Raw genomic sequence first — 61,932 nt, 5'->3', positions numbered from 1 at the left:
AAGAATTTCTGATAATGAATGGAAGTTCAATTCCAATACTTATGTTTATTTCAATCATACATGTAACAAGACGCACTTGGCAATAAAAACTTTGGGGTTTTAAACAATGTTGCATAGACATAATAAATTTTATTAATAAGACGGTTGGAAGCCTAAATAACAGTTCTTGTTTTTATAAAAAAATCTTAACTTTATAGGTATTTTTTGATAAGTCTGGCCAGAATTCTCTTTCATCCCTTTATTCAAAACAAAAATGTATAAATGGATTTAAATTGACATCTGAATCACAATAGCTTGTTTGTTTTTTGGAATTTCGCACAAAGCTACTCGAGGGCTATATGTGCTAGCCGTCCCTAATTTAGCAGTGTAAGACTAGAGGGAAAGCAGATAGTCATCACCATCCACGGGCAACTCTTGGGCTACTCTTTTACCAACGAATAGTGGGATTAACCGTCACATTATAACGCCCCCACGGCTGGGAGGGCGAGCATGTTTAGCGCGACTCGGGCGCGAACCCGCGACCCTCAGATTACGAAACGCACGCCTTAACGCGCTACGCCATGCCAGGCCTATCACAATAGCAATTATAATGTTATGAGTATCTCGTGAAGTCGCTACGGCCCAGCATGGCCAGATGGTTTAGGCACTCGACTCGATATCCGAGGGTCGCGAGCTCGAATCCCCGTCGCACGAAACATGCTCGCCCTTTTTTCCGTGGAGACGTTTTAACGTAACGGTCAACCCTACTAATCTTTGTTTAAATGTAGCCCAAGAGTTGGCGGTGGGTGGTGATGACTAGCTGCCTTCCTTTTAGTCTTATACTGCTAAATTAGGGACGGCTAATGCAGATAGCCCTTCAGTAGGTTTCCGCGAAATTTAAAACAAACAAACCCTTTCAGCACATTCATCATAAATATTCGATTTAAGAAAAAGTAAAATAAAAAATGATGCTATGTCCTCTTAACAAATCATTAAAATATATATCCTTTACAGAAAAACAAATAGTAAATTGATTTCATTCAAGTGTTTGAAACCTAATTGATAACATTTTGCTTTATTTATTTAGATGGACATGTAATTTTTATTTTTGTTATTCCTTATTTTAATAAAGTTGGTCAACAGATGGCACTTAAAGCGCACATTAAAGCTCTGTTTGTTTTTTTTTTTTTTTTATTTCGAGCAAAGCTATATGAGGGATATCTGCGCTAGCTGTCCCTAATTTTGCAGTGTAAGACTAGAAGGAATGCAGCTAGTCATCGCCGCCCACCCCCACCGTCAACTCTTGGACTACTCTTTTACCAACGAATAGTGAGATTGACTGGACATTATAACCCCTCACGGTTGAAAGGGCGAGCATGTTTGATGCGACGGAGATTTAAACCCACGACCCTCGAATTACAAGTCGAACGCCTTAACCCACCTGGCCATGCCAGGCCAAACTCTATTAAAGAGAAAAATAGAAACAAGTAACTTTGAAAATAAATTTTCCACTTCATCAATTTGTACCAATTAAAGAGGGTATTAGATTTTAAATCATTAAATAATGATAAAATATAAGATCGCACAGTCGGAAATGTAGGAAAATAACGAGAAGATAAATAAACTTCCATTTAATGTTGGTTTGAAATATAAGTTTTAGCTTCATATGAACAGTATTTAATTTTTTAATGTTGTGTCCTCGTTTGTTTAATGGACACAAAATACCAAACCTTAAACATTCTAATATATTTTGCGAGTTAGAATAAATTAGACAAATCACATAACGTCATTGTGAAATAAAATATCTGCCGCTAGTCAAGTCTTACCAGCAATGGAATCTTCGACTCTGAGTGGAATTTTCTACTATAATTTCTGATCTAAATAGGCTGGGCGTGGCTAAATCGTTTACGTGCCGAACTGTGAATCCAAAGGTCCATTTATTTTAACCCGTTGCTGGGAAAACGTGCTCCGCACTTTAGAGCCATGAGTGCTTTATAAAAGTGATAGTCAAATCTCACTTTTCAATTATGTTAATGAAATTGATAGCAGCGAGTGGCGTTCACTAGCAGTTTCCTGTGCCCTCTGTTGTTTGAATTGTAAATTATGAAGCTTCGCATGGAATTCCACAAAAGCAATAATGGACAGCACGTGCAGAAACGTAGTTTATCTGTATACATAAACCTACCTATCTGTATTCATACACAAACGTAGTTTGTAAAACGACGCTCTTGAAAAAATATATTTACATATTTCTGGGCAGGTGTGTGGGTTGTTTTTCTGAAAGCAAAGCCACATCGGGCCATCTACTGAGTTCACTGAGAGAAATCGAACCTCTCTTATTTTAGCGTTGTAAATCCGTAGACTGTCGGGGGACTGGACAGATGGTATGATTTACTTGAACAATAGAATTTTACCAGGTCGGTATGGCGTTTGACTCGTAATCTGAGAGTCGCGTGTTCAATTCCCCGTCGCACCAAACATGCTCGTCCTTTCAACTGTGGGGGCATTATATGTGCGGTCAATCCTACTATTCGCTGGTAAAAGAGTTGCCCAAGAGTTGGCGGTAGGTGGTGATGACTAGCTACCTTCCATCTAGTTTTACACTATTAAATTAGGGACGACTAGCTCAGATAGCCCTCGTGTAGCTTTGCGCTAAATACCAAAGAAAACAAACCTAAGTACCCGAACTTTTGATAATTTCAATTACATTTTCTCATAAAACGTACCTGCTGTTATTTATTAGATGTTATTCCAATTAGCTTACAAAATGATTAAATCTAATAAAAGATATAAGTAATTAACAACAACTTCAACAGGGGGCTACTTTTCTCTATCCATCCCTGTATATATGTATGTATATACATATGCACTGTTGGAAATAACTATGGTCTGCTTGTTTCAAGTTAAGCACGGAGTTACACAACGAGTCCTCTTCCCACCACAGGTATCAAAACCCTGTTTCTAACGTTGCAAACCTACAGACATGCTGCTGTGCCACTCACTGATGGGGAGCAATAATTATTTCAACAGTAAATAAAATGGGTGGAAACTACAAATAATACGTTTTAGCAAGAGATGCGTGGAAACTCCAAAACTTGTGTCGTTAGTAATAAAAGTAGTCGAAACAGAAAGTCTGTACTTTTCAGATGGTGTTTTTAACCAGTGAGTTAACTAAGTGTAAGTGTACATCTGTGAACATTATCTCCAGAACAGTAAGCACGAATGGGTCTGTATGAATGTGTAGCTGCTATAAAATCACATATCACCAAATCGAAAGGCTGATATTGGAATCAGACTGTAAAAAAATGTGGTGACCAATGCTGAAGAAGTGTGGTCTTCACAAATGACTCATAATTTGTTTGATAACAGTCAAATATAGAATTTGTTTTATGGCATAAAAATGTTGTTACTGTCAACGTACGACGTTTACAGTGAAGCGTGCTGGAAACCAATAAAACTCTGAGATGAATTTCATCTAATGGTGTTTGAGGTCCACAACAAATTGATGGAACCCTAACTGCTGACAGATACATGCTTCTCCATTTGGAACACGACGTTTTGACCAGGGATTTATCTTCCAACAAGACATGCGGCCAATACAGTGAAACGATACCTAGTACACTGTTGAACTTATTACTTCTAGCTTGAATTTTCTGTAATAATGTATTGTAATAATAATAAATTAACAATTTACTTATAACTACTCATTGTTTGTGACTTCTATATTTGTATCACTATTAAAATTCTGTATTCATTTCCGATACTGTATGTATATACGTTCTCATGATGTGCTGTAATTTTCTGGTTATTTACATTTATTTTTGATCTTTTGTTAATTCTAAACTATAATACCGTATAAAACAAGAAATTTCCTATTGTTATTCAAACAGTTTAATTTTCAGTACTGGGCGTGGTCTTAAAGTTAGCTTGCCGCGCTGCTTATCGTGGAGTCTAAGGTTTGAAACGCTTCGCCACTGAGTTAATTTCACATTTTAGGCTATAAGTGAATTACAAAATGAACAGCCAGATCCGCCATTCGACTTGAGAATTGAACAAAATCCTTCAAACAACGAATACATATCTCTTTCCCCCTGATGACTAGTTTCAACATACAGACGGCTGTATCTGGACCGGCGGTTGCTGCCCAGATCCTTCTTCTTCTATTACGGTAGGTGTTTAGGTATAAGATTAATATTTCTTGCGAAACGTCAGTCCCCTGGGGTGCTCGAAGACTAAACAGTCCCCCTTCAACCCCGCACATGGTAGAAATTAGAAAAATAATTAAGTGAATGGATAACAAGGATAGACAAGTTGATGGGTGTGATTTTATTCTATTCTTAAAACTGCTTGTCTGGTAGGCGTGGCAGGCAACAAAGCGAAGGCAAAGCAACACTCCCCCCCCAATAAAAAAAAAAAAAGAGACGACGAGAAGCAGGCAGGATTTGTTGTATGTCTTCTCAGGTTCAGTACGGTTTTATTGAGAACGGTCGAAAGGCGTATTAGTTGATGTCATAGGTTACGAAACGTACTGTGGTTGTTTGGGTGTTCTCGGATTAGTTGGGCGACGTCGGGAACGTTCAGCACTAAAATGAAAAATATGGTAATAACAACCATTATGTAGAATGGCATCGGCAACATATTTGGTGGTGGTTACTATTTTCATGAAGCTAGCAGGTTGTCTGGTAGATTTTGAGAAGATACGATGCACGTCGTATATTTCAGACTTTGTCTGGCTTTCTGGCCCGGCATGGCCAAGCGTGTTAAGGCGTGCGACTCGTAATCTGAGGGTTGCGGGTTCGCATCCCGGTCGCGCCAAACATGTTCGCCTTTTCAGCCGTGGGGGCATTATAATGTGACGGTCAATCCCACTATTCGTTGGTAAAAGAGTAGCCCAAGAGTTGGCGGTGGGTGGTGATGACTAGCTGCCTTCCCTCTAGTCTTACACTGCTAAATTAGGGACGGCTAGCACAGCTTTGTGTAGCTTTGTGCGAAATTCCAAAACAAACAAACAATTGTCTGGCTTTCAATGGCGTTTTTGATCTCGGACGGGTGTATGGAAGGGTGTATTCCTCTCAAAAAAACAGAGAAAAGGTTCGTTGGGCTTTTTGTCGGAGAGCATCTGATGTTAATTTGAGTGTTTCACGGTTCGCAAAAGTATGAAAGGTCAGCAGGAGTTGACGGTTGGAGGAGAATACCTCCTCGGTGAAGGATCCGTGTTCTATAGGGGTCTAAGGAAGCGCCAGGCTTGGGGGATAAACGTAGCTTTTTGTAGAAGCGAAAGTTGGGGTGGTAGACCGGCGGGACAGAAGGCGTGGCTGCCCAGATACTCGTAAGGTATCGTTTGTATTAACATTTCGTTATTGTTATTTTCTCCTACCAAGTTCATTGAAAGAAACGTTAATACTAACACAACAGAATGAAAACCGTTTAAAAGACATTACACTAACCTTCCTTCAGTTATTTACATGAACTTTATAAATAACAGCGAATAAGACAAAACTGCTTAATTTCAAATCATTTTCGGAAGTTTCGTTTTGTTCTTGTTGTTGTTAAGAAGAAAACTAAACAACCTAAACAAAGAATTGTCAATGTTGTGTCCACCGCTAATATCGAAACCCAGTTTTTAACATTATAAGTATTGAAAGGTGTTTTTTTTTGTTTTGATTTTAAATTTCGCACAAAGCTACTCGAGGGCTATCTGCGCTAGCCGTCCCTAATTTAGCAGTGTAAGACGAGAGGGAAGGCAGCTAGTCATCACCACCCACCGCCAACTCTTGGGCTACTCTTTTATCAAGGAATAGTGGCATTGACCGAAACATTATAAAACCCCTACAGCTGAAAGGGCGAGCATGTTTGGTGTGCCGGGGATTCAAACTCGCGACCCATGGATTACGAATCGAGTGCCTTAACCACCATCTTGAAACGTACCGCTAAGCTACTCAGTGAGGGAAGGAGAGGCATTATCAGAAGCCCTTCAGTTTTCATCGATTGTTGCGGAAGCTGAATAAACGAGTTCAAGCTTTTTGTCGTCACAAAACACAGATCTGGGTCTGCCATTAGACGAGATTTTATTTCACGAATCTACAGGGTTTGTATTGTTAAGGGAGTGAGTCTTAATGTATACTGGGGTAAAAGCCTCATTTATCGACACCAAATACGCAAAGAGCTAAAACGAAACTTTGAAACTCTTGATCAAATACATTTAGAGCAAAAAAAGAAAACAGAATGCTCTCCTACAACACAAAGCCATCATCGTTTACAAACAACCTACTAAACCCTGGGGGAGGGGACAGAAACGAACATTTGGACATTCGAAGAACACAAGCTATTTAAATATTTTGTTAGCTTTAACTGAAGCTTCATCAGTTCTAAACATGTATACTTGGAGATGCTTCAACTGTGTCCAACTTTTTCCATTTTCCGGCTTGCTGCTAAAATATTACCTCTCACAGAACGAGCATCTGATTTGGAAGAAAACTACATAGTCTAATATTTCACGAAAATCTACATTATTTTCCAGAACTCTACAGTCCATTCATTTTCCACTGGAGGCTCAGTGGCAAACTTGAGAACTCATATAACGCTAAAAGTCGGGCTTCGATACCTACGATGGGAAAGTACAGATAATCTATCGTGTAACTCCGTGCTTGGCTATAAACAGATGACCATATGGATCCATTCCGTTTTCTTCCTTCTTTGCTGTTTCTCTATCAATGGTAGGTTTATGGACTTACAATAAAATCCAGAGTTCGATTCCCCGCAGTTGACGCAGCAGATAGCCCAGCGTGGCTTTCCTATAAAAAAACAAATCAAATATTTCTGAAACAAATGACACAGAAGTAGTTAGACCAGCTATTTTATTCCTTGCTAGTCACTAGTTATTTGTTCCATAAAACTATTTCATTAAATAAAAAAAAATTAACGAGTTTTATCTATCTTTTGTGTTAACCATCCTCTTTGAGTTACGTTATCTTCGTATAATAACACATTTCGTTAATAACACTGTGTTAATAATGGCAAGTCAGCAATATTGTTAATAATGAAGATTAACAACAAAATAAACAACAACCGAACTCACTACCCCCGTCTCTCGGGGGTTAGCGGTAAAATTGCAGACTTAGAACGGTAAAATTCTAGGTTTAATTTCCGTGGTAGACAGAGCATAAGTAGCGTACTGTATAGCTTGAGGCGAAAACAAAATAGACAGACATATACGATGAGATGGTCTAGCGATATTTTCGGCTGTAAGCCATCTTTGGTTTGGTTTGTTTTAAATTTCGTGCAGAGCTACACGAGGGCTATCTGCGCTAGCCGTCCCCAATTTAGCAGTATAAGATTAGAGGGAAGGCAGCTAGTCATCACCACCCACCGCCAACTCTTGGGTACTCTCTTATTAACGAATAGTGGGACTGATCGTAACATTATAACGCCCCCACGGCTGAAAGGACGAACATGTTTAGTATGACGAGGATTCGAACCCGTGACCCTCGGATTACGAGTCGAGTGCCTTTACCACCTAGCCCTGCCGGGCCCTCCTAAGCACAGAACCATATCACAAGACTTGAGCATTTTAGAATATTTAGATAAGTTTGTTTATTTGTGTAGAATTGAGCACAAAGCTACACAATGGATTATCTGTACTTTGCCCACCATGGGTATCGAAACCCGGTTTTTAGCGGTGTGAATCCGCAGACATGCCGCTGTGCCACTGGGGGGAATTTAGATAAGCCCTAAATCAATAGAAGACTTAGCTTATAATACAAGTTATTAATTATTAATACAGAAATAATATAAATGATACTAATTATATAAAAAAGCATAATAAAGAACGTCTTAGCTCCTAAAAACTACACGAAGTTTCACACCACACAAAAGTTCGATATACGAGCTACACGTATGTAGCTCGAACACCAAATTCGAGCGTCATAAGTCTTCATTTTCTCCTCTGAATCACCGGGACGAATACCTATAAGCGTGCAAACGTGTCACGTATTATAATTTATCTTGGATGAGCCTCCAATGTACGACAGCCTGAAAATAAGTTAAATTGTAACTGAGATTTAGAACTCAATTAAATGTTGATATGTATTAAACTTACTATATCTGTCAAAACGTTTGATATACAGTTTTCTTTCTTGATACAAATATATTTTAATGTACAAACAATAATATAATTTATTATAACAGTTATTACAAATAATGATTTATATACAAAAAGTTTTACAAACTTGAATACAATACTGAGTTTCCTATCTTATCCGGAATTTCCTTGACATTATATCGGTGGTTCAAGAAGAGCGAATCAATTTCTAGCTGATATCTCTACAGTTTACTTAACGGGAAGCTAGCTGACCCTTCACTTATCACATTTGAGTTTTCCACCATTGAAGTTATATAATTTCTTCATAAAAATACTAAAGTCCGATTTTAATTCGCTGAAGTTAAATGATTTGTGGTGTTTAAAATCTATAAATGTTTTTAGTTGATATATGAAGCTCTTTATTAATAAACGTTAATCACAGTTAGAGCTTTGAGGTTTATGATATACCAACTGTGACAAACCAATAATATACACTGTCTCTTGGCGGCTCGCGTTGATGACGTTTCGTTATCCTTAGGCGAATTTCTGGAAGTTTCAGTTGGCGCAACAATACTGACGATACGCTAGTACTTTTGTGAAATATATATTGTTGATTCTTACACTCGAAAATCTTCTATAAATTTACTGAATAAGCGAGAATTTCGAAGTGCACATTTAACAATATAATTCAGTGTTTCATTATTTGTAATTAAGCACAAAGCTATACAACAGCCCAGAGGCTCTGCAGTTTCCAGCGTTCTAAGTCCGCAGACATGCTGCGGTGCCACTGGGAGAAGGGGGGGGAGGGTTAACAGTATAAATCATATGCATTTCTAAACATACTTTTAACTGAAACAAATATTGATATTAAAATAAATATATAGTACTAAATCCGTCACACCACCGTAAACAAAAAGAACACGACAGAATATACCGAAAGAAAAATAAGAATCGATACAATTTTTTTTTTAAGGCCTAGAGGCTCGGTAGTAATTCCGCCGGAGCTTCGATATTAAGAATTGAATTTCGACACCGGTGTTGGGCACAATATAAATAGCCCACTGAGTGGCTTCGTATTTAGCTTAGAAACAAGTGAAATAAAACCTAGAGAAATAATTTTCTTTTTCCTTAAAAGTAACTTGAAGGTTTGTTGGGTTTTTTTTCGTTTTTACTAAAAGCAAAGTCACATCGGGCTATCTGCTCAGCCCACCGAGGGAAATCGAACCCCCTGATTTTAGCGTTGTAAATCCGAAGACATACCGCTGTACTAGCGGGGGACAACTTTAAGGCACTGTGTTTGAAATTTAAGAAACATATATATATATACACTATATACACATTTGTTGCTGACAACACTTTGAACTCCATGATGAATAATCTCTCTTCAGGTCTGGCATGCTGTCTCAAGTGAGTTTTCGTTGTTATTGTTTGTTTGTTTTTAGCGCAAATCTACTCAATGGACTATACCTGCTGTGCGGTGTTTTAGTGGCATAAGCTCTGAAATTTACTGTTTAGTTACAGTGGGTTTTTATAGTGATGTGAAAAAACTTCATTAGATCCGAAGAAGTAGAGAAAGAGACAGGGACAAATTACCATATTCTGTCAAGAAATACCTCACAAAAACATCTCACATCCAGTGAAAAATGTCCCTCTCTCAGTAGGTAACTCTGTAAGCTCACAACGCTAAAAATCGGTTTTTGATACCTGTGGTGAGCATAGCACAGATAGACAATTGTGTAGCTTTGTGCTTCATTGAAAACAAATAAGCAGACTACTCAAAATAACATTTACTATTGAGATTCTTAGTCAAATAAATGGCCAATCTTTAAATATGCATATACAGAGATTTGGAATTCTCGGTCAATGATAAACGGACTCGAGTATTGGGACTGGCAAGATAATTTCGTAGAAATGGCGCGGATCTAAAGGTGTGAGTTATTCTTACTTCTGATTATTATTAAAAAACAGATAATGTGTGATACATAACTCGTCTTGAACCAATCCTGATATTTTGCGCTCATCAACAGTTAAGAACCACAAGACTTCAATATATAAATGCATCAAGAGCCAAAAAGGAATAAAATAAAAAAAACATATGCAACTCGTGCATCAAGTATTTTCATATATAACTCGTCGATAAAGGATTCATATTCTTTCAAGAAAGACAATCATTGGTTAAAATGACCTAAAACTGTAAGAAATATTATGAGATGGAGGATGTTCCAAGATGGAGTTACTTGGGACTCAAGCGGACACAGTCTAGAAGCTTTTAGCGATAAACAAAAATGATTCAATAACTATTCAAGAAACAAGGTGAACGATATTTGTCAGTAATTCGGCGCATTAGAAGCATCAGTCCAAATTCGAACCTTTCAAACCTCATCAGTTACACCAATAAAAAGTAAAATTCATCAAACAAGAGCTCGATAAAAATTCCATTAGCAGCTCCAATGTTACTTTCCAAGCTGAACACCATCGCACAGTATAATGCATACCAATCTCTCGTCTTTAATAGCTCAAGTATATGAAGTAATTGGATTATTATATTCACAAAACAACGAAACATGGATATTTTGGCACGACCATCTATCTCTCTGGTATGCAAACGAAACTTTCGACACGATCCATCCACTCTTCTATTGAATCTTAAATATAATCATGTTTAAGAATGTTGTACCAGTTATCATCGCACATACAAGTCTTAAAGCAGCCAAGAATCTACCAGAAACTCCTCAGCTACAGACCATCAACTTTGATATTGAACAGTTTCTTTGAAGAAGAATCCAATCCGAAGTAGAAGTGGTTGTCAAATAGATGGACAAAGAGGACAACTGAGAATTGTCAATAACACCAGATAGCTTCTGGAACTCGCAATAATTCAATCAGATGACCTGGATGAACATTTTAATCCCTAATGGAATTACAATATTTCTTTGATAAACGATAATTCCAGATGAAATAATAAAATTATTTGAAGACAGCTAGACTGTGACGAAAAAAAACAAACTGTAAGCCCAAAAGCCAAATCATGCAATTAGTCAGTGGAATATATACTAAGTAAATGCCTCCCAGTGGCACAGTAATATTTCTGGGAATTACAACTATATAAACCGGGTTTCGATACCAGTTGTGGGCAGAGTAAAGATAGCCTATTCTGCAGCTTGGCCCGGCATAACCAAGCGCGTAAGGCGTGCGACTCGTAATCCGAGGGTCGCGGGTTCGCGCAGGTGACTGTCAATCCGACTATTCGTTGGTAAAAGAGTAGCCCAAGAGTTGGCGGTGGGTGGTGATGACTAGCTGCCTTCCCTCTAGTCTTACACTACTAAATTAGGGACGGCTCGGTGCAGTGGGCTAACAACCTACTCACTTAAATACCTGTTGAAGAATCCGCAAGCGATTGCGGCCCTATGTTCCTTGATGGAATCGAGTGGTGAATGAATTCTGTAGCTTTGTGGTTAATTTCACACAATCCACACTAAATAAATATTCCCCTGGTGGGACAAAAGTAAGTTTACGGACATACAGCCCTAAAATCCGAGGCTCGATTACCTGTGGTGATCGCAGCAGATAGCCCAATGTGAGAAACAAATTAAACGGATATAAACGGGCTTCTCAAGACGAACGGACGTCTTTGATAATTCATTGCGTCATTGTGACATAAGTGCCACTTTGACAGTCCATTGCTCCATTTGAAGTACGTGCCACGTCGACACGTGCACACGTTGTTTGACATGAAACTGCTTATGCACGCTGTTTTACCCGCGTCTTTCTTGCCCAGATACCATTTGAAATGAATGATGTTTTCTACTTATTTGTATGCAGCTGCTGACCAGACTGGTTGGAGTCTTACGTTTCTTTAAAGCCTCCCCATCGACAAAATACGCTTTCATAGATTAACAAATAGTTCATTAGACAAGAATCTGATTATTTAATTTTCAAAGAAAACTTCCTATTATCTATAAATTATCATAGATTTATTTTCAGAGCACGAACTCTTTCGAAACAAACTATTAACTGGAGTTAACACCTTCCTTCACAAAATAGATAAACCTATTAAACAACAAAAGACAAGATAATACAGTTACAGGTGGACCTGGAACCAAGTATTTAGGAATACGTAATAACTGGTTCTGGTTTATGTAACTGGTTAAAGTCCACATGACAATAGTATGATTGTTCCAAACATGTCGTTATTTCAAATTCCTTTAGTTAGTTTCGTGTTTGTTTGTTTTTATCTTAACTGGTTTTTTACATGGCATGTAAATCTTGGCTTGATTTATACACACGTCTACGAGAAACACGACAACAATAAAAGTGAACCATATTAAGTAGTATTGTTGGTTTAATTGTTCCAAATCCCTGCGCTCTGGTAAAATTAATTTTTTATCACCTTCTGTTTTTAGATCCTTTCTCCTTACCAAACTGGGCCCGGCATGGCCAGGTGGGTTAAAGTGTTCGACTCATAATCTGAGGGTCGCGGGTTCGAATCCCCGTCACATCAAATATACTCGCCCTTTCAGCCATGGGTGCGTTATAATGTTACGGTCAATCTCACTATTCGTTGGTAAAAGAGTAGCCCAAGAGTTGGTGGTGGGTGGTGATGACTAGCTGTCTTCCCTCTAGTCTTATTAGACTAGATTAGGGAATTAGACTCAATTAGGGACGGCTAGCGCAGATACCCCTCGAGTAGCTTTGTGCGAAATAAAAAAAAAAAACAAAACAAACTGTTGTTGCTATTTATTTGTGCAAATAGATGCGATGAGCTATTCGCACTCTGTACACCTTGGGGAATCGAGTCTCCGATTTTTGCAAGATAAGTCCGGAAACCTCCTACTGACGCGCTAGTGGAACGTTGAACTGATATAACAGAGGATTTTCAACCACTAACCCAATAATGCAGAGTGTGATTTTTGTAGAAAGGGAACGTAAATCATAAACCTTTGGATTCATAGCCTGTAAACACTAATGACTGAGCCAGGCCAGTCGCTCGTTGTGTTTTTAGAAATAGCAGTATCAATAAACCCCTGTATAATCTCACCCAATAATAGTTCTACAGCTTTCAACAGGCATTAATGTTGTTAGAGAGTTTGTCATTAACTTTTCATAAAACCGAAATTCCGTGAATTTTTTCACAGAAATCGCAAGTCCCTGGCTATCAAAGTTTTTATATATACATACAAGTAAACGTTTGTTAATTTAGTTACACTAACAATAACACAAATAACATTCATTTTGTAATGCGTTTCTTTGATGTTATTTTTTCTTGTTTCTGAGAGGTCTTTTGTCTTAAGTAACATCTTACAGAGACTTAATCTGTATCAGAAGGATTAGTCGGTACAAAGCACGTGATCCGGATAAGACTAAGTGATCCTCTCTTTTCCAATCATAAATATTCGATAAATTTCAAGAGCGCTCGCTCTTCTAGATGTTCGAATGGTCGTCTTGGTTCTGCTCGTGTGAAAAAAAGGTTGGTAAGATTTGTTTGTTTGTTTGTTTTTGTGAATTTCGCACAAAGCTACTTGAGGGCTGAGCTAGCCGTCCCTAATTTAGCAGTGTAAGACTAGAGGGAAGGCAGCTAGTCATCACCATTCACCGCCAACTCTTGGGCTACTCTTTTACCAACGAATAGTGGGATTGACCGTCACATTATAACGCCCCCACGGCTGAAAAGGCGAGCATGTTTGGTGCGACTGGAATACGAACCCGCGACCCTCAGGTTACGAGTCGCACGCTTTAACCCACCTGGTCATGCCGGGCCGAATTCAATAGCAAATAGAAGATAAGCAATCGGAAAACGGATGTAGGTAATTGAAGTCAATTAATTGTAGATTTGTGTGCGATTGTCTGTGATTGGAATTCATCTCGATGTAAGGAGAAAATTTAAACTAGACGTAGAAAGTTCGTTTGTAATTAAACACAAACTTACACAATGGGCTATCTGTGCTCTGCCCACCTAGGGTATCGAAACCCGGTTTCTAGCGTTGTAAACCTTCAAATTTACTGCTTAGCCACTGGAAATGAGTCTCAGGGGTAATCCATAATGCAATAGGTAACGTCAAATTAATTAGAATTAAAATGCGGAAAATGGCAGTAAAATTTTATTGGCCATGACAAATAGCGTGCATTGAGCAAATTGCATAATTAACGCAACAGCAAATTACATGATTAACGCCTAGGTGATAATGAGAACTAATAATTATATAATTATTACAATAAATCGCTCAGAGAAAAGTGTAGGGGGCTTGGAAATTCTAATTATATTTGACGATATAGAAAGAGCACTAGAGTGGAAACTTTGATGCGTTTGGGTTTGTTTCACAATTTTCGCGTTAAGCTGCACACAGAAACCAATCTCTGTTTTTTAAACTCACTTATCATGTTAGGAAAACACATAATGTTAAAACAAACCAACTGAGGATAAAACGCAAAACCTAATAATCAAAGCGTTTTCTTTTTCTCTCACTAGGTAAAAGCGGGAATGTTCGAGTTATGAGTTTCTAATTTCTGTCCCTGATTTTTAAACCTGTAGACTCGAGGAAATAATTACTTCTATTTTATTTCTAAATTTAAGGAAAATTCAAGTACAGCTACATTTAATTTGTGTGTGTATGTGAGGGAGTTTGTTTTTTATTTTGATTTTATTTCGAGCAAAGCTACACGAGGGCTAACTGCGCTAGCTGTCCCTAAGTTTGTAGTGTAAGACTAGAGGGAAGGCAGCTAGTCATCACCACCTACCGCCAACTCTTGGGCCACTCTTTTACCAATGAATAGTGGGATTGACCGTCACATTATAACGCCTTTACGGCTGAAAGGGCGAGCATATTTGGTGCGACGGGGATTCGAACCCGCGATCCTCGGATTACGAGTCAAACGCCTTAACCCAACTGGCCATGCCGGGCCATGTAAGGGGGTAGTGTGAAATCTGGTAAGCCAGTAGCTAGCGTGCCGAAAAGTGCATTGGAAGATCTAAGGTCCGAGGACGTATTGTGGAATTAAATCCTCTTTACTGTCGACTCGTTATAAAAGTGACAATCGTCTAAAATTTCTTTAAAATTAATCGAGTAAGCGAAGGGTTTATACTGGTTTTCCTTCCTCTGGTCAACAAACGTAAATAAAAGACGATTATTTTGGAATGTGGAGTCTTTGGCCTAGCCGTATAGCTGAGGTGTCGCATAAAATGCTATTCGTTTTGAAAGTTCCAGATATCTTTGTTTTTATGAGAAATTTTTATCAGTTGATTCTTTGCTCGAGCCGAGCTTTTACAGGTGCTTGTGTGATGAAGAAATGTCTTCCAAGTGTCTCATTCTCCATTTGTTTTGCTCTTACCCTTTCAGTCCTTCCAGGTGGACTTTTTGTTGGAGGTTAATGAATGAAAAACCATGTAACCCTCACCACCCCTTAGAAATCCCTGAAACATAAATACCATATGATCTTCATGCGGAGAATGAAATATTATGTGACATCTCGACCCACAAAATAATGAAATGTGAATTCTGGACCCTCAGCAAAATGAGACATCACCGTCTGACCTTTAATGAAACATTATATGGTCTTCTGATGTTGGACGAAACGTTGTGTGATCTTCTGACCCTGAATAAAAGTCTTTGTGGTCTCCCAACCCAGGAAAACAAAACAAAGAAACAACTATGTAATCTAGTCCCTCAACGAAACCCTAGGTGACTTCATAACCCTAAAAGAAAGAAATGCTATCTGTTCTTCCGTCCTTGAAAGGCTTAGTTCTATTAATTCACATTAATGTAAATAACACTGAAAGAAAACGTAATTTACAAGATGTAAAGGTGTTCATAAAACAAAAGTTGGGAACTTAAATTAAAAAGAATTTTAAGCCTCATAATCTTGCTGCAATCCATGTCACCACGTAAATTTTTTATTTGAATGGCAACCATAGCATAGGTTCCACTGCAAAAAACTCCTTCGTTAAGCTGTTATGTCCTCAATACGACAATTCTCTCTATACGCTTTCCATATTTCACCAAATTTTCCACTACTGCAGTATTCCTGCGCCAGTTTTAATAGTATTTTCGAAAAGTAATCCATACTAATTGAGTTCGACAACTTGGCCGGTATGCATTCACGTGAAAGTTGAAACGATATGTCATGGACGCAACATGTGTGCATGTGACTTCTTTGGCTTTTCCAGATAGAAATCCTTCTCGATTATTTTTTGCTTAAAACAACTTTTGCCATTTACCTTTGTATTCGTGAATTCTCACTTACTGCGCTTTGCTTATCCTGACTGAAGTATGACTTACTTGAGGGTCTCTTTCTGGATAGTCCTTTAATCCCAAGACGATCCATATTCTTTTTCCAATGCCATTAAATACAAGTGATATCTTTTTCACAGAAATTTTAAACGTTGATCTGAATACATTTATATTATGAGCGTAAGACTATTTTGCGATGGAAGGGTTTGGTTTGTTTTGAATTTTGCGCAAAGCTACATGAGGGCTATCTGCGCTAGCCGTCCTTAATTTAGCTCTATAAGTCTAGAGGGAAGGGAGCTAGTTATCACCATCCACCGCCAATTCTTGGACTACTCTTTTACCAACGAATAGTGGGATTAACCGTTACATTATAATGCCCCCACGGCTGAAAGGGGCGAGCAAATTTACGTTTCATACATTAAGTTTCACTATGACTTTATATTGGGTATGGTCTTCGCGTTAATTTTTGTAATATAACATACTCAGACTTTTCTTTAACATTAATAGGCCCGGCATGGCCAGGTGGAGAAGGCACTCGACCCGTAATTCGAGGGTCGCGGGTTCGAATCCCATCATATCAAACATGCTGGTCCTTTCAGTAGTGAGGGCGTTATAATGTTACAATCAATACCACTATTCGTTGGTGAAAGAGTATCCCAGGAGCTGGCCGTAGGTGGTGAAGATTGGCTGCCTTCCCTCTAGTCTCACTCTGCTAAATTAGAGACCGCTAGCGCAGATAGCCTTCGTATGGCATTGCGCGATATTCAAATTCAACGTTACTCAACTTTAAGGTCTAATATCACGATGTGGTAAAATATTCATAGAATGGACTAACCCTAAAAGTTCCGGAGAATTAGAGAAACTATAATTCGTAAACAAACTTAAATTAATAAATATCTTTTAAACTTTTGAACTACTTACTTAAAACCTTTCTAGGTTGAGCTTGTTTGCTGCATAACATATTCAAAGCATCGAATTTCATTCCAACTTAATTAAACAAACTTGGGGGGGGGTTCCTTTCTGTGTCTACGAAGAAAATAAAAGTTATAATTTTGAAACTTTGTCGTCATTAAATTTACAAAATACAGAGGACGCCGCACGCGTTGTTCTTAGTAAATTAGAAAACAGTCACGTGCATATGTATATACGGAAACACCCACAGATAAATATTAAAGTTTTGCGACTTTTCGGCTTATAGAATATAACTATTTTCTCAATTAAATTTTAAAGTGTAATATTCAATGCACGAGTTTATTAGGTTTCAGTTACTAAAGACAGGGCAGCATGCAGATGTGTGTCATTCAGGTAATTATAACTTTATCTTATTGAACTTCTCATGATATGCAGCTATGAGAGAGCGCTATTTTTACACACAGATGTGTTTCAGTTTAAAATGAAGTTTAGGTGGTGATAAGCGGTACCTATAATTCAACGTAAAACATTTCGTACTGATGACTAGTTACGGAACTTTATGATTAAAGTTTAAAAGAAGAAAAATTAGTAACTGGTGACAGTCTGAAGAAAAAAGCGCCACCTTTCGACAGCTCTTGGTTATAGGATTATTATTAGTGCCACCTGTATTGTCTATATACTTCATATATGTTATTGTTATTTAAGTTTACCAGTGATTCAGCAGTACGTTTAAGGATTTCCAACACTAACATCTGGGGTTTGAGTCACGCTGTGGACAGACCTCGCGTAGCTTGTGGCTCTGAACTAAAACAAAAATGTGTAAACACAGAAGCTGTTTGCTTAGAGGTCACCAAACAATTGCCCCCCCCCGTGATACAATGGTATGTATACGGACTTATACCACTAGAAACCATTATTTGAGCTTAATAACAAACAAACCAAACTATGAATCATTGTGCCTAACATCAGAATCAACAGGGTATAATAAGATGAATGTATAGTATAGCCCTAGGAACACTGACAATAAACAAACCATGACAGGCCTATATTTTTTGTTTGTTTGTTTTCTTGCTTATTGTAGCATTAAGCTATCAGTTAAGTTGTCTTTAACCGAAACCTGTTTATTCCAGATTTAAAATTTTAAAAATAAATTATTCGTGATTCAACTATAATTAATTAAAAAACACAACGTTAGGGTAATAAAAACTTTTAAAAAGAAGTTAACTTGGTGTAAGGACAATAAATATGTAATGTTGAAGTGAAAATTATTAATCGTGGAATTTTCGAAATGTAATCGTTGTAATCGTCATCACGTGAGTCACAGACCTTTCGGAAACATGACACTACGTTTACTTAAAGATAATCCAGTTTCGGAAAGAATGATAGATTTGTAAATAATGATAACAAAAATATTAGAAAGTAATTTTAAAACGTCACGGATCAGTTTAAAATAAAAGAAAGTTATTTATGCTTTTCTGCGAAGCCAAGTGTCCATGGCTTACGTTCCGTTGCCACAAACATTTTTTACTCTGTACTTCGGTGCCACGAGTGCGTTATAAGTGTAACGATCAAAATTCTGCTATTCGATTAGAGTAGTCCATGGGTTGGAATCGAATGTAATTGTCTTCCCTCTATTCTTCCAGCCAACAATTCAGTTATGAAACGTGGTTTTGTAATTATACTAATAATACCTTATTTTATTTTGTCACGTCACTCTTCATTTATCGAAAGAGGAGGAGTCATAAATCGAAAATGTATTCATCCACATAGATAAAATAGTTCGATTACTGTCTTTGGTATTCACATTCGGAGATATCAAATGGTAACAACTAAACCCAGAGAAAAACTGCTGCAGTTACCCCGATACGTATTATTATTAATTATCACGATTGTAATACGCGAATTTCGGGTTCTAATAAAGAGAACATAATTTTCGTTCAGGGTGTTTGAAGAAGTCATCCCTAATAACTCGGTGCTCCTTGATATTTAAGTTCCAGCCGTTAAAGAGAAGGCCGAGTCGTTTCTGGTCATTCTTTCGGCTATTAGAATTGTCTACGGCCAAATAATTTAACGCTAGACGAAAGGAATCTCGTATTTCAGAGAGTTTCGTGTAGTTATAAGCTTATCATATAAAAGAGTGAGGTTCGGAAAACCTGGTGGGCAGAATCCGACTTAAACATAATCTCCCCATGTTATTGTCTTGTTTCCTATGTTTCTGCTTCGAACGGTCAAGAAAAGGTCTGTTTCGTCCACTAGACCTCCGGATATTCTTCATTCATTGTCCTGCTCGTATGGATGCCCGGGGAAGTACGTGTTTAGATAACATGGTCAATTGAGTTCGGTATTTCAAAGGATGAGTGACATTGGCTATCATCAGACTCGCGCGAGTTGTTTCGCAGTTGGATTTCTTGTCGTCTTACTGGACCAACCTTAGAATATTGATTTGTTTATCCAATTGAAATAAGCGTTGTTTTCGCAAGCATCTTGGGTCAATTTAAGAGAGCTTCGCATAAATTTCAAGTTCAAAAACTTGCATGTCGATCGCAATGGTCCAATCCTACTCTCGTTTCCGTGTGTCATTTGTTTAGAATTTTGTTACTGTTTTGTTCAAAACACGAAAACTATTACGTTCAAATGTCCACTCAATTTCCAAAGATACGATAAACATTTTGTATCTTATGTTATTTTTACGTTTCCGAGAAAGAATTTCTCAGGTTCAAAATACGCAATAGATGCTTTATGACGAATGTCCAAGTACTACAAATCTTTGTAGAGGATTCTAGACATCAAATCTTCATCTCGTACTTTCATATCTTCCTCGCCAAACAACAATACAAATGTCTAAATTTAAAATCAAAATTAGCCTAAAGTAGCATTAAACATATTATCAAAGTATTTGGATATCCAAGCATGTTTAATGTAAAACACTACTCAGTACAAATCTGTCTGACATGTTTAAGTATCAATTTTTGAAAATAAAATTAGCTTTTAAAGTTTTTTGTTTTGTTTTCTTATTTATCGCAAAACTTCACAAGGGCTATCTGCGCTAGCCGTCCTTAAATTAGCAGAGTAAGACTACAGAGAAGGCAGCCAGTCATCACCACCCACCCGTCAACTCTTGGGCTCCACTTTTAACCAACGACAAGTGGGACTAACTGTAACATTCTAACGCACTCACAGCTGAAAGGGCGAGCATGTTTGGTGCGACGGGGATTCGAAACTACGACCCTCAGATCTCCCACTGGTACAGCGGTAAGTATATGGATTTACAACGCTAAAATCAGGGGTTCGATTCCACTCGATGAACTTAGCAGATAGCCCGATGTGGCTTTGCTATAAGAAAACACTCAGATGATGACTCGAGCGCTCCTTAGCGAACAAGCCATGCTGGACAAGCTTTGAGTAACAGAAACAAAAGGAGGACATTTGTGGTTTATATCAATAACATTTTTTCTTCCTTCACTAACTCATCTTTCATCTAGAAATTTAAAACGTAACAACAAGAAGAACAAGATGTCACAAGACTGCTTAATCTTTCGTATATGGAACATGTACGTCTGAAAGATGAAATATTATCATATTTTGTTTGTTTTTGTTATTAAGCACAAAGCTACACAATGAGCTATCTCTTCTCTGCATACCGCGAGTATCGAAACCCGGCTTATAACGGTGTGAGTCGGCAGACGAACCGCTGTCCCAATGGGGAAGCCTATCGCATATATTACAATACACATAAAACGTAAAGATATGTCAACTATATATGTATCTGAAACAAACCAAACTAGTGTAAGACTAGAGGGAAGGCAACTAGTAATCACCATCCACAGCCAATCCTAGGGTTACTGTTTTACCAATGTATAATTGGATTGACATTATAACGATCCCACAGTTAAAAGGTCGAACATGCGTGCTGTGACTTGAAACCGCAACCCTCAGATTAACATATTCATGAAAACAACACTTTGAAATATATTCAAAACAGTTAGTAAACAAACATCTGGCCAGGACTTTTGCACCAATATTAATAAACGATTTATCATAAATATTAATAAACCAGTAATAATAACATCAGGAGAAAGAACCAGAAGGAAAACCTAATTCTAAAAACCAAGTAAATACAATAGAAAAAAACTACAATAACAGGTGAGGAACAAAGAATTTGTATTGTTAGTTTGGTACAGATGCAGAGTTAGAAGGTGAGGAACAAAGACTTTATATTGTTATGGGTGTAGAGTTAGCAGGTGAGGAACAAAGACTTTGTATTGTTACAAATGTAGAGTTAGCAGGTGAGGAACAAAAACTTTGTATTGTTACAAGTGTAGAGTTAGCAGGTGAGGAACAAAGACTTTGTATTGTTATAGGTGTAGAGTTAGCAGGTGAGGAACAAAGACTTTGTATTGTTACAAGTGTAGAGTTAGCAGGTGAGGAACAAAGACTTTGTATTGTTATAGGTGTAGAGTTAGCAGGTGAGGAACAAAGACTTTGTATTGTTACAAGTCTAGAGTTAACAGGTGAGGAACAAAGACTTTTTATTGTTATAGGTGTAGAGTCAGCAGGTGAGGAACAAAGATTTTGTATTTGTATTTGACTTTAAGTGTAAAATGACATAATGGGCTCTCTGGGCTATACCCACAGCGGCTATTAAACTCAGGATATTAACGTTATACGCCTTAGAATTTACCGCTGAACCACAAGTAAGTGAAACCTTTGACCTTTTCTTTTCTTTAATTATCTAGTTGCAAACATTCATTGATTTTTTTTATTTCTCATATTTTCAATGATCGATTAAGGAGAAGATATAAGATATAGAAGATATAATTTCTTTTCTTTGTTTGTTTCTGATTGTATTAAAAACTAACATTTTTTGATACATTTTTGTCACATTTCAAGTCTGTCTTCGGTGATCATATATTGATTAAATCTGTCTCCATTACATGCTTGAGAGTTAGAATGGTCCTGTGACTTTCTTGTTTGTTTTAGAATTAAGCACATAGCTATACAATGAGCTATCTGCGCTTTTCTCACCACAGGTTTTGATGCCCTCTTTCTAGTAGTGTGAGTCCGCAGACATTTCGCTGTGCCACTAAGGGGCGCTCTGTGGCAGTACTCGGATTTCATAGCTGGAGGGTTGATTTCAATTTAGTACGATACCTCATAACAGTGTATGCTTTTGATTGTTGAATTACGCGTAAACCTATTCGAGGGTGTCTTACACTAGTGTTTCTTAACTTTGAAGTCAATAAACTACAGGGAAAGCTGTTCTGAACACCATAAACCGCCAACTCTTTGTCTACTCTTGACCAAAGTATAGTGCGTGGGGTTGATCGTCGTATTAGAACGCCCACACATCTGAAAGGGCGAGCATTTTCAGAGACCACAGATTAACAAGTGAGCCCGTAGCCTTAATATTTTTGCCATAAATACAAGAAAATAAATAGAATATCACTTGGAAAAAAATGTTTTAATTCTTCCAGATGTAATGAACGAAATAAGATTAGTTTACATTCGAGAAAACATTAAAAGTTCGTACGATCTTAGTTTAAATGGAAAAGAATATAGAACAAAAAGTCAATATTTGGTGAAATGGGTCTTGAAGCGGGTTAACCTTTCAGAGTGTGAATTCGAGAGACCACGGTTCGTGTTCTGTTACCGGGGAAACATATTCCGCACTTTGTTGCTGTGAGTGCTTTTTTTAAGAATGTCGCTCAAATCTCTCTATTCCATAGAACAGATAGGCTATTAGTTTTATTGACTAGGCGCTTCCCACTCTAATCTGACAGTTCAAAATCAGACCCGGACTAGTGCAGATAGTTCTTAACGTAGTTCTGTGTAAATATCCGATAGAAACAAACAGTATTTGTACAACTTCATGGTCGCCATGTTCATCGCAGATGGTAAATAAAGATCTAGACTCATCCTTTCAAACACAGAAGTGAAGAAAAAGAAAAAAAAAACCTTTTATTACAGTTTTGGTATTTTAGCTTTTATTCAGATTGTTTATTAAACATCTCACAGCAACTTTACAGACGCACAACGTTATTGTTTGTTTGCTTCTTGGAATTTCGCGCAATGTTTACTCCAGGGCTATGTGCCTTAGCCGTCCCTAATTTAGCAGTGTAAGACTAGAGGGAAGACAGCTAGTCCATTTAAGTCGAACACTTAAACATTCACCCGTACCACATATATTTCGATTTTTTTTTACATGACAAATGAAATACACTTTTTGGTTCTACCGTCTTGGAATAATAAACGCGATGAAGGAGAAAGAACAATGGGGACACCTCCCCCCCTTCTCCTCCAATGTTTATCCAATGGAGAAGTATCTGTTTGAATGAGGAAAATCGCTCTGTCGTATTTAAAATATGGTCACTGTAAACAGAACAAATAAGGTTTCCCCAGTTGTAGGTGACCATCCTCAACTTCAAATATGTTCGGCCACCTATGTTACACTATATTAGATAACTATATAATACCCTAAAACGTATTTAGATCTGAATATGCTAATGTTTTTAAAACTTGTTTGTGTTAAGGGAAAAATCTATTTGGAAGCACTAACTAAAATTGGACATACAAAGTGTAACTAAATGTACACACGTTTTAAATTTTATCACAGTTCTTTTTTTTCTCCAGCGGCTGTTTCGTTATGTACACTCACGTTACGTTCGACGAGTTACGTCGCTGTGTTCATTATCTAAATGCTGAAATTCTCGTTACGAATATTAAAAAAAGAATCAGTGGAGTCACACTGAACTGAGATAAGAGAAATGAACTGATTGGCTGAGGATCCTTCAAATAGACCTTCCTGTAATTATTACGGTGGGTTGTTTCACAGCATTCGTTTCTTTGTTGTTGTTTTTAGAGCCAAGAGGCTTGGGCTATCTACTATATACACCGCAAGGAATTGAAATTCGGATTTTATTGTTGTCAATCAGTAAACTTACTACGTCGAACTCACCCGATTATAACAGTATCGAACCTTTATTGTTATTTCTGTGTGTGTGTACGTTTCACATTTTGCGCAAAACCCTACAAGAGCTATCTGCGCGTAGACGTCTCACGATTTAAATTTATAGATTAGAAGAAACGCAACAAGTCAATAATTATAAACTCTTTTTTAGTGCTTGCTAACCAAATCATTCTTATAACGCACTGACATCCCCATAATACATTGTACGTTTCTGTAGCGAGCCACGAACCCTCGGAATCACGGTCCATCTATTGATAGCTTGAAGACAGATTCATAATATCGTGAAATCTGAAATACTTATTACAGTAACGAGTTTACTAATTATTGCATTCGGTTTCTATATTTACTTAATGGTGGCTCATAAGTGAAGTTAAGAACGTTTAAATCTGAGGTTCGATTCTCCGCGGTAAACAAACAAATTTTGTGATTACACTAAGATGTGCCCAAGTCGTAAGGAAGAAGAGAAGCTGGACAAGAAGAAGGAACATTATATCTAAAATAGCCAAGCTGTAAAAAAACAACTACCAACTAAACCGTGAGGTGGCGTAATTAGAATGACTGTTTATTTGTTTTTGAGTTTCGCACAAAGCTACTCGAGGACTATCTGTGCTAGCCGTCCCTAATTTAGCAGTGTAGGACTAGAGGGAAGGCAGCTAGTCATTACTACCCACCGCCAACTCTTGGGCTACTCTTTTACCAACGAATAGTGGGATTGACCGTCACATTATAACGCCCCCACGGCTGAAAGGGCGAGCATGTTTAGCGAACCCGCGACCCTTAGATTACGAGTCGCACGCCTTAACACGCTTGGCGATGCCTGGCCAAGGGCGACTGACCGACTTATTAAGTTAATCTGTCTCGTACCACACTCACGAGCACGAACTTCTACACTAGAGAGACAGGACTGCAGGCAAAAGAACCCTCTTGGTGGTAGATTTAGTACGTAAAACTTCAAAACATGGAACTTGCGTTTCTTTCAGTGATATCGAGAAAACCCACTTGTAGAGAAATATATATGCAAAAAACGGCTCGTTTGGGTTGAGAAAATATTTGACGATGACCGAAGAAGGTCGAAACGTTGTTCGCTCTTCTATGTAAAATATTTTCTCAACCCAACGAGCCGTTTTTTGCATATATATTGCGATTCTTTGTTGTTTGTGTGTTTTATAAATTATTCTTCAAAAAACAAAGAAACATTATTACGATGACGTGAACAACAACATGAAACGTGTGAGACCAGAGATTTTGATGTGTTATTTTTCACAAGGAATACCATAATTATTTCAAATATTTATCCAGAATTTTTAACCGTCAAGATTGGTTAATAGGAAAAGCGAAGAACTCCCAATAAAAACGTCTAGCGATGTTTGTTTGTTTTTTTGATAAGTTACCTTGTATATACAATTATAAACACAGCCGCACGGCGTAATATTTGTATCTCATTGAGAAAAATTAGAACAAAATGGAATATTACCTTTATAAAAAAGTATTTTTGTCTGAAACATTGTTCGGATTGTATCCTTTAGTCACAAAAGTCTACAAAATTTTACAAATTTTACTAATATGAACTGTAATGTTTTATGTATTAAAATTCTGTCCTTTATTGAAAAAAATGATTGTTTTTAATAACTCCAGTTTCTTAGTATTGCAATTAAAAATTACATAATAAAGATATAATCAAACCTTTACGTGCAGTCCTGGTAAAGTCATGTTCTTGTTGTAGAGTAATTTTAGTTAAAACTATGTTTCGTGATAAAGAATTAGTTGTTACACATACCACACTTATTTTTATAATTGTACGGATCTTGAATACTCAAAGTGTGAAAAATGTTATGAGTCTTTATTTGTGGTTCCATTCAACAGATAGCGTAGGAGTTTTGGTTAAATACCTAAATTGTTTGTTAGTTCGTTTGTTTTGAATTTTGCGCAAAACTACTCGATGGTCATCTGCGCCAGCCGTCCCAAATTTAGCAGTGTAGGACTAGAGGGAAGGCAGTTAGTCATCACCACTCACCGCCAACTCTTGGGCTACTCTTTTACCAACGAATAGTAGGATTGACCGTAACATTATAACGCCCCCACGGCAGAAAGGGCGAGCATGTTTGGTACGACTAGGATTCGAACCCGCGATCCTCAGATTACGAGTTGAACGCCTTAACCCACCTGGCCAAAATACCTAAATACTGACATACATGACACGTCTATTATAGTAAGGCATAATACTAATACTCATTTACGTGATTTTATTTTTAATTTAATTCAGTTATATTCATTTTTATCTTAAAACCTTTCAAGTTATACGGTCATCGCATATATTACTTGAACCACTAGAAAACTGAAATATCTATATCAGGTAGCCAACCATGAATCTTCGAGGTCATAGACCGAGCCAAGTAACCATTAGGGCTACCTTGTCTTTTCTTATTTATTATTTGTAAATAATGAAAATTAATAATCAGTACAAAACGAATAGTATTACATCTCTAGATGTGTCAGACTAAAAAAAAGTCATGAGAGGTTTCCTTTGTGGTGCACACCACCATTCTTGTCACTTACCTTCAATACACCACCGTTCTTACTGTCACTTACCTTCAATACACCACCGTTCTTACTGTCACTTACCTTCAATACACCACCGTTCTTACTGTCACTTACCTTCAATACAACACCATTCTTACTGTCACTTACCTTCTATACAACACCGTTCTTACTGTCACTTACCTTCAATACACCACCGTTCTACTGTCACTTACCTTCAATACAACACCATTCTTAGTGTCACTTACCTTCAATACAACACCATTCTTACTGTCACTTACCTTCAATACACCATCATTCTTACTGTCACTTACCTTCAATACAACACCATTCTTACTGTCACTTACCTTCAATACACCATCATTCTTACTGTCACTTACCTTCAATACAACACCATTCTTACTGTCACTTACCTTCAATACACCATCATTCTTACTGTCACTTACCTTCAATACAACACCATTCTTAGTGTCACTTACCTTCAATTCACCATCATTCTTACTCTCACTTACCTTCAATACAACACCATTCTTAGTGTCACTTACCTTCAATACAACACCATTCTTACTGTCACTTCACAGCAGTACGTTAACCATTTCTGTCCGCCAACTGTATTACAAACATATCAGATATATAACGCTGTAACACAAATGTATTATCATTATATTAGCGGTTTTTTTTTTATTTGTAAACTTGGATTTCGAAACTTTCTTTTTAATTTAGTTGAAGTTGAAAGGTTAAAAAGTGGCGTATTTGGATTTAAGGGAAAACATAAAAATTCGCAAAACAAAACCAAAACCTTAAAAATAAGTAAAGGAGGGTAAACATATCCTCAAAAAATTGTTTAATTACCAACATCAGTAACGCTTCGATAACCAAATAACTTCATTCTATGTCTTCAGCTACGCACTACCTTATATTGGGTGGTGACGTTTCTATATAAGCGATTGTTTATTATCTGATTAGTTGCATTACTCTTTCCAGTCCCTCTTCCTCTAATACCCGTGAACCAGTTATTGTTTTACACTCTTTCAGTCGAAAGATCATTGTCGCTATAGTGCAAATTATTTCTTTTTTCCATAACCAAGACACGAACGTTAGTTAGTAGGCCTACTTATTTACGCTCTCTAACGTAAATCAATGCTAAATGTTTTCGCGATATATTCGGGTTTCTCAAGGCGTTGGATGAACAATATTACCTTTGTAAGAGCCTCGAGGTCGAGACGATTCGTTTGGTACTACTTAAAATATATTGCGGTCAGTGATTTAGAAGGATTTTTGTGACACACATACTGAAATTTATTATACACAAATTTTAGAACATAGTTTAACATTCATATTAAAGTTTAGACTCGTATAGCAATGGCTAAGATGCATGAAAATTGCACGTCACGTGTTTTTATTTTGTACTTTTCCGGGACGGAAGAGCAAAATAAAAAACATTACCCTTCAAAAATTGTTCGGCCCCGACATGGCCATGTGGTTAGGGCGTTAGACTCGCAGGTTCGAATCCCCGTCACACCAAACACGTTAGCCCTCTCAGCTGTGAGGGGCGTTATATAATGTGTCAGTCAGTTCCACTATTCGTTAGAAAAGACTAGCACTCAGATTACGAGTCGAGTGCCTTAGCCACCTGGCCATGTCGGGCCAAACTCATTATGTTTCTCTGCATTAACACTCCTACGAAAAGTGGGGCCTAATAAGCCCCAGAGCAACTTGAAAGGTTATTAATATTAGGCTAATAATTTTGTACTTAAATGAAATTGCCATTTAAATCCATTAATAAATGGATTAACGAGATTGCCACTGTCCCCATCTACTATCTAGCGAAACCACAGCCAGGGGAACGGGCTTGGAGAAATCAGGACTAGAAACGTCTTTTGGTAGGAGTGTTAAAGCAAACAAAGAAACCCACAGCAAATAGAATTTACGTATTCAAATATTGGTCTTTAACGTTATTTAAGATATTTATTGTGTTTCATCTATATACACGGATGTAAAAACAATTACAGAATAATTACAGGACTACACGCTATATATATTTACACACGCGTTTACTTATGCATAAAGAAACTAGAGAATAATTATAGGACTACACGCTATACATATATATATATTTACACACGCGCTTACTTATGCATACAGACACGTGCCCACGCACATACATACCTATACATATGATGGATATATGTGTTGTGCGCGTGTGGTATATTTTTCAACGTATCATTAAAAGCTCATGGTCAGACTTGCTTCTTCTTCCTAAGTGTGTCATGTTACTTTTCTTCTGCTGTAACTCAACGATAACACGTATAATTTCTAGCTCTCTAACAGGACCGCTTGGAAGGGTTGCGGCTACAGATATCGAGACGAAAGGGGGACGGAAGTTTAGTTCCTTCCTGCAAACGCTAATTTTTGCCAACTTTGTTGATTAGGGTAGACAACACTATAGAAATCTTTTAAAGCAAGCGGTAACATGTATGTAACACTCGGGTGGGTACTTTATTTGTTAAGCCAAGACTTTCTGCTTTTCTTTTATCGGAAGTGATAGCTCTCACTTAAGTTCAGAAATCTACCGACAGGTTTATAATATTTTTTTGTAAGATTGTAAACTACTATTCCGACGTTTAAATGTCCTTTTCAGTGGCAACGATTTTTTCTTTCATTTCGTTGTGTTCAACTACTAGAAAATGAACACACTTGTTATATGATGAACATTTTTAATCCCTAAAATTTTCCAGCATGCAGTATAAACTATTTTCAGAACTATCACACAAAGCTACACCAGGGCTGTCTGAGCTGGCACTTCCTAAATTCAGTTTATCGGCCTGACGGTTAAGGTACTTAACTAGCAATCTGAGAATTTTTGTTTTTTTTTAATTTCGCGCAAAGCTCCACGAGGGCTGTCTGTGCTACCCGTCTCTAATTTAGAAGTGTAAGACCAGAGGGAAGGCAGCTAGTCATCACCACTCACCACCAACTCTTGTGCCACTCTTTTACCAACGAATAGTGGGATTGACCGTCATATTATAACGCATCCACAGCTGAAAGGGCGAGCATGTTTGGTGTGACGGAGATTCGAACCCGCGACCCTCAGATTACTAGTCGAGTGCCTTATCCACCTAGCCATGCCGGGCAGCAATCGGAGGGATTGTACGTTTAAATTCCTTCGCCGAACATGTTCGTCTTATACGGTTGTCGTCTGAGCCAGCTAAGGTGGTAACGGAGTAAAAAATTCTAGAGAAATGGCAGATAATCAATAGGAAACGTTGTCAATTATTTTATGCTTTCTGTCTGACGAAATAGTTGGATTCGACCGCCACTCTCGATGCACTCTCAGCTTGTAAATGTGTCAATGGGCCGCGAACCATGAATCTTAAACTATCCGCAGAGACGGAGAGGCATGACATATATACCCTTTACGAGAGGTAAGAAACAATGAATAATGTTGATAACTCATAGCACGAACGAATGAGCGAGTGTCTACCACCACATCATAAATCTGTTGGAGGAGAGATAATACAGCTAATGACGTTATTTCCGGTCTTTGCCTGACACATTAGAACCATCACGAGTTCGTTACTTTGACTTAACGTTGGAAATAATATAAGACCAATAATTTTGATATTTCTATTAAAAATCATTATGCGACTTGAAATATAAGAGAAAAACGAGATCAGCTCATAATTACGAACCGCAAAGCTACACCATGAGTTATCTGTGTTCCGCCCACCGTGAGTATCGAAACCCGATTTTAGCGTTGCGAGCTATAAGAGCCACCAAGGACTTTTGTTCATTGAGCTCGGTTAACCTTCATTTACCTCTGTTTATCTGTCCGTCTGTATTCAATAAGTATAGATAACACATTAACTTTATATACGTATATATTTATTTATTTACAGCTTGGTTTACATATGTATATGTATTGTTTTGATTATACGTTACAGATATTCAGCAGTGTATATACACTGATTGTTATTTAACAGCAATAAGAAACTAAGATATTTGTTGCGTTAAGGTTACTGTTTCGTCTTTGTAACAATATGGATTCAACTCGCACAAATACTGGTAAAGAAACGAGAGACGTGGTTTGTTCGTAGGAAGGAGCGGATATAGGTGGCTTGTTCGTCCTGTTGGGCACCAGAGGGAGAAATTGAAACGCACGTGCTCTTTATAAGAACTTCGTGTAGAGGATCTCTTCAGTCCGTTAGTCACGGTCAGCACGTGTCACGTACTGTGCTTAGCTGTTTATTCCTGTCATCTGAACACGACTGATAATGGTTCCTGATTCGAAACATTAAACAAGCTGGTCTGGAGTACAAGACATCTAAGGTAAGACTTGAACTCTCATGTTTCAGAATTTGTCTTTCGCTAACGTATCACGTTATAATCTGACATTAAACAGATAACATATTTCTCAGCATGTTATGCGAAAGATACAATCTGAATGTATATTATTCGCATGTAGTTTAAAAGTAAATTACGGTTGAAAGTTGATTTTAATACGTAAAGGCCTCTGATGGCTTAACGATAAGTTTTAGAGTTTATAACTCTTCAATTCAGAGTTCCATCCCTGCGAAAGGCACAACGCAGATAGTCTATCGCGTAGCTTTGTGTCGGAAACAAAATAATATGATACGGCACTTTCATACAGGTATGTACATAAGTATTAACCTTACAAAGATGAGGGCTAGACAGGTAGTAAAGTTTTGAATGTGCAAGCTTGTGAGCCGATTTTGAACCCATGTGATGTTATAAAATAAGTCTGAATATGAAACTAAGACGATAAGGGTGAGACTGTTACTTATATTGAATCCCACAAGAGGATTAAGAATAGCGTAAAAACAATTACGTGCACAAAATCCCACAAGAAGATTTAGAATAGCGTAAAAACAGTTACGTGCACAAAATCCCACAAGAAGATTTAGAATAGCGTAAAAACAGTTACGTGCACAGAATCCCACAAGAAGATTTAGAATAGCGTAAAAACAGTTACGTGCACAGAATCCCACAAGAGGATTTAGAATAGCGTAAAACAGTTACGTATACAGAATCCCACAAGAGGATTTAGCACAACATAATAATTTGTGTAAACACAAACCAAGTTGTAGTACTTTATACAAATTTCTTTGTTGTTAAACTGAAAGCAACATAACGGGCTAACGGTGATGTGCCACAAAAACTTGCGACACCCAATTTCTAGAGATCCAAGCTCTCGGTCTCTGAGTTATTGAAGTATTTAGGAGAAAGAAACGAGATGGAATTTGGAAATTGTGTAAACAGGACCCATTTTCTAAGTTGCAATGTTTAGAAAAGAGATATGATTTAATATTTTTTTTCAATTTTATGTGAAAGAAAAAAATGGTATATCATAATATGTTAACAATAGCTAACAGAGATAGCCGTGTTTCAAATTCTGCGCGAGAAGTTATCTAAGGAAAACATGAACCGTTCTTACTTTTAGTTCCCTGCGTAATTGTTACAAAACTGTTTCGTTGGTGTTACGTAATGGAACAGAGAAAGCAGTTCTTAAACAAAGGGACTGTATGAAAATCGCGTGCATTAGGTGAGAAAGATGAAAATTACTTTTTTTTCGAACAGGAAAAGGGCATTAAGAGAATTAGTAGGCGTTTAGAGGTCGACCTTGTCCTTGACCAGCAACGGATTAATGTAATGGGGTCCGAAGGGAGGGGCGCCATATTTAAATACCCATGGACATCAGTAGTTATTTCTTTCTTTTCACGGCTATGTTTTCTAAAAGAGTAAGATATAACTGCTAAAGTTTGTCTGTCCAATTATTATTTTTTTGTATTTTATTCCTTCTCATGATAAAGTATTAGTAACCAGCAGTGAAACATCACGAGAAGGATTCTGTGTTACACGTACTGATTCTGATTCACAGATCAGATTGTAGAAACCATGGGGATAGTTTTGCGTCCACATCCACAAATACTTTAAGTTTCAGACTGAATATAAGAAGATGTTGGTTAGTTCCATTTTCCCAGAACGAGATGCTGGTCCATTGCAGGTTACATCCCTCCCCCTCCCAGATAACAGCTGATACCCATCACACAGCTGGGTAGACTGGAACAAATATCTTGCCAAATGACATGGTAAAATGGCTCAAACCAGTCTCGAACCCTCAACCGTCCTCCTACTAGTTCAAAGCGCTAAGCCACGTTTTTAGCCAAGAACGCCAAACTAAGGTATATGGACACTGGAGATTCGAGTGAACAATGTGTGTGGTGTTAACTTGAAATCAATAGCGGGTTTCAGAAGTTACTTCCGCTATTGAGACTACTGCTACCAGGAAACTGATGATCACATGGTTGTAGATGTCGGTGTGTGGGTGAGTTTGACCACGTGGAAGACAACTTACACAACCAGCTTGTTCACAGATGCTTAAGTACGATTTTGGAAGACGGTCATCCTACTCGTAATTCCAATGTACTGTGACCATTATATATGGCCAATTTGATCTGCGCCGTGAAAACGACTTTTGAAACAATCCCTATATTTACAAAAATATTACAATTTTTAATCTGAGTGGAAACTTACACTTAGGTTGGATCAAGACCTTAGGATTAAAATCTTGCACATTATGCTCAAGTTGGACCAAGATCTTAGGATTCAAGTCTTGCACATTATGCTCAAGTTGGACCAAGATCCTAGGATTCAAGTCTACTACCTTATGCTCAAGTGGGACCAAGATCCTGGGATTCAAGTCTACCACCTTATGCTTAAGTGGGACCAAGATCCTGGGATTCAAGTCTAACACCTTATGCTCAAGTGGGACCAAGATCCTAGGATTCAAGGTTATCGTTCCTTTCTTTCCAGAAGGAAATAAGTTGGCCAGTAACATCTGCAATCACAAGGGATTCGTCCATCTGTTTTGAACTGAATAGCGACACTAACTGTCACTTTTATAACGTTCCCAAAACCGAAAATACAGAAACATCACGCCCACAATCACAAACCTGCAGCGAAATGTACAAAGAAACATGCCACGCCCGACACCCACATTCAGGTGGTATTCAGTTTTTAACCCTTCTATAAATTGTCACACCTGCTATAATAAAACTATTCTATTATTAGGTTTAAGTCGCTGTATTTCCAAAATAGCTAAGAAAACTCGATTTCCTTGCTCAGTCACTGACTGTGACAAACAAAATACTTTAAAATTATAGTAACTTGAGTTATCAGCAACATGTGAACCTTTATTCTCTCAAACCGGTCACGGTAGCAAATCTGCTAGCGAAAGAAATCGTTTCCCACAAACTAGTCGCAACACCTCATGAAGGCCCGGCATGGCCAAGCGTGTTAAGGCGTGCGACTCGTAATCTGAGGGTCGCGGGTTCGCATCCCCGTCGCGCCAAACATGCTTGCCATTTCAGCCATGGGGGCGTTATAATGTTACGGTCAATCCCACTGTTCGTTGGTAAAAGAGTTGCCCAAGAGTTGGCGGTGGGTAGTGATGACTAGCTGCCTTCCCTCTAGTCTTACACTGCTAAGTTAGGGACGGCTAGCACAGATAGCCCTCGAGTAGCTTTGTGAAAATTCAAAAACAAAAAAAAATCTCATGAATATTCCCTAGTGGTAACAAATGCTGTCTTCCCATCCAAAATTGGTTTGCTGGGTTTCTTTTTAATTTTGCTGCAAAGCTACACGAGGGCTGTCTGTGCTAGCCGTCCCTAATTTAGCAGTATAAAACTAAATGGAAGATAGCTAGTCATCACCACCCACCGCCAACTCTTAGGCTACTCCTTTACCAACGAATAGTGTGATTGACTTTCATATTATAACGCCCTCAAGGCTGAAAGGGCAAGCATGTTGGTTGTGACGGGGATTCGAACCCACGACCCTCAGATTACTAGTCGAGTACCTTAACCACCTGGCCATGCTGGGCCATCCCTCCCCCCAAAAAGAGGAATCGAGAAGACAGTCAATAAATAGACATGCGCCGTTTCTTAACGGTTACGTCTTCATTGGCTGTTGGTTAATAATGATAAAAAAGAAATCAATACTATATGTGAATAGTGAATGTTCTTAGAATTACATATATGTGGCATTTAATTATTGCGTCAAAGAAAAGACTGAGTATGTTATATTACAACAATTTACACGACGACCATTTCAGATATAAAGACATAGTGAAACTTAATGTATGAAATATAAATTTGACAGTTTTTGGTAGAATTTAGGCAATGTGATGCCGCTGAAAATTAATCGGTTTTTTGGAAGGATGTTTGGTAGCGCCTCCTGTTGCGGTTTAGCATGGCTAGGTGATTAAGGCACTTGACTCGTAATCCGAGGATCGCGGGTTCAAATCCCAGTCACGCCAAACATGATCACCATCTCAACTGTAGGGGCGTTATAAAGTTACGATCAGTCCCACTATTCGTTGGTAAAAGAATAGTCCAAGAGTTGGCGGTGGGTGATAATAACTAGCTGCCTTCCCTCTAGTCTAACAGAGGTAAATTAGGGACGGCTAGCACTGATAGCCCTCGTGTTGCTTTGCTCGAAATTCAAAAACAAAACAATCGAAGAAGAAAGTTGAATAATTTTGATTGAACGCAAAATCGACGTTTTTCAGAAACAATCAAACTTTATTTCAACTCTAAAGGATTTGGCGGTAATTCATTGCGACCTTCGTAAATTTCTTTTACACAACTTTTATTAATTGATTCAAGAGAAAGAATAAAATATTACCTCGTTATACGGGGGGACGGGGGACGGTGTTACTTTATCACTCTCGCTAATCCCCCCCTCTCATACACTCGAAATGACGGACCATTTACCTAATCGTCCATTACTTCTACTTACTAATGTGTGTGTGTTTCAGTTTCTGTGTATCTGTGTTTTTTTTTTTTACACAAAACTAAAAAAATAAAATTATAGAACATTAAAGTCCATTTCTGCATTCGACCCCATTATGTGGAACGGAATGCTCCACCTTCTGGAGACGTTAAGGACAGAAGCATAGACGTCTTATTGTCGAGTGTATAGCCTTTGTATTGGTTGAAATAGCGTTTCTCGTATAAAGTTTCATATAAATATTTTCAGCCACGGCAAAGCGGCTCAAGGAACGCTTCTGAGGTTTTGTTGTTTTTTTTTGTTTTTTTCTATTACAAACTTTTAGCTCATATGTCCGTCAGTTTTAAGTACAGTTTTGTTCTCGGAAGGTCAGAGCCCTTTCTACTGATGTATTTGACCATCTCCAGGTTTTATAGTACTGGCGCAAAAAATATAGCTAATAAAATAGAGATGAAAAGAGTCTCGTAGATTAGTTTATTATAATCCTGTCTTAAATAATCTGAAGTGCCTCGGTTAATAAGAATTCCCTCGTATTTTGATCCACTGTACTTTCTTTTATATTAAATGTATGATTTAGTATATGATGCTGTTCTTATTACAGTTTTTCTTATAATACATTCTATCCTTCACATATACATATATATGTATATATAAAGCTTATTCGTTAAGCTGACCTCATTAGAGAAATTCTCCAGAGCTTTTTCTGCAAAGGTATGGCAGTGAAGGAGTCACGTGGTCTTGGATATGACGTCATGGAGACCACGTACGGGTTTCTGTAAACTTTTCTGAAAAATATTCAATTACTGGCTATCTTTTCGCAGACTAAAACACGATGACAGTTGTTTTCGTGTATTTTATGTACGATATTAATTGATCAGAACATCACTGATTAATCGTCAACAAAGTTTTGTAGCTCAGTAGCGACGTCACTTCAGCAGCGGTCGAACTTAGAATTGTCGGGCGCACATTAGGATATAACTTACAGGTATTAGTTTGTTCATTTGGTGTTGCGTTGTTTTTTTTTTTAATTTCACGCAAAGCTACACGAGGATTATCTGAGCTAGCCGTCACTAATTTAGCAGTGTAAGACTAGTGGGAAGGCAGATCGTCATCGCCACCTACCGCCTACACTTTAGTGACAGAAATGTTTATTCTTTAATTTGATTTTATATATTCCGTTTGTTCTATAACAGTTTTCTTAAAGGTTATTCTTCCGACACACATGATGGATTTCTAATTAGAATTCAATTAATTAATTAATTAATTAGGTTCCACAATGAACATAAAGTTCGTACTTTGTTTGGTTTTTGAACTTCGTGCATAGCTGCTAGAGGGCTATCGGCGCTAGCCGCCCCTAATTTAGCAGTGTAAGACTAGAGGAAAGGCAGCTAGTCATCACCGCCAACTCTTGGGCTACTCTTTTACCAACAAATAGTGGGATTGAAGGTCACATATAATGCCCGCACAGCTGAAAGAGGCGAGCGTGTTTGGTGCGATGGGGATTCTAACCCTCGACCCTCAGATTAGAAGTCGAACGCCTTAACCCACCTGGCCATGTCGGGCTACAAGTTCATACTTAATCAAGTTCGTTAGGGCCTCGTGTAATCCTTTTTAAGGCTAATGGTTTATGAACACATGGTTGACTTGGTTTAGGTGAACATTTTCATTATGATTCTGGTCCTGAGCTTAGATATAATGAGTTTCCAGACGGTAAAGCCTCCTAATGGCACAGCGGTATGTCTGCGGATTGATAATACTAGAATCCGGGTTTCGATACCAGTGATGAGCAGAGCACAAACAGCTCATCGTGTGGCTTTGTGTTTAACTTCAAACAAACAAGCCAAATTATTAAATCGCACCTTATGGCCAGTCACCACTGGCTCAGTGGCAGGTTTGATACTCGAAGTGGGCAAAACATAAACAGCTCATTGTGTAGTTTTGTGTTTAACAGCAAAATCAAGCCGCAGTACCGTGCAAACATCTACAACACGAATCCACACTCGTGTGTGTAAAATAAGCGATGGTTATTTGGGATCTATTAACGGATAGACAATATGGAAAGTATCTAGTTACGGTGTTTAATTTCAGCTTCTGGACCATTCTATGTAATCCAAATAGTAGCAGTTGATTTAACCGACGGCTCTAAGGTTCGGGCCTTTTGAAAGGAAGTTTCGACAGAAGTCATTTTAATATTTTACGAAAATACGCTAAAAACGCTCTTGCACTTCGGATACTAGTTAATCTCGACTCCATTGTTGCTCAGTGGTAATCTTGAAAACTTACATTCAGGGTTTAATCCTTGCGGCGATCCAGCACATTATGGAATTTGGCGGTTAACAAAAATCTCAAATTTTTATTACGTAAATACATTGAAGGGTTTCATGCCTATATTCTTAACTATAAAGTTACTCGCAGTAGATAAAAATATTTTTCGTAATGATAAAATAATACATAGAAGAGTTACTCATTAGATGGTCTCGGGAGACGTATTCTGATGGGTTAAATGCCTGGCTGCTTATCTGAGGTCCAAGGTTCGACTTAGTCATATGTCAGTAAACATGCTTTGCACTTTCAGACATGGACGCGTTACAAAAGTGACAGTCAATCCCAATATTCAGTTAACTGAAAAGGTCATCAAGACAGAAGGTCCTCTCTCTCTCTCTGATCAACAGTTTCGAATGTATGAACTTTATGGTTTGTTACGTGCCCGTTTAGTTTAATCCGTGTTCGTACAGGTTGAAAATACCCAATAATCCTAAGCAGCACCTAAAGGGATAAAAGTAAATAAATGTAAGAGTTCGTAGATAGCAGAGCTAAATGTTCGCTCATCCCTTCATACAAACTTCACTAATACCCGACACAAAGAAAGAGTGATAATCTGCCAGTGGTCTTGAAATACAGAAACGCGCAATATCGGCTGAATTCCTTTTACAATTTTATAGGAAAACAGGAAAAATACCTGTTATATTTCGCAAACTTTTATCGATTATCAATATTGTATTGAGTCATTAAGCTTTTAGTGTAAAATTATGTCGTCTCTAGAAGCGTGAATAGCTGTCGTATTTGGTTATTCCCTCTTTATATGGGGCATTTAAATGTCGATTTTTATCTTAAGAATCAAACAAACAAACGTGCCAGTTGTGAGAAACAGGCGAACGTCAAAATATCGGAGGTTTTTTGACTCGAAACAAAACTATTTCTACAATACAAAAATAGATACATATTCATAAAAAAAGCAATAAAAGAACAACAGTTCATATGAATTCAATTATTACATGCTCTTCAAGGTAATATCTACATAACTCCTCTAAACGCCTTCGGGTAGATTAGCGATAAATTAATATGCTTACAACGAACGCTAAAATCTAAGGTTCAGTTCTCCGCAGTAGACCCAAACAAAGAATCGTGTTGTGAATAAGCCTCGATTGCTTCATAAAAAATGCATCAGTTTCTTTGGATCTGTTTTTGCAAGGTTAACATTAGTTAATATTCTCAATAACCATATCTAGACAAAAAAAAAAACAAATCATTGTTGGTTCTCTTGTTAAATTCCCCCCGCTAGTACAGCGGTATGTCTCCGGATTTACAACGCTAAAATCAGGGGTTCGATTCCCCTCGGTGGACTGAGTAGATAGCCCTTTGTGGCTTTGCTATACGAAAAACACACACTCTTGTTAAAGATAACACATTACCATTAATAACCACCTTTAATAATATGTTTAGCTTCTTGTTACGTGTCTTTGTGAAAACTCAAGACTGTAATGACGGTACCATAATTATATATGGATTGTAGCATCAAGCTTAGATTATAAAACTTTTGGATTGTAGCATCAAACTTATATTATAAGACTTTCTTTGACTAATTTGGGATTGGTAAATATTTATGTTCTAATCTGAAAGGGCACTAGGAACCATGAAAATAATGTATGGGAGGGGGTTCGGGGAGAAATAGCATCTTGCGAAAATTTACTTTGTCTAAAAATTCTACCTAATTAAAGGAAGAGAAAAATAAGCCTATTGCGAACTATTCATAGCGTTTTTGGGAACCCACGTATCGCTGATGCCACATTTTATGGGTCATTTTCTTTATAAAATAATTCTAACGATTTGGTTATTACACGGAAGTTGTCTTGACTATCTTTACTTGACCACCATGTGTCACAAAGTATAACTAGCGGTGTTGGTTCGGACAGAGGTTCCTTCCTAGAACTTGCGTATGTGTGTATTTGTACAGCACACGGAATTCTCTACTTATGGATGACAGGGAAACACGTGGTTCTACTGGCAATAAGACGTTGTGCACGGAAAGCACTTTTAGGGCATGTTTTGAATTTTGGCAACAAACAATGAAATCCGTTCAGAGTAAATTGGTACACATAGTATCCAAAGTATCTTTTGACTTTTAATAACCCAATGTACTTAATGTTCTTCGTTGTAAATCATATATTATCTTAATATTTACTTAATGAACCTGAAACGCCTCTATAGCCCCCCAGTGGCTCAGCGGTATGTCTCTGGACTTACAACGCTAAAAACCGGGTTTCGATACCCGTAGTGGGTAGAGCACACATAGCCCATTGTGTAGCTTAATTCAAAACAACAACAGCAAACGCCTCTATAGGGTCTTTATATTGGTCAGGCTTAATTGCATGTTCATCACTAAGTTATTTTCTATTAATTCAACTGTATATGTGGAGTTTGTTCTCTCCGGACGTTTATCGGACTCCAAACCTTTAAATCTATATGCAGAACTTTAATTTCTTACTCATTCCCCTCGGTTTATATTAAATTATTTGTTCTCTGCACTGTTTTACACACTTCCAATCCGACACGTTATTTAGTCTGACGTCATTCTGAAATAGATAAAGGTCGGTGTGTGTTTAAGGATTAAAAACAAATTAATATGCAAAGTCTAAATGATGTAATGATTAATTGTGTCTCCTTATTCACAAAGATTTGTGTTAAACTTAATAACATTATCTTATACTATCCTTTCCAATCGTCGGGGTGAATGTGACATTCATGAGATATGGTTTATTAAAACATATAATAAACCATTTACAACCAAAATAATGATGTAATAATGGTAATTATATATTTACAAACTTACTGCTATTGCTTACAGTTAAATTAAACCGAAATCTCTAGAATTGTGCACAGATTTAATGCGTAATAATTGCTTCCGAAGTTCTCGGTTTTCTCGATGTTAAATAGATGATTTCTTTAGTAATAAATATGGAAAACAACAGCCAGTAGTGTAGGCTAGAACATCTCATTGGTTTTTATGTTATGGTGTACTTTAATTGTTGATTTCTATTCTATTGATTTATCTGTAAACTTGGTCACGTTTAACATGCATGATGGACAAAACCTTTTAACGTTTCGATGGCATTAAAGATACGTTATGAATAAAAACAGCCTATTATTGAATGCATGACATTTGATATGATCCGATTAACATATATTCAAATATGTTAGACGTGCGAAGTAACTGGTTGAATAAATTAATCTTTTGTCGCTACTTTTTACTTTTAGATCGTATTAACACAAACGAATAAGGATATATTATAATGCTAATAATAACAATAGTAAAGTTTCTCTTTGTTTCCATGCGATTGATGCGTAACCACGTGGGTGACATTGACGCAATGAAATGGTAGCGATTTAACTTGTCTCTGATTAACGCGTGAAAAAGTTGTATAATTTAAAAAGTCAAAAACAAAACCGTTAGGGTAAAATGAGACACTGCAGCTTAAATAACAAACGACTGAATTTTAATTTTGTGAAAAGCAAACTTACAAACATTTAAAGAAGTTGTGTGTCTGTTACAACAACATGGACTGCGGAAAGTAACAGAAGAGAATTAGGTTCTGCGCTTTCCAAACATGTTATATTATTTCTTGACACATAATTTCTATTTTGATGGAATTTATCTGATACCATAAACACATTTCATTATAGGTGTTTTTTCCTTTTCCTCTATTTATTTCTGTTTTTTTGGAAAACCTATTCAATATGCGTCTCCAGCTAGGGAACTGTCATGGCGGAGAAAACGGCTGACTTAATTCGATCTAGAACACGTAAAGCCATTTCAACCGCATGTGTATGTTTATACACTCGTTTTTATACTTGTGAGTATTTCAAAGTTTTCCGTTTGTTAAGAACCTGTAACGAAATCAGCTGTCGCACACGTGAGTGCTTGTGTAGTCTGTCTCGAGAGCTTTCTGTTACATATTTTACATTGACGGGAAAAACCCACGAGCTAAACTCCAATATCGTTTGTTCTGTGATGCTGGTCAGTTTGCGGATACGCTGGTTATTGATGTTCTCGATGTTCAGAAGACATGATACGTAATTGTAGAATACACTTTCACTCTTTAGTTATGATGATAACATACGAATTATAATGATAATTCAGTTGCATGTGTAAAAAATATCAAATAGTATTTTCACGTATTTATTTATTTATTTTGGAATTTCGCGCAAAACTACACGAGGGCTAGTTGCGCTAGATGTCCCTACTTTGGCAGTGTAAAACTAGAAGGCAGCTAGTCATTATCATTCACCGCCAACTCTTGGGCTATTTAAAAAAAAAAACAACAATGAATAATGCGATTGACCGTCACATTATAACGTATCCACGGCTTGAAAAGCGAGCGTATTTTGGTGTGACGGGAATTCAAACCCGCCACCCTCAAATTGCAAGTCGAGCGTCCTAACTACCTGGCCATGCCGAGGCCCACTCTAATCGTGTGAAGCACGTACGTCGACATAAGATTCGAACCTGCGAAGCGAAATCACGCCAGGCACATTCGATATACAGCATGAGGTAGATAGTTGGGGCGCCACCTTGTAGTCGGTTGTGTAAACTTCAGGGTAAATACAGTGTATCTCTTTGGGAAAGATTGTTTTGAATTTCGCGCAAAGCTACTCAAGGGCTATCTGCGCTCACTTTGTGAAGGAGCTTAATTTAAAAACAATTCTATGTCTTTGATGCTTATAAGTTTAGTGTTGTTTGTTCATTTATTTATTAACATGGTTGAATGATTGGAATTGAACAGAGTTACACTGCCCAACAGGGGTATCGAAACCTGGTTTCTAACGGTATGAATCCGCAGACGTATAGGTGTGTCACCAACGCAGTTGAATCTACTTACGAAGATGCAACAGACATAAGAAAGTTGTTTTCGGTGTTTCAATAAAACCTTGTTTCAATGAAAGATGTGTACGCTACAAAATAAATATTTAATTCACAATAAATATGCATTAGGCCCACAACAGTTACGGTGTACTTCCTAACGTAAGACTTACCCGAGATAATTTTGTATATTTTTTTGTAACATTAACAAAATGTCACGTAATTATTCCAACTTCTGTTTTCAGTTTAGAAGTAGTGGCGTTTCTAATTAATGCAAAAACAACATTTAAGAACAAAACATTTTCACCAGACGTATAAACAGTGGGCTTAAAAACAAATCTCAAGTGTTTCTCAGTAATTTTTCATCTGCGCATGCGTACCCGTAAATATGAAACTTTGCTCTGGAGACGATGTTGTACATTTCCTCTTTTCGGTTTTATGCAGAACAACAAGTTTGACTGTGTGGGTATTTGGGTATTGATGTTGTTAAATACCCAGGAGGTTCAGGTACATTTGACCTCTTCCTCCCTCCCGAACAATTATAGCGTCTGTCTTTAGGGTTTTTTTTTGGTTTTTTTTTTAAAGCTTTGGGCCAGAGTAAAAGTATAACATCATACTCAGGTCCATTTCAGGGCTCAGTCCATGCATGGACGAACAAGAAGTTTTTTTTTTTCATTTAATTTTTTTTTTTGTATTTTCATATATATATATTTTTTTTTGTTTTTTTTCTCCTTTTTTTCGATTGAGAGAATGCTACTACTACTTGTAGTAACACAAACACTCACACAGAAAATAAAGTAATAATAATTATTATTATTCAATACTTGAATAATAATTCAAAAAAGAAAAAAAAAATAATAATACTGATTAAAAAAGAAAATAATAATTATAAAAATAAAAATAAACAAGGACTAAGTGTCTAGTGCATAGTGGCCAGCTTGTGTTACATTTCTTAAATATATATTAAAAGGGGAGAGGTATTTAGGACCATTTACATCATGTACGTGATATCTGTCGAGATCCCACATTAAGTCATTTTTATGCCAATTCTTATTGAAATATTTTAGAGAATTATGCAAGAGTCTTTCAGCTATTGTATCTATGTTTGCATACTTGTGCATGAATGTGGTTGAGGTGCTACGTGGTACTTTGTATGCTGAAGTTAGTACAGAATTTTGTATACGTTGAAGTTTCTGTACATGTGTGGGTGCTATGTTAATCCAGGCAGGTGATGCATATTCTATTGTTGGTCTAATGTACGTTTTGTAGATTTTAAGTATGTTGTCTGGTGATGTTCCTTGGATTTTACCTGAAAGACTTCTTGCATAGTTTGCTCTTTTCCAGATTCGTATCAGTACATTTTAATATGTGGTAGCCACGTTAATTTTGAGTCATAGGTTAGACCTAGAAATTTAGCAGAAGTAGCAGTCAGTAAAAGTGATCCATTCATATAGAGTTTTGGTGGATCTTTTTTCAGCTTATTCAGTCTGCTGAATACTATGACTTGGGTTTTTGGAATATTAATTTTGATTCTGTATTTCTGGCAGTATTCTTCGATGTTATTTAGGACTGGTTGTAGGTTCGTTGCTGCTATTGACGGAGTGGGGGCACTTTTCCAGACTGCTACATCGTCAGCGAACTGTGATGCATAACCTAAATTTAGGTCCGACAGAGGCATATTACTCACGTACATGATAAATAATATAGGGCTAACAACCCCTCCTGCGGGACTCCTGCTTCGGGTGAAAAGGACCCTGAGTGGGCCCCATTTACATTTACTTTACACATTCTGTTATCCAGGAAGTTGGACAGCCAGCGAATAGTTTCCTGGGGTAATGCCATTTCAAGTAATCTATGTCGTAAGCCGTTATGCCACACTGTGTCAAATGCTTTCTCAATGTCGAGAAAGCAAGCTACAGTGCATTCTTTTTTGTTGAAGCTGTCGGTAATTGATTCTGTAAGTCGAATCAGGTGGTCTGTAGTTTGGCGGTTTTTTCGAAATCCGTTTTGAATTTCTGGTAATTTTGAATTTTCTTCTAAATAAACTGACAGACGATTACTAATTATCCTCTCTAATACTTTGCCAATACAACTGGTTAAGCTAATCGGGCGGTAGTTGTTTGGTTTATTCGCTGGCTTTCCTTCTTTCTGGAACATTAATACTATTGCTTCCTTCCAAGAAACGGGGATATATCCAGCTGATAGTGAGAGATTAAATAATGCTGTTAGGTGTTCATATAATCTCTGAGTGCCTTGTTTTAGGAGGATAGCTTGAATACCATCTTCTCCACGGGCTTTGTTTTTTGTGTTTTTAATAGCAGTTACTACTTCTGTAACAGTGATATGTTTTACCAGTTGATGAGTGCTCCAGTCTTTTGTTTTTTCTTGGTGTGTAATAGTGTTGACTGGAAATTTAGGTGTAAAAATGCTTCTGTTTTGGTCAATAAAGTTTGTGACTGTATTATAAAAGTATCTGTTCATGTCTGGTTCATGATGTGTTTTGAACGTGTTTTCTAAAGTGTATACGCTTGCTTCGTCTGCCGCCATTTTCCAATAGTTTGCGTAGCTAAACGTCAGAAGACGCTGCTGAGTATTACTTAGTCTGTCCAGTATTAACAAGCGCCATCTCTTAGCCCCATCTCAAGTATACGCTCCCTGGCAAAAGGCAACATTGATGCGTCTAATTAAACCCATACTAATTTTAAGCGTCCACCAGCTTTTTTATCGTTCCTCTGACAGCAAAAACGTTCAAAACATAATAGATTAAGCCTTTTTTTTAATTCTCACAGGCTACTCTATAGGACTGTTTACTTGTAATTTTCGAGAAGTTTCTATTTGCGCACAGTCGTCCGTAGTTGGAAGGCAGTTGGTCAGTTTGTTTTTGTGTTATGTTTTGTTGTTTTTCTTAATTTCGCGCAAAGCTACACGAGGGCTATCTGCGCTAGCCGTCCCTAATTTAGCAGCATAAGACTCGAGGGAAGGAAGCTAGTCGTCACCACCCACCACCAACTCTTGTGCCACCCTTTTGCCAACGAATAGTGGGATTGACCATCACATAATAACGCTCCACACCTGAAAGGGCTAGCATGTTTGGTGCGAAGGGGACTCGAACCCGCGATCCTCATTTTACGAGTCGAGTGCCTTAACCACCTGACCATGACGGGCCAAATGCGTTTCTGACTATTAACAGTTAATATAGTAGAAAAATAAACGAATAAAACTGTCTTTACTCAGAAATACTTAGGCAAACAATAAATCTTTGTATATTTTATCTTCTACAAGTGCGATAGTCAGAACTATAAAGGTTGACCCTGAGACGTTGAAAATCCTGTTATGTTAGAAAACATGATAATTGAAGTATGAAAAAAAAATCCTTAACCTTTTACCCTTGTTGAAATATTTAAACAGACTTATCATGAAACTTTCAAACGGAAAAATTAAATAAGGCCATCCAACATTAGTGAGATGAAGGTCTGTCTCGTGAGGGCTGGCGCCATATTTACTTACAATACAGTGCTATCGAATATCACGAAATGTCATTTAAAGTAAGAGGCTAGCAGAACATATCGAAATTTAAACGTGTTACAAAAAAATCAATTCATACTTGGATGACTTTGTGAACTACCGAGAAACATAAAATGTAAAATAAACCGACACGTAGGATTTCTAACATCGACAACTCATAGTAGCCCTAGTTACCAAACTTCTACTTACAGTAGCCCTGGTTACCAAACCCCTAGTTACAGTAGCCCTGGTTACCAAACCCCTAGTTACAGTAGCCCTGGTTACCAAAACCCTTAGTTACAGTAGCCCTGGTTACCAAAACCCTTAGTTACAGTAGCCCTGGTTACCAAACCCAAGTTACAGTCGCCCTGGTTACCAAAACTCCAGTTACAGTAGCCATGGTTGACAAAACCTTATATGTTAAGTCTTGCTCATGTTTTTATTCGTCTTTCTCAAATAGCTTCACAAATTAAAAGTATTGTGAAATACACAGGTGGAGTTGTGTTAGAAAAACCCGTCAGGTGGTCACGACGCTGGACTCCCGAACTGAGGGTCACGAGTCCGCATTACCCCTCGCCCCAGAAACATGCTCACCCTTTCAGCTCTGGGAGCGTTATGATGTGGCAGTCAATCCTATTATTCACTGTAACCCAAAAGGAGGCATAGGTAACGTTTACCAACTGTTTTCCCTATAACCTATCACTTCTAAATAACACGTCTCGAATAATCTTTCACGAAATTGTAAAACAAACCAACAAACTAAAATCCAGTAACTGAACAATATTTTCTGTGGAACCTAAATGCGCAGAATCAACTCGTAAGGCTGTTTGACGTAACCCTTCTAAAGTTTTTTCTTTTTTTAATTTCGCGCAAAGCTACATGAGGGCTATGTGCGCTAGCCGTCCCTAATTTAGCAGTGTAAGACTAGAGGGAAGGCAGCTAGTCATCACCATCCACCGCCAACTCTTGGGCTACTCTTTTACCAACGAATAGTAGGATTGACCGTAACCTTATAACGCCCCCACGGCTGAAAAGGCGAGCATGTTTGATGCGAGGGGGATGTGAACCCGCAACCCTTAGATTACGAATCGCACGCCTTAACCCACCTGGCCATGACGGGCCCCCTCTAAAGTAAACACTCGTCGTGGTCGGAAAGTTGAGAAAGTTTAATCTATTTTGATCGTCGGAATTTGAAACCACGATTTCTGGATAGATGATTGTTTCAGCTCATGGAGTATTATGCAGTCACTTATAAAAAATTTGTTTGTTTGTTTGTTTTAATGGAAAACTTGCAAAGTGCCATATTATGTACTATAAAAGAGCTAGTAAAGCATTATGGGAATTCATATTCCACATGTCAAAGAGAAACTGGCCTCCGCACTTTCAATCTTTCCAGTAAAAATATTTCAAATCCAGGACAATTATTCTTTAAAAAAAGCAGGAGAATAAATACAATTTAATCAAGAACCCAAGGGTTCTGAGGTGATTCCTAAACCCCAGCCGGAACGGGCGCGCCTGTGGCACACATTCCCTCATTTTGCGTTTAGTCAGAAACGCATTTGGCCCGTCATGGTCAGGTGGTTAAGGCACTCGACTCGTAAAATGAGGATCGCGGGTTCGAATCCCTGTCACACCAAACATGCTCGCCCCTTTCAGCAGTGGGGGCGTTATAATGTGACGGTCAATTCTACTATTCTTTGGTAAACGAATAGCCCAAGAGTTGGCGGTGGGTGGTGATGACTAGCTGCCTTCCCTCTAGTCTTACATTGCTAAATTAGGGACGACTAGAGCAAATAGCCCTCGTGTAGCTTTGCGCGAAATTCAGAAACAAAGTGTATTACTGTTTTAAACACTGAGAGTTATTCAAATGATATAACTCAAAGATAAATTACCCAGTAATAGTAATTAAGTAGAATAAATATTATTATTATTTTGATTTTCTAAAGTTCTTAAAACGCATATGGAATTCAGATGGGGTAAAAATTCTTAGCCTCGCAACATTTGGCTGCGAGGAAGGAAATTTGCTCATACTTCATAAGTTCTTAAAAAGCGACATCTGTCAGGCGAACTATTCTTTTCTGAAGACAATATTTTGCAATAACAATAAACGTTATATTTTAAACGGATCTTTCTGAAGTCACACTACTTTATATAGATCTGTGAAGGAAGATCCGAAAATCGGTGTAATTGGATCAAAAACGAATTGTAGTAAATTTGATTTCATTTTAAGGTGAATCAATTTAGTTGTAGTTTTTTCTTTTCTTTTCCTTCTCTCTTACTGGTTTCTCTTTTTATAAGAACGTGTAATTTGGTTCGACAAACAATGCACTGGCGCTTTACGTCATTAAACCAGAACTATCCGCCTAACCGAGTAATAACTACAGTCCCAAATGTATGTGTGTGTAAATCTGCAGGCTTACGACACTAAAAAGTATGTTTCGATACTCGTTATGGGTAGATCACAGATAGGTCGTTATATAGCTTTGTGCCTAACTGAAACAAACTAAAAGTAACTGGTATAAATAATTTAATAACCACCAAGAAACTCCCAGTAGTTCAACGGTGAGGTCGAGGGCTTATATTAGTAAAATTCGGGTTAAATCCCTGCTATTGGCAGGATGCACACATTACTATGCGCAGTTTAGCGCTCACTTCCAGGTGACAGAACGATATTTCTGTGGACATACGACACTAGAAACGGGGTTTCGATACCCGTGGCAGGCAAACACAAATAGCCCATTGTGTAGTTTTGTATTTAAACTACAAACAAACAAAGCATATCACTTAAAAAAAAAAAACAGAACACAGATTAAATTGCAAGTTGTTTTAACGGTTTAATTTTATAAATAAACAGTGTCTCTCTTTCAATGTTTATTCTAAACAAACAAGGTCTTTGGAATCTTCAATAAATTAGCCAGTGATAATTCATATATGGGCGCCACACTTCCTGCTCGTGACACCTGCATAATCTTCATTGTTATCATGTACAACTAAAAATATTGTGATAAATATGTCAGAAAACCTGAGGAATTTATTTTTTAGGAATGTCTAACAAAATACTTTGTAGACGTCTTTAACCTGCTTAAACCGCATCAGACTCTAACATAATGAAATTAAACGATTTAATCTTGTTCTACAAAATCATATCGAATCTAAGAAATCTGATTGGAAGACAAGGACCTCAAGAATGTAAAGACCTGTCATGAAAGAAACCTTAGAGTTTTTGTTCTTACCGTAACTAACGCTGACCAGCTCATTGAACCCCCCCCCCCTACGTTTTATCGACTCAGACGTGCACTCCCTTCCCCTCTAATTCACCTTTGTTGCAAGACTTACATGAACCGACGTCACTCAGTCAAACCACGATACAAGTTTCAGAAACTACTGGAAATATCAAATCGTTCGCTTAGCTTGTTGTTCTTGAGTTAATATAACAAAACCATCTTCACCGATACTCATTGTAAGGCATTTTAAACAAAAATATGTATGTCGGTGATAGATGGTGTTGACATAAAAATTAACTAATATGACAGTCGACTTTCCTCTACTAAAGTACGATCGGCTGATTTGACAGTCGACTTTCCTCTACTAAAGTACGATCGGCTGATTTGACAGTCGACTTCCCTCTACAAAAGTATGAACGGCTGGTATGACAAGTTGACTTCCCTCTTGTTAATCGCTAAAAGTAGGAACGGCTGATTTGACAAGTTGACTTCCCTCTACAAAAGTATGAACGGCTGGTATGACAAGTTGACTTCCCTCTACAAAAGTAGGAACGGCTGATGTGACGAGTTGACTTCCCTCTACAAAAGTATGAACGGCTGATGTGACGAGTTGACTTCCCTCTACAAAAGTATGAACGGCTGATGTGACGAGTTGACTTCCCTCTACAAAAGTATGAACGGCTGATGTGACGAGTTGACTTCCCTCTACAAAAGTATGAACGGCTGATGTGACGAGTTGACTTTCCTCTACAAAAGTATGGACGGCTGGCATGACAAGTTGACTTCCCTTTTGCTGGTCCCTAAAAGTAGGAACGGCTGATGTGACGAGTTGACTTCCCTTTTGCTGGTCCCTAAAAGTATGAACGGCTGATGGGACGAGTTGACTTCCCTTTTGCTGGTCCCTAAAAGTATGAACGGCTGATGGGACGAGTTGACTTCCCTTTTGCTGGTCCCTAAAAGTATGAACGGCTGATGGGACGAGTTGACTTCCCTTTGCTGGTCCCTAAAAAAAGTATGAACGGCTGATGGGACGAGTTGACTTCCCTTTGCTGGTCCCTAAAAGTATGAACGGCTGATGGGACGAGTTGACTTCCCTTTTGCTGGTCCCTAAAAGTATGAACGGCTGATGTGACGAGTTGACTTCCCTTTTGTTGGTCCCTAAAAGTATGAACGGCTAATGTGACGAGTTGACTTCCCTTTTGCTGGTCCCTAAAAGTATGAACGGCTAATGTGACGAGTTGACTTCCCTTTTGCTGGTCCCTAAAAGTATGAACGGCTAATGTGACGACTTGACTTCCCTTTTGCTGGTCCCTAAAAGTATGAACGGCTAATGTGACGACTTGACTTCCCTTTTGCTGGTCCCTAAAAGTATGAACGGCTGATGTGACAAGTTGACTTCCCTTTTGCTGGTCCCTAAAAGTATGAACGGCTAATATGACAAGTTGACTTCCCTTTTGGTAGTCTCCACCAAAGTAGGAAGAGGGGGAAGGCAGTTCGCATATTGACTGTTGTGTAAGTTTCCAGTTACTTCGAGAGAAGAGAAGAAAGCCTAACCGTTGAATATTGTTTATAAAATAACTTTCACCGTATGAGTATGAGTATCATTTGTATTTTTCTTTTTTCTCTAGTAATAAAAGTCGCCCCTCAGTGTTTTTGTTACTGTCTAGTTACTTTACTATAGACATATAATAGTAGAAACATGTTTATGTAGGAAACAAAGTCCACTTTGCCTCTAGTAGTAGTCTCAGTAACTCTCTAAAAGCTACATACCTTTTAAGATAGATTAAAGTATCATTGTGAAGTCCCAGAAGACGTCTTTTACGAACGCTGTTTTTTTCTACAAAATGATACTCTTATCGTATTTCTTCTTCAGTAGACCTTTCCCGTTCTGTAAAGTTCAGTTTCCATGCTAACGAGATGATTGACAAATGGTTGAGTTAGAGCCAACTTTAAAAGGAATATTTTTGGTATAAGTGATGCACGAATATGCTCGAAAGTGTGGTTGAATTAGGAACTATTTTCCTGAAATTTTATTTTTTTTACGTTATATTAAATATATAACGTGCTGGTGGGGATAGAAACTGACGGTTATTTGTCTTAAAGAAAGCCATTGTAAAAAACATACGCCGTACGAAGGAGAGTACAGACATGTATTTTGGTGTTTAGTATCAAATCTTAAACATTTTAAGACACTGATACTCTTAGATAAACAATCGATAAAAATTCTCAGCTTCCATAACAATGTCAAAAACAATGTAATTAAACCTTCTTGTTTGATGTTTTTCTTAGTGTAAAGCTACATAATCGGTTATCTCCAGAGGAGAGAATCGAACTTCGAATTTTAGTATTTTAAATCTGTGTTGAAACTTATTAATGAATAATCCGCTGGATTAATACTCGCAATACCTCGCATTAGATGGAAAGTGATATTGGTCGATAAATATTCGCACTTAAGCTTTTATGTCACCTCCTACACCGGAGATGTGTTTGTTTTTTTTTTCTTATAGCAAATCCATATCGGGCTATCTGCTGTGTACACCGAACGGAATCGAACCCCTGGTTTTAGCGTTGTAAATCTCAAGACTTACCGCTGTGGCCCAGCATGCCAGGTAAGGCACTCGACTCGAAATCCGATGGGCGTGGGTTCGAAACCCTGTCAAACCAAATATGCTCGCCCTTTCAGCCGTAGAAGCGTTATAAAGTGACGGTCAATCCCACTCTTCGTTGGTAAAAGAGTATCCCAAGAGTTGGCGGTGGGTGGTGATGACTAGCTGCCTTCCCTCTGGTCTTACACAGCTAAATTAAGGATGGCTAACGCAGATAACCCTCGTGTAGCTTTGCAAGAAATTCAAAACAAACCAAACCAAACTTACTGCTGTCCCAGCGGGGGACTTCATCGGGGGATTCGTGGTGTATTCTGTTGTGTATCCGACAAAAACTAAGTTTTGTCTGTTTTGTTTTACATGTGCACAGATTAGCAGTTGTCCTTGTTTTAATTAATTAAAAAGTACGTTCGCTATTACAAACATAGGGTCATCGTTCAACGAGTAAGACTAGAGAGGGAATAGCAGCTAGTCAACAACATCCACCACCATCTGTTGGTGCTTTGAAATATTTCATCTTCAACCAAACATATCCATCATACAATAATGGAACTTTAGATTATATGATACTGGAAAAAAAAACCTTTTGTTACACGATGTGTAACCCCAACTTCGCGAAATTTTTATCATGTACGCATGTAGATTTGCAACAGGAGTCACAATTTTTTCTCTATTCTCAGGGTACATATATGAAGTCGTGGATACGTCACACGCAGATCTAGCGCACTGGCGCCACGGATAATTAAAAATAATCTTTCTAATTACGAAATAGTAGAACTGATGATCCAAAAAATAACTTTTAGACTAAATAGGTAAATCTTGAAACGTTGTTACAATTACTTGAAACTCGCCGTGACAAAACAAACGTCATTTACTCTTAGTACGTACAGTATAATAATGTATAACTTGTTGGCAGATCATACAATGGATTCCATAACTGGCATTGGCTTCTTATATCATAAGGTCTTACGTAATAATTACGGAATTTTCGTTGCTGTTTTAGGAAATCTTAACAACAAACAGTTTTAAAAGTTCGGTAAATTAACGCCAGGTGGTCAATAGCCAGTGACAGGCAAAATTCTGATCTCACAACAATTCGTTTCTGTCCATGAACTGTACTTTATTTCATATACAGTTCAGTTGATGGTTCAGCGAAAAAGAACAAGAAAAAAAAAAGAACAATTCATTCACTCGTGACGGCGGAAAAACGTTAAACATTTTCTGTTTATTAATTTGCTCTTGGTATCGCCCCCGAGTGGCGCAGCAGTATGTCTGCGGGTTCACACCTCTAGAAACCGGGTTTCGATACTTTTGGTATGCAGAGCAGAGATATCCCAATGTGTAGCTTTGTGCTTAGCTCCAAACAGCAACAGCTCTTGATGTTTGATAGTTTAATTGGTTTCATTTTGAATTTCGCTCAAAGCTACACAAGGGCTATCTGCGCTAACTGTCTCCAATTTAGCAGCGTAAGACTAGAGGGAAGACAGGTAATCATCACCCACCCACACCATCTCTTGGGTTACTCTTTACCAACGAAAAATGGGATTGACCGTATTTATTATAACACCCCTACGACTGAAAGGGCGTGTATATTTGGCGAGACGGAGATTCGAACCTTCGACCTTCAGATTGCTAGACAACCACCCTATCCACCTAGCCATATCAAATCAAGTGGTAATAAAGACCAGCTTGATCATTTGTTTTCTTTTTCATTTTATTACATTTCAAAATAATTAACATGGAATTTCTACTTCTCGTTTTCAACTTTTAATATTGTTTGAAATTATTGTTTTAAGTCGTGCAGAATTCTTATCGTCTGCTTATTGTAATATTTTAAGTTTTTGCTTTTTTAACAATTTTATCAAGGAGATATGACCTTCGCTGCCTTGTACCAGAAACCCACAAGTAAATAAATTTATATTTATTTCACGCGATACCTGTCTGGTCCCTCGGTAAATTTATAGATTTACAACACTAAAATTAGGGGTCCTATTCCCCTCCGTGTGCACAACTGATAGTCCAATTTAAATTTGCTCTAAAGACACTTTATATATATGTGTTTCAGATATTTTCATATGAAGTTTCAGTTGGAAATGATCTTACCATGAGGCAGTTTATAAAATGCATTGTTTTTCAATTAAAAACTTCGCAAATAAAAGTGCCCCCCTCCCAGTAAATTCTTGGTAACTTAGAATGCTAAAAACAAGGCTTCGATAATCTCGGTGGGTAGGCAGAGCACAGATAGCCCATTGTTTATCTTTGTGCTACATAACAAACAAATAAACACAAGTGTTTTGATTGGGTTAATGGGTGTTCGAAATTTACACGTTCTACAATGAACAACCATTACACTTACTAGGCTTAGATCTTTAATTAATGATGGTGTTCAACGATTAGTACGGCCATTCATCTTTGGAACTAGATGTTTTACAAGTTCTCCCAGTGGTTTATAGGTAATTTTATGGGCTTAGAGCACTAAAATCCGATGTTCAATTTCCGCCGTGAAAATGGCACAGATAAGCAGGCCGTTATTTTTAAAGTTTGTGTTTTGAAAAACAGGAACATTAATATTAAACATAGAAATCATACTTCAGTTATTCAACGTACATAAAACTCTGGCAAACATTAAGTTATTTTTTCCGGGTCGTCTTCGTAAGTCAGATTTACTGTTAATCGAGAGAAAATGTAACGACTTAATACTCGAGTCAGCAGCCTGTTCTGAAACCTAGTCTTAAGGATAGTTTCAGCAAACAACCTGTTCTTAAATCAAATCTTAAGAATACTTGGAAAAAACAACTTCTGAAACCTTCTGAAACGGAAGAACATACTGTAAGGAAACATTTTAAACCATATCCCATAATACCTCAAATCAACAACACCTTTCTAAGCCCCATCTTTAACTGATGTCAGTACTTCACCTACTGAACAATTCATTTATTATCCCCTTGACCAGAAACCCAAAAAGACATTGAACGGACACCATAAATCTTCGGACTCACGGTTTTGAGTAAACTAACCGCTAACCCCGCCGCTTCCAGTCTTTCATTTCTATAGTTTATTTAAATAATTTCTAGAAATTAAAGAACGCAGATAATTAACGCCGCCTAGTGCCGCCTAGTGCAAACTTCTGGTTTGCTCCAACAAAATAGTGAGAATTTCCGGCAACGGAACCATAATCATGGACTCTCAGACTTACAGTCCACCACGCTACACAATAGGTCACAACTGACTCGGGAATTTGTACAGTTTCTATTTAGTACTAATAAACTGCCATCAGATCTGCTACACTTTACTATTTTTAAGCATGTACGAGTTACATGACCCTCCACGAATGCCCATCCAGGTCATATAATTTATTGGTCCTTTGAGGACAATAGTTCCCTACTACATATTTCATTAGATCGCCTGGATCGCTAATAGAATTTTTTATTATTGTTGTTGTTCTTTCATTCCAATTCGATGGATGGCAGAACAACAGATATGAATTTCCTTTATCTCTATTTTTAGTCTGTCCCAATAGGACAGGTGGGCCAGCTGGAGGTTACGCCTGATTTTTCGGCCACGAGATTAAAATCTCAGAACATAATCGCTGTGGATGATTGAACAGGGTAATCGTTACTGTAGGGAAATTTAAAAGCGCAAGCATAGCGCATGAATTGTTCGAAAGTTATTTAATCATTTGTGAAGGGGTGACGTATCGGAGTGAAAACACCAGGCAAAATAGATAGAGTTTATCACAGAGGAAGCAATATGTGCTGTGTCACTCTCAGGAAGAGATATATCGTGCATGTTGAAGAGATAGATATTCCACTGGGAAGACACCTTTTGTGGAGGATGAACTTAGGCAATCTTCAAGAAAGACATTGTGTTATATTTTGTGTAATCCTTCTGTAAAAAATGAAGACGTTTGAGAAACGTGATGTGGTCATACGACACGTTCCCAGATTGGACAAGATAACTTTAATTTGAAGTTTCGTTCCAGCTTTATATGTCTTTTGTACAAAAATAAGAGACAGATATCCATTAGGTAGGACCAAATGTAATACAAAGATGAAGTCCTTATGCCGTATTGCCCTTAATTAACGCCCTCCGAGGCTTTGCGAACTGATAAAAAAAAGGGAGAGGTATTAATTAGAAATTAATTGGGTCATGTGATAATTTCTCTTTTATAAACAAATATATATATGTAATAAATGGTAGTAAACGTAGCCAGTTTCTTTTTACGTTTGCTATGTACGTCAGTGCTCACTGTTTTAGTAAAAAATGGTAATCAGTGTGTGTAGCTGTCACCTAAAGCCATACTCTCAAAACATCTTTGAAGTTTGTCACAACTGCGGCAAAAGGTGAGAAAATTGTGGCCTACGTGACTTTTAACAGTTACCAGTCCTCTGTGACCGGGAGGGATAATTAGAGAGATACATTAATTAGGTGCAACAGTGCAGTAAACATATGGAAGAAAAAATATATTCAGAACGTGATTCAAGTTGAGTGGTTGTGTGACCTTGTAATTTACTGTTATAAGGTAGGTCATCTATCTCTGATGGATGCTCAGCGAAAGTGACATCGAAATATTTAATAGCTATAGAGTGTTGTTCGAAATGTGGTCTTTTTTAAACACTAAAGGTATCGGGATTCCTCCAAGGTTGATGTTTCTTTCTGTTTAAACCAAACAAAATAACTTTGGGTTTGTTTGTTTGTTTGTTTTTGCCTATTGAGTGTAAAGCCACAATGATTGACTACTGTTTAACGTCATCATGGTCAAGCAGGTCAAGCAAGGCGAAAGTATCGACAGCATACAGAAAATCAGCGCTAGACGTCGAGACTATGGCGTGTTGGAATTGTACAAGATACAGAAGAGATATCAAAACTGAAAAATTGTGGGACACTTACATGAAGACCGAAGGGTCTTTAGAATGTTCCACTTACAGAGATGGTTGATTGACGTTCCATAAGGTACTGGTGTTTGTTCTTAACCACAAAGCTACGCAATGGGACATCTGTGCTCTACCCACCACAGGTATTGAAACCCGGTTTCTAGCTGTATAAGCCCGCAAGTATACCGCTGTGCCACTGGAATTTAGCTCGATGAGGAATGGCTTAATGACCCAAACATAAATTGTGATAGACATCGAAGATGAAGCCATGATACCAAACCGAGTCAACCTGAACAGACATCGAAGATCAAATCTTGATAGCAAATCCAATCAGCTGGGAAAGACATCAAAAATCAAACCATGATACTAAATCAAATTAACTGAGACAGACATCTAAGACAAAAGCATGATACCAAACCGAATCAACTGGGATAGACATCGGTGATCAAATCATGATACCAAACCGAATCATAGACTACTTATAGAAGTAAGAGTATCACACAAGATGTCCGATGGTAAGGATTGAAAGAAATTCAGTCTTCGTATTTGGCAGTGGGTTAGGGTCTATAATAAACTGGTGAAGATTCTAACACGCACGCGCTCAATGGTTTGATTAAATACACTTGTAAAACTCATTGAATGACAGGAGATTATACCCAGAGGAAGTTTACTGGGTTTCAAAGAGGTAGGAGAACCGAGAGCTCTCAGTATTGTTGGTTAAGTCTGGAGTAAATAACCATAAAATAGTATTGCCAGAGGCAGAAAGAACTCCCTTTGCGGTGGTGTCTGAAGGTAATTCCGTCCTCACAACACGTATGATTATTATAGTGATTCTAGATGGATATCGGTTATTGTAGCAGACACAAGTATTATCCAGGGTATGGTCGAAATTGGTTGTAGGTGGATATCGGATACTATGTAAACATCACTTGAATTCTCAAACTTCAATAGGTGCAGTGAAAATGAAAACTATTATACAATTCACTTTTATACTCACACAAAACTTTGGAAATGGCGGGGAAGCTTTTCTTTATCCAGCCAAAAACAGATGTAACGATGCGTGTTGTGTTAGATCTGCACTATTACGGCACTAGTAAAAGGTATAAATACGTGTAGCATAGGCTTTGTGTTTGCACATACATGAAAAAAATTACTGTGATTCTATATACTTCTGATCGACACTGACTTCATTACCAAGTAAAGGTGTATTTCACTTGTATGTTTGGTGAAAAACATACAAAGTTAATCGAGTTGGAAAATCTTTCCAAACGATTTTTTTAACCTATCGTAACATACAACTGCTCTTTGGGAAAATTACATGAATCAAAAGGCCCGGCATGGCAGGTGGTTAAGACACTTGACTCGTAATCCGAGGTTCGCGGGTTCCAATCCCCGTCACACCAAACATGCACACCCTTTTAGCCGTAGGGGTGTTATAATGTTAATGTCCATCCCACTATTTGATGGTAAAAGAGTAGCCCAAGAAATGGAGGTGGGTGTTATTAATAAATCTAATGTTTGTCTTGTAGAGAAAGAACTTTAGTTTATTACTAAATGTATTATTTGTCTTGTGGAGTGAGAACTTTAGTTAATTACTAAATGTAATGTTTGTCTTGTACAGTGAGAACTTTAGTTTATTACTAAATGTATTATTTGTCTTGTAGAGTGAGAACTTTAGTTTATTACTAAATGTATTATTTGTCTTGTAGAGTGAGAACTTTAGTTTATTACTAAATGTATTATTTGTCTTGTAGAGTAAGAACTTTAGTTTATTACTAAATGTATTATTTGTCTTGTAGAGTAAGAACTTTAGTTTATTACTAAATGTATTATTTGTCTTGTAGAGTAAGAACTTTAGTTTATTACTAAATGTATTATTTGTCTTGTGGAGTGAGAACTTTAGTTTATTACTAAATGTATTATTTGTCTTGTGGAGTGAGAACTTTAGTTTATTACTAAATGTATTATTTGTCTTGTAGAGTGAGAACTTTAGTTTATTACTAAATGTATTATTTGTCTTGTAGAGTAAGAACTTTAGTTTATTACTAAATGTATTATTTGTCTTGTAGAGTGAGAACTTTAGTTTATTACTAAATGTATTATTTGTCTTGTAGAGTGAGAACTTTAGTTTATTACTAAATGTATTATTTGTCTTGTAGAGTGAGAACTTTAGTTTATTACTAAATGTATTATTTGTCTTGTAGAGTGAGAACTTTAGTTTATTACTAAATGTATTATTTGTCTTGTAGAGTGAGAACTTTAGTTTATTACTAAATGTATTATTTGTCTTGTAGAGTAAGAACTTTAGTTTATTACTAAATGTATTATTTGTCTTGTAGAGTGAGAACTTTAGTTTATTACTAAATGTATTATTTGTCTTGTAGAGTAAGAACTTTAGTTTATTACTAAATGTATTATTTGTCTTGTAGAGTGAGAACTTTAGTTTATTACTAAATGTATTATTTGTCTTGTAGAGTGAGAACTTTAGTTTATTACTAAATGTATTATTTGTCTTGTAGAGTGAGAACTTTAGTTTATTACTAAATGTATTATTTGTCTTGTAGAGTGAGAACTTTAGTTTATTACTAAATGTATTATTTGTCTTGTAGAGTAAGAACTTTAGTTTATTACTAAATGTATTATTTGTCTTGTGGAGTGAGAACTTTAGTTTATTACTAAATGTATTATTTGTCTTGTAGAGTGAGAACTTTAGTTTATTACTAAATGTATTATTTGTCTTGTAGAGTGAGAACTTTAGTTTATTACTAAATGTATTATTTGTCTTGTAGAGTGAGAACTTTAGTTTATTACTAAATGTATTATTTGTCTTGTAGAGTAAGAACTTTAGTTTATTACTAAATGTATTATTTGTCTTGTAGAGTAAGAACTTTAGTTTATTACTAAATGTATTATTTGTCTTGTAGAGTGAGAACTTTAGTTTATTACTAAATGTATTATTTGTCTTGTAGAGTGAGAACTTTAGTTTATTACTAAATGTATTATTTGTCTTGTAGAGTGAGAACTTTAGTTTATTACTAAATGTATTATTTGTCTTGTAGAGTGAGAACTTTAGTTTATTACTAAATGTATTGTCTTTTGTCTTTAGTTTAGTGAGAACTTTAGTTTATTACTAAATGTATTATTTGTCTTGTGGAGTGAGAACTTTAGTTTATTACTAAATGTATTATTTGTCTTGTAGAGTGAGAACTTTAGTTTATTACTAAATGTATTATTTGTCTTGTAGAGTGAGAACTTTAGTTTATTACTAAATGTATTATTTGTCTTGTAGAGTGAGAACTTTAGTTTATTACTAAATGTATTATTTGTCTTGTAGAGTGAGAACTTTAGTTTATTACTAAATGTATTATTTGTCTTGTAGAGTGAGAACTTTAGTTTATTACTAAATGTATTATTTGTCTTGTAGAGTGAGAACTTTAGTTTATTACTAAATGTATTATTTGTCTTGTAGAGTGAGAACTTTAGTTTATTACTAAATGTATTATTTGTCTTGTAGAGTGAGAACTTTAGTTTATTACTAAATGTATTATTTGTCTTGTAGAGTAAGAACTTTAGTTTATTACTAAATGTATTATTTGTCTTGTAGAGTGAGAACTTTAGTTTATTACTAAATGTATTATTTGTCTTGTAGAGTGAGAACTTTAGTTTATTACTAAATGTATTATTTGTCTTGTAGAGTGAGAACTTTAGTTTATTACTAAATGTATTATTTGTCTTGTAGAGTGAGAACTTTAGTTTATTACTAAATGTATTATTTGTCTTGTAGAGTAAGAACTTTAGTTTATTACTAAATGTATTATTTGTCTTGTAGAGTGAGAACTTTAGTTTATTACTAAATGTATTATTTGTCTTGTAGAGTAAGAACTTTAGTTTATTACTAAATGTATTATTTGTCTTGTAGAGTAAGAACTTTAGTTTATTACTAAATGTATTATTTGTCTTGTAGAGTAAGAACTTTAGTTTATTACTAAATGTATTATTTGTCTTGTAGAGTGAGAACTTTAGTTTATTACTAAATGTATTATTTGTCTTGTAGAGTGAGAACTTTAGTTTATTACTAAATGTATTATTTGTCTTGTAGAGTGAGAACTTTAGTTTATTACTAAATGTATTATTTGTCTTGTAGAGTGAGAACTTTAGTTTATTACTAAATGTATTATTTGTCTTGTAGAGTGAGAACTTTAGTTTATTACTAAATGTATTATTTGTCTTGTAGAGTGAGAACTTTAGTTTATTACTAAATGTATTATTTGTCTTGTAGAGTGAGAACTTTAGTTTATTACTAAATGTATTATTTGTCTTGTAGAGTAAGAACTTTAGTTTATTACTAAATGTATTATTTGTCTTGTAGAGTGAGAACTTTAGTTTATTACTAAATGTATTATTTGTCTTGTAGAGTGAGAACTTTAGTTTATTACTAAATGTATTATTTGTCTTGTAGAGTGAGAACTTTAGTTTATTACTAAATGTATTATTTGTCTTGTAGAGTAAGAACTTTAGTTTATTACTAAATGTATTATTTGTCTTGTAGAGTGAGAACTTTAGTTTATTACTAAATGTATTATTTGTCTTGTAGAGTGAGAACTTTAGTTTATTACTAAATGTATTATTTGTCTTGTAGAGTGAGAACTTTAGTTTATTACTAAATGTATTATTTGTCTTGTAGAGTGAGAACTTTAGTTTATTACTAAATGTATTATTTGTCTTGTAGAGTGAGAACTTTAGTTTATTACTAAATGTATTATTTGTCTTGTAGAGTGAGAACTTTAGTTTATTACTAAATGTATTATTTGTCTTGTAGAGTGAGAACTTTAGTTTATTACTAAATGTATTATTTGTCTTGTAGAGTGAGAACTTTAGTTTATTACTAAATGTATTATTTGTCTTGTAGAGTAAGAACTTTAGTTTATTACTAAATGTATTATTTGTCTTGTAGAGTGAGAACTTTAGTTTATTACTAAATGTATTATTTGTCTTGTAGAGTGAGAACTTTAGTTTATTACTAAATGTATTATTTGTCTTGTGGAGTGAGAACTTTAGTTTATTACTAAATGTATTA

The 61,932-nt window shown here is 36.9% G+C and overlaps 1 long non-coding RNA gene across 2 annotated transcripts; it reads left to right on the top strand.

Moving 5' to 3' along the window:
- Positions 1–17,498: 17,498 nt before the first annotated feature.
- Positions 17,499–53,157, top strand: LOC143258249 (uncharacterized). 2 transcript variants are annotated; one of them, XR_013032228.1, is made up of 3 exons: positions 17,499–17,589; positions 30,799–31,030; positions 51,886–53,157. It is a non-coding gene; the product is annotated as an uncharacterized LOC143258249 (long non-coding RNA). The 2 variants fall into 2 exon arrangements; XR_013032227.1 differs by lacking the exon at positions 17,499–17,589 and adding an exon at positions 30,294–30,432.
- The last annotated feature ends 8,775 nt before the right edge of the window (positions 53,158–61,932 follow it).

This window comes from Tachypleus tridentatus, chromosome 7, assembly GCF_004210375.1.
Source record: "Tachypleus tridentatus isolate NWPU-2018 chromosome 7, ASM421037v1, whole genome shotgun sequence".
NCBI classification, from domain to species: domain Eukaryota; kingdom Metazoa; phylum Arthropoda; class Merostomata; order Xiphosura; family Limulidae; genus Tachypleus; species Tachypleus tridentatus.
The sequence above is the reverse complement of the archived record's forward strand: the minus strand, read 5'-3'. Positions and strand labels throughout refer to the sequence as shown.